We start from the raw sequence: 71,549 nt of genomic DNA on the forward strand, positions 1-71,549 counted from the left end.
AATAGGACTTACAGAGTGTTGCATAGGAATATGACTCCTGAGAATCTAGATCATTTCCAAAGGAAGAGAGCTTTAGTACGTAGGGTCATTAATTATGTCAAGAGCAATGCATGGAGACAGTTCTGCTCTACAATAGGCAGGGGTACTGAGCTGGGGGATGTATGGTCTATGTTGAAGAAGATGACTGGAAGAAGCAAGTCCACTTGAATTCCAGTTTTGGTTGTGGGTTAAAAAAAATTGCCGTAAATGATCAAGAAAAAGCTGACTTGTTGGGGAAGACATTTGCTAGGGTACATAGTGGGGTTACTTTGGATTAAGTATATAAGCAACGCAGATGTGAGATTTTAGCTTTAAGGATATGTATTGGTCCATTTAAATCAACATCTGTATGTGCCTTACTAGTGGAGGCAAGTGATATGCCTTTTGATATACGGCGTAAACATTTTTAATTAGCTTATTGGGTTAGGTTGAAAGGCTGTGAGGTTGAGCATCCCACTGTTACTGTTCTAGATGACTGTTGAGAATATACTAGTAGACAAGGCAGTGGTTTTGGTTGGACAGTTGGAAAGCTTGCTGATGAGAGTGGTTTGAGGGAGTTGGAGGTTGGCCCTTCTGTGGTGATAGGGGTTCCTCCATGGTTACTCCCAGATCCTGTTGTTGATCTGACCTTGGTAGAGAAAAGGAAAGATTGGTCAGAAGTCAGTGATATAGGGAAACTGGTTGACAATTACATTGGTAGAAGTTTTTATTATTTTTTACCGCTTTTCACAGATGGATCCAAGGACCCAGATAGTGGGCGCACAGGAGCAGGCGTTAACGTTCCTGAATTTGATATGTAGAAGACTAACTGCACCTAGTTAGCTAGCTGAATAAACTAAGTTAGTCTATTCCTAGAAAACATTGAACCGCTGTAGTTTACAACAATTATAGTTTCTGAGGTGGAAGTTGGGAGATTTTTTTTTGGGGAGTTGTGGTGAGGGAGGCCCCGCTCTCTCCTTTCCCAGATGTTTAGTTCATTTCATTCCGATCTCCTCTGCATTATTGTAGCCATCTGCTGCAGCCTGTCAACTATGCCTCTGCCTATCCCTGTTCTCTCCTCTCCGCACAGGCTACACAAACGCCTCACACCGCGTGGCTGCTGCCTCTCTAACCTGGTGGTCCCTGCACGCACCACCCACGTGGAGTTCCAGGTCTCAGGCAGCCTCTGGAACTGCCGTTCTGCTGCCAACAAGGTAGAGTTCATCTCAGCCTATGCTACCCTCCAGTCCCTCGACTTCTTGGCGCTGACGGAAACATGGATTACCACTGAAAACACTGCTATTCCTACTGCTCTCTCCTCGTCTGCCCATGTGTTCTCGCATACCCCGAGAGCATCTGGTCAGCGGGGTGGTGGCACAGGAATCCTCATCTCTCCCAAGTGGACATTCTCAATTTTTCCCCTGACCCATCTGTCTATCTCCTCATTTGAATTCCATGCTGTCACAGTCACTAGCCCGTTTAAGCTTAATATCCTTGTCATCTATCGCCCTCCAGGTTCCCTTGGAGAGTTCATCAATGAGCTTGACAAGTTCCTTTCCTGAGGATGGCTCACCCCTCACAGTTCTGGGGGATTTCAACCTCCCTACGTCTACATTTGACTCATTTCTCTCTGCCTCTTTCTTTCCACTCCTCTCCTCTTTTGACCTCACCCTCTCAACGTCCCCCCCTACTCACAAGGCAGGCAATACGCTTGACCTCATCTTTACTAGATGCTGTTCTTCTACTAATCTCACTGCAACTCCCCTCCATGTCTCCGACCACTACTTTGTATCCTTTTCTCTCTCGCTCTCCTCCAACACTACTCACTCTGCCCCTACACAGATGGTAATGCGCCGTCGCAACCTTCGCTCTCTCTCTCCCGCTACTCTCTCCTCTTCCATCCTATCATCTCTTCCCTCTGCTCAAACCTTCTCCCTCCAATCTCCTGATTCTGCCTCCTCAACCCTCCTCTCCTCCCTTTCTGCATCCTTTGACTCTCTTTGTCCCCTATCCTCCCGGACGGCTCGGTCCTCCCCACCAGCTCCGTGGCTTGATGACTCATTGCGAGCTCACAGAACAGAGCTCCGGGCAGCTGAGCGGAAATGGAAGAAAACTAGACTCCCTGCGGACCTGGCATCTTTTCACTCCCTCCTCTCTACATTTTCTTCATCTGTTTCTGCTGCTAAGGCCACTTTCTACCACTCTAAATTCCAAGCATCTGCCTCTAACCCTAGGAAGCTCTTTGCCACATTCTCCTCCCTGCTGAATCCTCCCCCCCCCCCCCCCCTCCTCCCTCTCTGTGGATGACTTCGTCAACCACTTTGAAAAAAAGGTTGACAACATCCGATCCTCGTTTGTTAAGTCAAATGACACTGCTGGTCCTGCTCACACTGCCCTACCCTATGCTTTGACTTCTTTCTCCCCTCTCTCTCCAGATAAAATCTTGCGACTTGTGACGGCAGGCCGCCCAACAACCTGCCCGCTTGACCCTATCCCCTCCTCTCTTCTCCAGACCATCTCCGGTGACCTTCTCCCTTACCTCACCTCGCTGATCAAATCAAATCAAATAAAATCAAATCAAATTTTATTGGTCACATGCGCCGAATACAACAGGTGCAGACATTGCAGTGAAATGCTTACTTACAGCCCTTAACCAACAGTGCATTTATTTTAAACAAAAAAAGTAAGAATAAAACAACAACAACAAAAAAGTGTTGAGAAAAAAAGAGCAGAAGTAAAATAAAGTGACAGTAGGGAGGCTATATATACAGTAAAATAAAGTGACAGTAGGGAGGCTATATATACAGGGGGGTACCGTTGCAGAGTCAATGTGCGGGGGCACCGGCTAGTTGAGGTAGTTGAGGTAATATGTACATGTGGGTAGAGTTAAAGTGACTATGCATAAATACTTAACAGAGTAGCAGCAGCGTAAAAAGGATGGGGTGGGGGGGCAGTGCAAATAGTCCGGGTAGCCATGATTAGCTGTTCAGGAGTCTTATGGCTTGGGGGTAGAAGCTGTTGAGAAGTCTTTTGGACCTAGACTTGGCACTCCGGTACCGCTTGCCGTGCGGTAGCAGAGAGAACAGTCTATGACTAGGGTGGCTGGAGTCTTTGACAATTTTGAGGGCCTTCCTCTGACACCGCCTGGTATAGAGGTCCTGGATGGCAGGGAGCTTTGCCCCAGTGATGTACTGGGCCGTACGCACTACCCTCTGTAGTGCCTTGCGGTCAGAGGCCAAGCAGTTGCCATACCAGGCGGTGATGCAACCAGTCAGGATGCTCTCGATGGTGCAGCTGTAGAATTTTTTGAGGATCTGAGGACCCATGCCAAATCTTTTTAGTCTCCTGAGGGGGAATAGGCTTTGTCGTGCCCTCTTCACGACTGTCTTGGTGTGTTTGGACCATGATAGTTCGTTGGTGATGTGGACACCAAGGAACTTGAAGCTCTCAACCTGTTCCACTACAGCCCCGTCGATGAGAATGGGGGCGTGCTCAGTCCTCTTTTTTTTCCTGTAGTCCACAATCATCTCCTTTGTCTTGGTCACGTTGAGGGAGAGGTTGTTGTCCTGGCACCACACGGCCAGATCTCTGACCTCCTCCCTATAGGCTGTCTCATCGTTGTCGGTGATCAGGCCTACCACTGTTGTGTCGTCGGCAAACTTAATGATGGTGTTGGAGTCGTGCCTGGCCATGCAGTCATGGGTGAACAGAGAGTACAGGAGGGGACTGAGCACGCACCCCTGAGGGGCCCCCGTGTTGAGGATCAGTGTGGCAGATGTGTTGTTACCTACCCTTACCACCTGGGGGCGGCCCGTCAGGAAGTCCAGGATCCAGTTGCAGAGGGAGGTGTTTAGTCCCAGGATCCTTAGCTTAGTGATGAGCTTAGAGGGCACTATGGTGTTGAATGCTGAGCTGTAGTCAATGAATAGCATTCTCACGTAGGTGTTCCTCTTGTCCAGGTGGGAAAGGGCAGTGTGGAGTGCGATAGAGATTGCATCATCTGTGGATCTGTTGGGGCGGTATGCAAATTGGAGTGGGTCTAGGGTTTCTGGGATTATGCTGTTGATGTGAGCCATGACCAGTCTTTCAAAGCACTTCATGGCTACAGACGTCAGTGCTACGGGTCGGTAGTCATTTAGGCAGGTTATCTTAGAGTTCTTGGGCACGGGGACTATGGTGGTCTGCTTGAAACATGTTGGTATTACAGACTCAGTCAGGGACATGTTGAAAATGTCAGTGAAGACACTTGCCAGTTGGTCAGCACATGCTCGGAGTACACGTCCTGGTAATCCGTCTGGCCCTGCGGCCTTGTGAATGTTGACCTGCTTAAAAGTCTTACTCACATCCGCTACGGAGAGCGTGATCACATAGTCGTCCGGAACAGCTGGTGCTCTCATGCATGCTTCAGTGTTGCTTGCCTCGAAGCGAGCATAGAAGTGGTTTAGCTCGTCTGGTAGGCTTGTGTCACTGGGCAGCTCGCGGCTGTGCTTCCCTTTGTAGTCTGTAATAGTTTTCAAGCCCTGCCACATCCGACGAGCGTCAGAGCCAGTGTAGTATGATTCAATCTTAGACCTGTATTGACTCTTTGCCTGTTTGATGGTTCGTCGGAGGTCATAGCGGGATTTCTTATAAGCGTCCGGGTTAGAGTCCCGTTCCTTGAAAGCGGCAGCTCTACCCTTTAGCTCAGTGCGGATGTTTCCTGTAATCCATGGCTTCTGGTTGGGGTATGTACGTACAGTCACTGTGGGGACGACATCATCGATGCACTTATTGATGAAGCCAGTGACTGATGTGGTGTATTCCTCAATGCTGTCTGAAGAATCCCGGAACATGTTCCAGTCTGTGCTAGCAAAACAGTCCTGTAGCTTAGCATCTGCGTCATCTGACCACTTTTTTATTAACCGAATCACTGGTGCTTCCTGCTTCAGTTTTTGCTTATAAGCAGGAATCAGGAGGATAGAGTTATGGTCAGATTTGCCAAATGGAGGGCGAGGGAGAGCTTTGTATGCGTCTCTGTGTGTGGAGTAAAGGTGGTCTAGAGTTTTTTTCCCTCTGGTTGCACATTTAACATGCTGGTAGAAATTAGGTAGAACGGATTTAAGTTTCCCTGCATTAAAGTCCCCGGCTACTAGGAGCGCTGCATCTGGATGAGCGTTTTCCTGTTGATTAATGGCCTTGTACAACTCATTCAGTGCAATCTTAATGCCAGCATTGGTTTGTGGTGGTAAATAGACAGCTATGAAAAATATAGATGAAAACTCTCTTGGTAAATAGTGTGGTCTACAGCTTATCATAAGATACTCTACCTCAGGCAAGCAAAACCTCGAGACTTCCTTGGTATTTGATTTTGTGCACCAGCTGTTGTTTACAAATATACAGAGACCGCCACCCCTTGTCTTACCAGAGTCTGCAGTTCTGTCCTGTCGATGTAGCGTATAGCCCGCTAGCTGAATGTTATCATTGTTGTCGTTCAGCCACGACTCCGTGAAACATAAGATATTACAGTTTTTAATGTCCCGTTGGTAGGATAACCGTAATCTTAAATCGTCAATTTTATTCTCAAAAGATTGAACGTTGGCTAATAGGATTGATGGGAGAGGCAGTTTACTCGCTCGCCGTCGGATCCTTACGAGGCACCCGGATCTGCGTCCGCGATATCTCCGTCTCTTCCTCACGCGAATGACGGGGATCTGGGCCTTGTCGGGTGTCTGTATGTATCAACTCATCCTTGACCGCTGGCTATGTCCCTTCCGTCTTCAAGAGAGCGAGAGTTGCACCCCTTCTCAAAAAACCAACACTCGATCCCTCTGATGTCAACAACTACAGACCAGTATCCCTTCTTTCTTTTCTCTCCAAAACTATTGAGCGTGCCATCTTTAGCCAACTCTCTTGCTATCTCTCTCAGAATGACCTTCTTGATCCAAACCAGTCAGGTTTCAAGACTGGTCATTAAACTGAGACTGCTCTTCTCTGTGTCACGGAGGCTCTCCGCACTGCTAAAGCTAACTCTCTCTCCTCTGCTCTTGTCCTCCTAGACCTGTCTGCTGCCTTTGATACTGTGAACCATCAGATCCTCCTCTCCACCCTCTCCGAGCTGGTCATCTCCGGCGCGGCTCACTCTTGGATTGCGTCCTACCTGACCGGTCGCTCCTACCAAGTGGCGTGGCGAGAAGCTGTCTCCGCATCACGTGCTCTCACCACTGGTGTCCCCCAGGGCTCAGTTCTAGGCCCTCTCCTATTCTCCCTATACACCAAGTCACTTGGCTCTGTCATATCCTCACATGGCCTCTCCTATCATTGCTACGCTGACGACACACAACTAATCTTCTCCTTTCCCCCTTCTGATAACCAGGTGGCGAATCGCATCTCTGCATGTCTGGCAGACATATCAGTATGGATGACGGATCACCACCTCAAGCTGAACCTTGGTAAGACGGAGCTGCTCTTCCTCCCGGGGAAGGACTGCCGGTTCCATGATCTCGCCATCACGGTTGACAACTCTGTTGTGTCCTCCTCCCAGAGTGCGAAGAGCCTTGGCGTGACCCTGGACAACACCCTGTCGTTCTTCGCTAACATCAAGGCGGTGACCCGATCCTGTAGGTTCATGCTCTACAACATTCGGAGAGTACGACCCTGCCTTACACAGGAAGCGGCACAGGTCCTAATCCAGGCACTTGTCATCTCCCGTCTGGATTACTGCAACTCGCTGTTGGCTGGGCTCCCTGCCTGTGCCATTAAACCCCTACAACTCATCCAGAATGCCGCAGCCCGTCTGGTGTTCAACCTTCCCAAGTTCTCTCACGTCACCCCGCTCCTCCGCACACTCCACTGGCTTCCAGTTGAAGCTCGCATCTGCTACAAGACCATGGTGCTTGCCTACGGAGCTGTGAGGGGAACGGCACCTCCGTACCTTCAGGCTCTGATCAGTCCCTACACCCAAACGAGGGCATTGCGTTCATCCACCTCTGGCCTGCTGGCTCCCCTACCTCTGCGGAAGCATATTTCCCGCTCAGCCCAGTCAAAACTGTTCGCTGCTCTGGCACCCCAATGGTGGAACAAGCTCCCTCACGACGCCAGGACAGCGGAGTCACTCACCACCTTCCGGAGACATTTGAAACCCCACCTCTTTAAGGAATACCTGGGATAGGATAAAGTAATCCTTCTACCCCCCCTTACCCCAACCCAAACCCCAACCCAAAAAAAAACACACAAAAAAACATTGTAAAGTGGTGATCCCACTGGCTATAAGGTGAATGCACCTATTTATAAGTCGCTCTGGATAAGAGCGTCTGCTAAATGACGTAAATGTAAATGTAAATGTAACAGATGAACTGTCAGTATACTCAGTTGATCTGTTGGCGATAATAGTTGCCCTCCAGTGGGTGGAGGACGTACAACCTGTTAGAATTATAGTATGCTCAGATTCCCTGTCTGTATTGAATAGTTTATCATCTGGTAAATCTAATAGGATTGACCTACTATTGGAGGTATTAATGTTACTATGGATAATTGAGAGAATAGGTGTAGTAATGAGATTGTGCTGGGTCACAGCCCATTTGGGTGTGGAAGGGAATGAAATTGCAGACCAGTTAGCCAAAAGTGCTTTGAAACAAGAAATAATTGATATTAATGTTCCACTGGGTAGAGGTGATGCCAAATGTAAGATCAGAGCCATTTTGATAGATGTGTGGCAGAAGAGATGGAACTCTGAGCACAAGGGCTGGCATTTATATGCCCTCCAAAGAAACATTGGTGGACCAAGATTCATTTACATTTTAGACATTTAGCAGACGCTCTTATCCAGAGCGACTTACAGGAGCAATTAGGGTTAAGTGCCTTGCTTAAGGGCACATCGACAGATTTTTCACCTAGTCGGCTCGGGGATTAGAACCAGTGACCTTTCGGTTACTGGCACAACGCTCTTACCCACTAAGCTACCTGCCGCCCCGATTCAAAGGTTAGATTAGGAAGGAATAGGTGGTGTTTGCTCGATTGCGCTTAGGACATTGAACTCGTCATTACATCTGGTTGGCAAGCGTTTGAATGGTTTGTGTCTGGAGTGTATGTTCGATGAAATGGTGGAGCATGTGTTGTTATATTGTTGTAAGTATGTTGAAGAGAGGGAAAGATTGAAGTGTAGGGTCATTGAGGTTGGACGGGTTGGACGGGCTTGGGGGGGATTTTGGGTATGGGGGAGGGTCTATTAGAAGTTAGTAGGGCTCTTCTTTATTTTCTCAGAAGTACTGAGTTAGGTAGGAGGATTTAGAAATGTTGTAAACCGTGATTGACCACACACTCCAGCACAGTAGGTGGCGGCATGCACCTTTAACGTTGGTTTGCGGACTGCCATTATATCATAGAAGAAGAAGAAGATTCCTGAGGATTGGTGGTTGGAAGAGTGTGCTTGTTTGAAATGCAAAAGCATCACGGTAGTGATTGATGAAGAAGAACATCAAGACGAAGCAGCTGCTTTATAAGTGGGATGCACTGTTGAGCGCTACATCCCGAGGGGTTCGTGCTGATTGTACGGAGATTGTGACAGCCGGTTAAATGGCATCCCTTGAGAAGGCAATAACAAGATGTATGTCAGGAGAAGTACAGTATTATCATAAGGAGACGTAAACTTGGAATAGGGAGGAGGAATGGAGGGAAAAAGAGAGGCAGAGGAGGTCTAAGAGAGAGAGGGAGGAAGAGGGTGAGCTTGAGTTGGTTAAAAATGGTGGGAAAAAGGGAGATGGTTTGTTAAAGAAGAATGGTAGAAAGTGTAAGCAGAGTGAGCTGAAGACAGGAGGAGAAATGGTAGTGAATGAGGGCGAAGTATCGGAGGTGGTAGGTGTGGTGAAGTTCTCGGAGCCCGAGGCTTGCACCGAGGGTCAGGATAAAGATGAATCTGTGACAGTAGGAGTGAAGTTTTTGGAAAAAATGGACCCTTGCCTTTTGGCTGATCCATTTGTGGTTTCAGGGTGGGTGAAAACAGAGTTGGGTGCTGTGGAATCGGTGAGGGTAACCAGAAGTGGTCTTGTGATAATTGTTTGTGTTTCTGCTGGTCAGAGGGAGCAGGCGCTCCGCTTTAAATGAATGGGGACAAGAAATGTGAATTGTTTTGCTCTCAAGAAAAGGGCACCATTGAAAGGAGTGATTACTGGGGTAGTGGTAAATGTAAAAGTTGACCAACTGAAGGGCAAGATTCCCGGTGTTTGTGATGCTCGTTGTTTGGTGCGGCGCAGACAGGGTGGTGTGAGTGGTAGAACAGAACAGTTGTTGTCTGTTCTTTTGAGTTTTGATGTTGAGTCTTTGCCCGACAAAGTGATGTTAGGATATATAAGTTATCCTGTATGAGCTTTTGTGCCGAATACATTACGTTGTTACAGGTGTCAAGCTTATGGGCATGTGGCAGCAGTGTGTAGAAGGGAGGTTCCTATGAGTGAAGTGTGCAGAAGGGCATGAGACAAAGGAATGTGTAACATCTGGGAAAGTAGTGGTATGTGTTAATTGTAGGAGTGCCCATGGGGCTGGGGATCAGAAATGTCCCGTGCGAGAGAGGCAGGTTGAGGTTTCCAGGGTTAGAGTAGTGCAGACGTTGTCATATGCTGAGGCAGTGTAGAAAGTAGAGGAAGATGGGTCAAGGGGGAGGGATCCTGAGAGGAGTGCCATGAGTAATAGATCTGTACCAGTACAGAGGGATAAACCAACAAGTGATATATGTTTCAGTAAGATTGGGTTTTTAGCATTTATAGCAATGATTAACAACTGTACAGCAGGGATGGAAAGTAAGTCACAAAAAATGGAGGTTGTGGTGACAGCTGCAGAGAGGTATTTGGGTGTGCGAGACTTGACGTCAGAAGAGTTACAGGGTGTGTTAAGTGGTGGTGTCCCATCCTTTCAGGCTGTTGGCCTGAAGTAGGCCTAAATAGATTTAAATAGTGGAGTAGGGTGGTGTTATTCTTTATTATTATTATGATTATAATCTTTTTGAGTGTAGTGTTAGATGGTAGGGTATTTGTTTATTTTTTCAAGCAAAGTATAAGGGAGTTTAGTAGGTGGCGGTAACATTTATCCGATGCCAACGGCCCTTAAACCTCATCGAAGAAGAAGATTCCTGAGGATTTTTTTGTTCTTGGGTTCTCACAGCCAGACGCGATCAGAGGTATTGCACTTTAATTACCTTCTGCCTTTGTAATATTATATATTTCTTGAGTAAGATAAGTATTTCTAAGCTATAATTCTGCTGTTGAAGACAAGTGCAAATCAAATGGCTAGGTAGCTACAGTGGGGGAAAAAAGTGTTTAGTCAGCCACCAATTGTGCAAGTTCTCCCACTTAAAAAGATGAGAGAGGCCTGTAATTTTCATCATAGGTACACGTCAACTATGACAGACAAAATGAGAAAAGAAAATCCAGAAAATCACATTGTAGGATTTTTAATGAATTTATTTGCAAATTATGGTGGAAAATAAGTATTTGGTCAATAACAAAAGTTTCTCAATACTTTGTTATATACCCTTTGTTGGCAATGACACAGGTCAAATGTTTTCTGTTAGTCTTCACAAGGTTTTCACACACTGTTGCTGGTATTTTGGCCCATTCCTCCATGCAGATCTCCTCTAGAGCAGTGATGTTTTGGGGCTGTCGCTGGGCAACACGGACTTTCAACTCCCTCCAAAGATTTTCTATGGGGTTGAGATCTGGAGACTGGCTAGGCCACTCCAGGACCTTGAAATGCTTCTTACGAAGCCACTCCTTCGTTGCCCGGGCGGTGTGTTTGGGATCATTGTCATGCTGAAAGACCCAGCCACGTTTCATCTTCAATGCCCTTGCTGATGGAAGGAGGTTTTCACTCAAAATCTCACGATACATGGCCCCATTCATTCTTTCCTTTACACGGATCAGTCGTCCTGGTCCCTTTGCAGAAAAACAGCCCCAAAGCATGATGTTTCCACCCCCATGCTTCACAGTAGGTATGGTGTTCTTTGGATGCAACTCAGCATTCTTTGTCCTCCAAACACGACGAGTTTAGTTTTTACCAAAAAGTTATATTTTGGTTTCATCTGACCATATGATATTCTCCCAATCCTCTTCTGGATCATCCAAATGCACTCTAGCAAACTTCAGACGGGCCTGAACATGTACTGGCTTAAGCAGGGGGACACGTCTTGCACTGCAGGATTTGAGTCCCTGGCGGCGTAGTGTGTTACTGATGGTAGGCTTTGTTACTTTGGTCCCAGCTCTCTGCAGGTCATTCACTAGGTCCCCCCGTGTGGTTCTGGGATTTTTGCTCACCGTTCTTGTGATCATTTTGACCCCACGGGGTGAGATCTTGCATGGAGCCCCAGATCGAGGGAGATTATCAGTGGTCTTGTATGTCTTCCATTTCCTAATAATTGCTCCCACAGTTGATTTCTTCAAACCAAGCTGCTTACCTATTGCAGATTCAGTCTTCCCAGCCTGGTGCAGGTCTACAATTTTGTTTCTGGTGTCCTTTGACAGCTCTTTGGTCTTGGCCATAGTGAAGTTTGGAGTGTGACTGTTTGAGGTTGTGGACAGGTGTCTTTTATACTGATAACAAGTTCAAACAGGTGCCATTAATACAGGTAACGAGTGGAGGACAGCGGAGCCTCTTAAAGAAGAAGTTACAGGTCTGTGAGAGCCAGAAATCTTGCTTGTTTGTAGGTGACCAAATACTTATTTTCCACCATAATTTGCAAATAAATTCATAAAAAATCCTACAATGTGATTTTCTGGATTTTTTTTCTCTCAATTTGTCTGTCATAGTTGACGTGTACCTATGATGAAAATTACAGGCCTCTCATCTTTTTAAGTGGGAGAACTTGCACAATTGGTGGCTGACTAAATACTTTTTTTCCCCACTGTATCTCGCTAGCTAACTTTGGCTAACCCAGAATCTGATAGAAAATGTTTAATATCCGGTTTTTAGCTCCCCATATGATCTATGTTTGTTGGCTAACTAGCCACCTTGTCATTGGTATAAAGAGTGAAAAGATTTATCAGATGTGTGTGGCAATAGGTAACTAGCTATCACATTCGGTTGCCACTACTAGGTAAACTGGTTAAGCTAGTGTTAGAAATAGCGTAATTCAAATCTGGTATTGGAATAAGAGAAAACATAATCAAGAGATACTCAATCTAAGCTAAATTTATTATATGCAAAATGTATGTATGATAAGTATGATGGTTCGTATACGGGCTCACTGAAATACCACGCAGGGCAGACAGAGAACTAAGCCATTGTTATGAGTTCTTCTTAAAATACTCTGACAGAGATAGTTCCCGCTCCCTGCTGGCCAATCAGAGTAGAGACTGAGCGTGGTTTAGACTTACTCAGCCAATCGTTGGCGCACAGGCTGGTCCCAGACCCTTGGCGCTCCACTGTTGCCAGGTGTCTAGTTGTTTTGCAACTTATCCAGAAAGTCAGCACTTTTGCAGTACACGTCCTTGAGTATGATGGTTTAACAAAGAGGCAGTGTGTATGTGTCTGTGAGAAATACAAGTCTGTCTCACCCTACTCCCTAACATTCCTCACATGAATCACAGCTTGTTATGTGAAACAATTTATATCAGTACAGTGCAAACCTTTTATGTTTAATCATTAATGCATTCTTTCTAAGCTATTCATCACATCTAGATCCCCACACTGGCTGCAGTGTCAACCATGTAGCTAGCTAACATAAGCTTTTTCAGTAAGCTTTTTGTGCCATATACTAGAAGTCACGTTTTTTGGTGTCTTTTGATTTACAGCTTGTAGCGGCAGAAGCGAGGGGGAGGAGAATGGGCCAGCCAAGAATAGAAAATACCCTTCAAAGTGGAAATGAGAGGTTCGGAAGAGGAGGATGGAGGGTAAATCCAGTTGTCAAGAAGGGATACAGCTTTTGTCCCCAAAATGTTTTGTAACAGGTTAGGATAATTAACATAACAGGTTAGGAGGAGTAGGTCAAGGTTAGAAAAGGGGTTAGGGATAGCTAAAATGCACACAAAAAAAATCTACTTTTCACATCAATTTAATTCCATGGTGAAATGTCTTCTTTGCACACTAGTAACATGATTGTGACATTTCAGTATTGATTGTTGTTTGACTAACCTGTTCATTCTGAGTGAAATATTAAACATCACACTTGGTGTAAATCTTTTTAGTATGCATTCACCGTCACATGTACTTTAAATTATACTGTGAAAAAAAGTCATTAATGCTATTGAAATTGTAAAATGATTTCAATGTCTTGAGTACCATTTACCTCTTTATGAAATTGTGCACATTGATGGATATTAAGTCAACATTGAATGACCATAATTGAAACTGTACAGCCTACGGACTTTGTTTGATGTCAGTCTTCATTGGTGACTACCTGTGCTAGGGGATGTCTGCAAGATGGTGCACAGGAAGTTGGTGGCACCTTAATTGGGGAGGACGGGCTCGTGGTAATGGCTGGAGAGGAATAGGTGGAATGGTATCAAATACATCAAACACGTGGTTTCCATGTGTTTGATGCCATTCCGTTTGCTCCACTCCAGCCATTATTATGAGCCTTCTCCCCTCAGCAGCCTCCACTGCTGGCAGGCTTTAATAATAAACGAATGTCAAGTCAATTGCTCCAAGTTGTTGTCCTTTTTGTTTGTTGTCACAGTTTACCATAAGGTGTAAAAAAATTACCAAACTACATTTGTAACTAGTACTTTTACTTAAGTACAGATTTTCAGTACTCTACCCACCTCTGCAAATTATACATAGGCTAACTATAAAACGGGGGCGAGCATCCACACTGGAGGAATGTTTATCATTCTACAGTAGGCCTACATCTGTCAATCAACTGATGGTCCATATCAGCTCATCAATAGATTGTCGGTTTTCACACCTTTCATTATGTGACTATTGATAGGCTAAGGGGTAGCCTACAAAATGTAGCTTGTTGAAATATATGAAATAAGAAGGGGCCTATTGCAACCATCGATGGCACTAGATGATCGCCAACTGACGACTCGTTAAACCATCAATATACGCTAAATTCACCCGCACACCTGATCTCAATTGCAACCATTATTGGTCACATCATTACCGCGCCCTAAAAGATGATGTCGGCTTTACCTTAGTCAGAGATCTGTAAATAATGATGAGATGCTCATGTCTCCGCCCTAATGATGGTAGTTGTCCCAAAGGCAAGAAGGCAGGCGACAAGCTTTTGTCTGCATATTAAGCCCATAGAAACACATATTTTGGCAAGAGTAAGCCTTCTCACTTCGCCTCTTCCTCTCTGACTTAGTCCTGCTTGCAACCAAAGTCTTTCAAGATATGTTCGCCCTCTGGTTGGTATTGTCATGGGAACAAATTAGTCCTTTTTGAATAGACTAAGGGTGATTTATCTATTTGACACACATTCTGTTCAATAGAAATAAAGTATTTCCTCGTTTACCATGGCAAATCTGTGGCAAATTATCCTACACTTTTTATGAATGGAGACTAATGTTGCTGTACTGTTATTTAATTTTTTTAGTATTTATGTTATCCAAAAGTGCCTGGTGTAGTCATTTTTATCAAGATCTGGGGTTAAATAACCCTGGACTGTCCATATTTGAAATGTGTTACGACATCAAGTCAATAGGGAGATTGCGTTATTTATGCCAGAAAGGCTTGGGTCGGAAATGAACCCACACCGACACGGTAGGCCTATATGTGCGCGCGGAAGGCAGCCCTAATCACTAAACCACCTCAGGCCATGAACTCAATTTGGACTGTTTTTTGGTAACCTTAGGATACACTTTACACTTGTATGTCGTAGCCTAGGGGAGACCAATATCTATCTATCTTGTGTTATTAAGCTATATAAAAAGACAGTTGTTCTGTATGGCTGCATTTCAGATACATTTTTGTACATTTGAATGTTGCAGTAATAGCACCTAGGCCTATAGCGTTTGAACGAGTGAGAGAGGGTAGGTAACAACACATCTGCCACACTGATCCTCAACACGGGGGCCCCTCAGGGGTGAGTGCTCAGTCCCCTCCTGTACTCCCTGTTCACCCATGACTGCATGGCCAGGCACGACTCCAACACCATCATTAAGTTTGCCGACGACACAACAGTGGTAGGCCTGATCACCAACAACGATGAGACAGCCTATAGGGAGGAGGTCAGAGACCTGGCCATGTGGTGCCAGGATAACAACCTCTCCCTCAACGTGACCAAGACAAAGGAGATGATTGTGGACTACAGGAAAAAAAAAGAGGACTGAGCACGCCCCCATTCTCATCGACAGGGCTGTAGTGGAACAGGTTGAGAGCTTCAAGTTCCTTGGTGTCCACATCACCAACGAACTATCATGGTCCAAACACACCAAGACAGTCGTGAAGAGGGCACGACAAAGCCTATTCCCCCTCAGGAGACTGAAAAGATTCGGCATGGGTCCTCAGATCCAAATTCTACAGCTGCACCATCGAGAGCATCCTGACTGGTTGCATCACCGCCTGGTATGGCAACTGCTTGGCCTTCTACCGCAAGGCACTACAGAGGGTAGTGCGTACGGCCCAGTACATCACTGGGGCCAAGCTTCCTGCCATCCAAGACCTCTATACCAGGCGGTGTCAGAGGAAGGCCCTCAAAATTGTCAAAGACTCCAGCCATCCTAGTCATAGACTGTTCTCTCTGCTACCGCACGGCAAGCAGTACCGGAGTGCCAAGTCTAGGTCCAAAAGACTTCTCAACAGCTCCTACCCCCAAGCCATAAGACTCCTGAACAGCTAATCATGGCTACCCGGACTATTTGCACTGCCCCCCCACCCCATCTTTTTACGCTGCTGCTACTCTGTTAATTATTTATGCATAGTCACTTTAACTCTACCCACATGTACATATTACTTCAACTACATCAACTAGCCGGTGCCCCCGCACATTGACTCTGCACCGGTACCCCCCTGTATATATAGCTTCCCTACTGTTATTTTATTTTACTTCTGCTCTTTTTTTCTCAACACTTTTTTGTTGTTGTTTTATTTTACTTGTTTATTAAAAAATAAATGCACTGTTGGTTAAGGGCTGTTAGTAAGCATTTCACTGTAATGTCTGCACCTGTTGTATGTGGCCAATAACATTTGATTTGATTTGATTTGATTTGAGAGAACATTATTTTAAAATCGCGAACCCTGATCCAAACGACTCGACTGCCCCAGCATGGAGAGAAAGAGAACTGCTCATTTTTAGCCAATGACGAGGCTCATTTGAATTTCCTGATGCAAAATTCTCCACAAACAAAGTTAAGATCCGACATCTGTAGATCAAGTCACCAAAAGTGCAAACATTTAGTATGCATGAAAAGGGTTCACCCTTATGGTCATTGTAAAGCAATGCATTTCCTTCTCCATCTATCAGATTAGAAGTAACATTTATAGTATTAATGGTAAAGAAATACGTTTTCAATATAGGTGTGCATCTACATTCAATGCACAGTAGAGTATAATTCCCAGCAAAACATAGAGAAGCTACACAATAGCACCTAAAAATCTAAAACTCATACTTTACCTTTTTTGCATTCCGAAGCTGCCTCTATTGCATTTAAAAATCCTTTACAAGTGAAAATACATGAATAGATGAGCACCCACAGATATGATATGATAGACAGGATAATCATATCACTTTCCCTATAAAAAAAAAAAAAGAGCACTGTTGTCTGTGAACCTGTAGAGCGGGGATGTAAGACTGTATGAAAACCACTGGGGTGTTGAAATCTCACTTATACTCTGTGACATAGATATGTGATGTGGTGCTGTTCAGCTGTACCATGTGCATGTTTAACATACAGTGATGAATCATATGATTTCCTGTGCACTCTTTAGCTATCCCTGCCCCAAGAGTGGTATATAAATTATCATTATCATTCTTTTCAACTGAAAATCCTCTGTCATTCAAGGTATATTATATCTCCTTCATGTAACACCCAAATATACTGATCACTTCCACTCATATTAATGCTGTTTTCTTTTATGTTTCTGAGAGGTACAATAGGTAGTTCATGCCATGTGTAGTAAACCCCAGAGTAACTCCCACCTTCTCCTAGGCTTAATGTGTAAAGCGTTCAAGATTCAAGATTAGTTGAGATGTTGAAATAGAATGTATTGTGTTTTACCGACAACATAATATATTGATTTTGCAGATAATACATTATTTTATTGTTCTTGCATAGTACATCACCACCTCCTACTATGTTAACTTCTCATTAGGCCCACTTAAAGGGATCTCATATATTGTTTTGTGATGACTCATGGTTGTTCACTATTCTATATTATATGTGCTATAGTTGACATTTTGGCAAGAAAAACAACCAGAAACATTGCACCTTTATAAATCTATTTTACATAATTTCCTCTCATACCCTCTGCAAAACACTCCGTGACGATTCCACTGCATGGTGATGTAGGCATTGAGCAAGATGACTATCTGCATGGGGTTTCTAAGTATTCTATACCACATCTAACAGACTCATGGAGAGACAAATACGTTTTTTCACACAGAAGTACTGTGCTATCCTCATTGTGTTAAAGTCATGGGCTGATCAAAGCAATAGATCTTGAGTGCCGATAATACAACGCATAAATAATGCTACTGAGTGTTATCTGCTATGACTACAAGGGAGAGACGTTCACATCTATTTCAACATTGTTTCATGGTGATATGATGTTCTTTATGATGAGGCTCTGAAATTAAAAATATATACAGTATGTCCCAGGAGAGGTGGAGTAGCTTATGTCAGAAAGTTATTATTATTATTACCAAAGATTTTGGAAAAGTTATTACAAGGGGTTAAATTGGGAACTCGGAGGTGGGAGAGCCCTATTTGCAGGTGTTAGGGTAAGGGTTAAGACAGGAATTAACATAAAGCTAGGGTAAAGGTTATGCCAAGATTAGTGTTGTGGCTAGGGTTAGGGTTCAACCTGGGTGTGGACATGGATCTAGGGTTCGGGTTATGGCTAGGGTTACTGCTGTAGGTAAATGGTAATACCATTTTAGGTTAGTATTTTTAGCCTACTTTCTATCCTACTCCTCTTTGGACGTGTAAGGTGCTAAATTGGCTCCGCCTGGCTCTCTCTTTGACCCAAGGTGGTTATTACCATAATTCTGTTAGAGCTCAGGGTGAACGGGTTGGATATGGCCCTGCACATTTCATCACCATGTAACATCTAAGCAAGCCCTGTTTATATTTTTCCCTAATTGTTGTATACATTTCTTTATTTTTTAAAGACAACGAGGAGATGGCATCTGCGGAAATAAACGTCTGGGACTTTGGGCCTATTAACGGAAACTGTTTAAACATATGTTTTGCCAGTACGAAGTTCAGGCAGTGTCGGTGCTTTGATTGCTATTACAGATGAAAAAATCTTGCTAATCTGCAAGATAGATTACAACCACGCCACTTCCTCTGGGGAGGGAAAACACTCACCCATTTTTGGGTTTCCTCTCCCTATCATCTGCCAGCCATTGTTACATTTATGATGTTAATCTACGATTAGCAGCAGATAGAGCACACATATGCAATCAATCAACCATCCGTACAGGAAAATCTCAAATAAAACATGGCACCAAAACATAGAGAATTGTAATTTTGTGGTTTAACATCTTAATTGCTCACCTCAAAGCTACACATGAAATGAAATGAACAAAAAGTAGAAACAGAGGAGTGGGCCTATGCATATACCCTTGTATCTGCGAGCTGTTGGCTAGAGTGCACATGCCAAGACCAGAGTAGGCACAGTTACTATTTAACGCAACAGTTTTTGTGACAAAACGATTGGATAGAGTTGAAAATGAGATTCGGTACATGAAAACTTAAGCAAAACATTTAATTTTGTGTGATTATTATCCACAAGTCCGTTTGGTGGAAATACACCACTTGTGGGAAAATGTGCATATTTTCTATATGCATAATTTAGAATATTCGCATGAAAATCTGTTCATCAATTGATGGAAACCTAGCTATTGGTGGGAAAATGCACATATTTTCTTTATGCGGATTTTAGCTACTAACCAGGTTTCCATCAAATTTTTTTATGTGAGTCCTCTGTAGCTCAGCTGGTAGAGCACGGCGCTTGTAACGCCAAGGTAGTGGGTTCGATCCCTGGGACCACCAATACACAAAAATGTATGCACGCATGACTGTAAGTCGCTTTGGATAAAAGCGTCTGCTAAATGGCATATTATTATTATTATTATTATAATTACATGTCAGACAAAAAATGTCATGACAGGCCTGATGGAAACAGAAAAAATGTAGGTACACTTTCCAAATGTCACAAAACAAAATAAGCTAGACAAGGTGGGACCTTTTTGTGTCTGTAAAATGTATTATGCGAGAAGTGTCGGTGGAAAGGTTTTTATGCGCAAATATTGATATAATTTTTTTTTTTTACCACCATCATATTGATGGAAACTTGGAGACACTATGATATGGTGTGTGGTCCTCTCACTGCATCTCCTCGGGAAAGCATGAGGTTTATTGGGCTACAGATAAAATAAATAATGATGAACTTCACAGGGCAGTGAAAGTGCAAGGTGATGAGCTTGATGCTCCTTTCCAGTAATAATCAAGGGTCTTATTCTGGTGACATGATCATCGATGCTTGGCTGCCATTTGACAAATAAAAATAATCTCACTCTGTTGTCCATCATAATCTCATCATTACATTTACATTTACATTTTCGTCATTTAGCAGACGCTCTTATCCAGAGCGACTTACAAATTGGTGCATTCACCTTATGATAGCCAGTGGGACAACCACTTTACATTTACATTTACATACATTTTAGTCATTTAGCAGACGCTCTTAACCAGAGCGACTTACAGGAGCAATTAGGGTTAAGTGCCTTGCTCAAGGGCACATTAACGTCATTTAGCAGACGCTCTTAGCCAGAGCGACTCACAAATTGGTGCGTTCACCCTATAGCCAGTGGGATAACCACTTTACAATTTGGGGGGGGGGGGGGGGGGGGGGGGGTTAGAAGGAATACTTTATCCTATCCCAGGTATTCCTTAAAGAGGTGGGGTTTCAAATGTCTCCGGAAGGTGGTGAGTGACTCCGCTGTCCTGGCGTCGTGAGGGAGCTTGTTCCACCATTGGGGTGCCAGAGCAGCGAACAGTTTTGACTGGGCTGAGCGGGAGCTATGCTTCCGCAGAGGAAGGGGAGCCAGCAGGCCAGAGGTGGATGAACGCAATGTCCTCGTTTGGGTGTAGGGACTGATCAGAGCCTGAAGGTACAGAGGTGCCGTTCCCCTCACTGCTCCATAGGCAAGCACCATGGTCTTGTAACTGTAAGTCGCTCTGGATAAGAGCGTCTGCTAAATGACTACAATGTAAAAATGTAATTCCACTATTCCGCTCCAGCCATTTACAATTGTTATTTTATTTATTTATTTTAATTTTTGGGGGGGTGGGGTAAGGGGGGGTAGAATAATGACTTTATCCTATCCCAGGTATTCCTTAAAGAGGTGGGGTTTCAAGTATCATGTAGGCTATACCTGCACCACAGGAGGTTGGTGGCAGTTTAATTGGGGAGAAGGGCTTGTGGTAATGACGGCTTGTGGTAATGGCTGGAGCGGAATAGTGGAATTACATTTTTACATTGTAGTCATTTAGCAGACGCTCTTATCCAGAGCGACTTACAGTATCAAAAACATCAAACACATGGTTTCCATGTGTTTGATGCCATTCCATTTGCTCTGTTCCAGCCAATATCATGAGCCGTCCTCCCCTCAGCAGCCTCCACTGACCTGCACTGTATCTGCAAGCTGTTGGCTAGAGCACACGTTGGCACACTCCCTATATAACAAACATTTTAAAAAATATATGAGAAAACCATCAATAGAGTTGAAAATGCAATGGAACCCCATTTAACTTGTATTTTTTAATCACAAAAGGTATTTTTATGTGCACTTCGTCATCACAACAAGTACATTTCATGAAACACATCTCATTTCGTTTTTATGCGGATTTTAGAATATTCGCTTGAAAACCTGTTACCAATTGGATGGAAACATTAGCTAATGCCTGTAAAAAGTGTTGCTCCCGATTGGTGGGTGTGGCTTGAAGTGACGTGTTTAAAGGGTAGTGACCATGCCATGCGTTACGTACAATTGAACGTTCAAGAACGTAAAAACGTAACGAACGCAGCCCTGGTTCAGGATAGCTAAAGGAACCAGAGTGCCTAGCTAGCAGTATTTGAGGAGACAAAACAGTCATACTTTTATCTACATAGCTAGTGCCCGTGAATATTTCAATATGTCATGTTAGATTCTTATTATTGAGTTTGACTGAAACAGAAGTTCGATACTGAAATTTAAGCCACGGCAAGTTAGCTAACGCTGCTAGCTAGTAGTAGTGTCAACAAACTGCAAGTGACTTTACGTTAACGGGTTCAAGTAACCCTGCCCAAAAGCGCGATGCTGGTAACCGTTTTCTGCTGCCCTAATGACCGTTCGGAAATTACATTTGCTCTCGATGTGTCTCCAGAGCTTGAACTCAGAGATTTTGTTGCTCTGTGTGAACTAGAATCAGGAATCCCTGCTGGTGAAATTCAGGTGAACTACTAGCTAGTTAGCATAAACGTGTTAGCAGCTAAGTTAGCTAGCTACATCTATCATTGTTTTTTATATCAGCTAATTCATAAAAAATAAAATAGTGACATACTTGACAGAACTAGCTAGACGTACTCAATAAACAGTCATAATTAACTTTGTAATTGGTCGCTAGCTAGCTAACATTAGTTTACTTAACTACTGACGTAGTTAGCTAGTTAAGCTAGCCATCTTGCTAGCTAGTAAACTGAGCTAGCATAGCATGTGTCAACCGTCAGAGAACAGAACAACAACTTCTACTGACTTATGTAACGTTACCTGGCTAGCTGTGCATTGGTTTGCTTGTCACGTTTTGATTAACAACCGAACTAACAAATTAAGCTGATTTGGCCACCAGGCAGCATTTTAATTTGTCATTTTACTTTTCCTCAAGTGTGAAAAGGGAACGCATTGTTTTTCATCCTGTGGCCCTTCCCCCTCTCCAGATCACATATGCAGAGCAGCCCCTGAAAGACCTGACCCGTGCTTTAGGGACCTATGGTCTGAAGGATGGGGATGTGGTGGTGCTCAGACAGGTAGAAAGACGGCAACCGCCAGCACAACAAGTATTCCCAGGTAAAGTTAGTACCAGTGGGCGAGACAGAACAAGTGAGAAATCTACAGTCTTAACCCTGCACTAAAGCGCTTCATTCGGTTGGTTCTATTGTTCCTCAGTCAGTAATGGCTTTCCATTTTATTAGCTCATCCCAAATGTCTACCTGGCATAATGTCACTCAACCCTCTGTCATGCTTACACTCTCTCACCTACCCTCCCTGTCTCCCCTCTCTCTCCTCCAGGACTGCCCCGTATTGACTTCAGTTCCATCGCAGTCCCCGGCACCTCTTCTGGTTCCAGTCAACGGTCCACCCATAGACAGCAGCAACAGGCCCCGACCCCACAGCAGCAGCGCCCTCCACCCCCTGCTGCGCCCCCATCCCTACTGGGCTCCACCACCTCTCCTCAGGGTCTGGATGACCCTGCCTTACTGCAGCAGATGCTCTTAGCCAATCCACACGAACTGTCGCTGCTCAAGGAGCGCAATCCACCATTGGCTGAGGCCCTGTTGAGTGGAGACCTGGGTGAGTAGAAGTGGTGTTAGCGGGATAGCATCAACCCCTATCTCTGAGTTGAATATCTTGTCATTATAACGGCTTTTGTTAGGTATCAACACGACTAATGGGTCTTAAGTGTTCAACTAGGAGCTCTAACTATGTTTCTGACTGCCTCCCGTCCCATAGAGCGTTTCACCAAAGTGCTGTTGGAGCAGCAGCAGGATCGAGCTCGCAGAGAGCAGGAGAGGATCCGGCTTCTGACTGCCGACCCATTTGACATGGATGCCCAGGCCAAGATAGAAGAGGACATCAGGTACACACACCTACTGTCACACTGCCAAGAGGGGAAAGGGTTTGGGTTGGAGTCAAAGACTGCTTTAGTCAAGGTCTCTTCTGAAAACAATTAAAAACGTGCTAGTTTACGTATTGAGTTATGCCCTCTGTCTGAACTATTTGAGAGTATAAGTATCCATGTACATGTGCTTCAATACATAATCAAACACCATTTGTACTTCAGGCAGCACAACGTTGAGGAGAACATGACCATTGCGATGGAGGAGGCCCCAGAGAGCTTTGGCCAGGTGGTTATGCTCTACATCGACTGTATAGTCAACGGGTACCATGTGAAGGCTTTTGTTGACTCAGGTATTGTATCCTATTATTTTCTTCCTCAGTGCAAAAGCATAGGCATGTTTGACTAGGGCAGTAGGGAGACTCTTCAGTTAAGGGTTTGTCTGTTTTGTGGTGTCCTGTATAGTGTGCCTTGGCTAATTTTGACATGGCTTTGCTCTCATGATGGTATTTCCACTACTATTCAGTCTGCCATATTTCACAATTGTCTGTATTTTACCGCCCAGCTGTAAATGTTCTCTGCTCCTCCCTCCTGTTTTCATTATTTCATCCACCTGCATATATTCTCTACATTTTCTTGATAAAAAAAAAAATTATCTTACAACTTGCTTGGCCGTACTTCATACACCCCCCCCCCATCTTTTCTTGCCTGCCCTTCCCTACTTCTCTATCCCCCTTTCATTGTCTTTGTTCAGCTCCTCTCACCCCTCTCTCTCTCCCGTTGCCTGCTTCCCCTCTGCCAGGTGCCCAGATGACCATCATGAGTCAGGCGTGTGCCAAGCGCTGTAACATCATGCGCCTGGTGGACCGACGCTGGGCCGGCATCGCCAAGGGAGTGGGCACTCAGAAGATCATTGGCAGAGTCCACTTGGGTGGGTATCAATCATGTCTCGAAGAGAACCACTTTCTTAAGGATGCACAACATGGCGTTCCTCTAGAGTAGAGGCTCATGAGATGTTTTCCTGGTTTTATCAAATTTGTCAAAAGCAAAGGTATCCAAACATGGTGTGTTTCCCTACCCAGCTCAGGTCCAGATAGAAGGGGACTTCCTGCCTTGCTCCTTCTCCATCCTGGAGGACCAGCCTATGGACATGCTGCTTGGACTGGACATGCTCAAGAGACATCAGGTCAGATCCCTGTCCCTCCAAATCTATGCACACTAACTACCACACAATGACATCCTTTTAAAAAGTAGGTCTTTAAAAAAAATACTAATTAATATCTGTTGACTGTTCTCTCTATATCCTGCTACCTCAGTGTTCTATTGACCTGAAGAAGAACACGCTACTGATCGGGACGACGGGCACTGAGACCCGCTTCCTGCCCGAGGCGGAGCTGCCAGAGTGTGCCCGACTGGCATACGGGCCGGAGGGCCGTGAGGACTCCCAGCCAGACGAGATCGCAGACAGAGAGCTTGCGGAGGCACTTCAGAGATCTGTTCAGGAGAGTGGTAAGGAACACGGTCTGGGAGAGAGGGCTATGAAGATTCCTCACCTCTCTGTCTGCACACTCTAAAGCAGTGGACATTTTTGCAGCGCAGCATTGACATGAGCCAGAAAGCACATTTGCATGGGTATTTTTTAGCTGCTTACTCCTGAGCCCTGTTTCTGCAGTCATCTGCGTTCTCAGTCACATATATCACTGCATTTCATCACCTCAGCCAGTGAAAATAAGCTTTATAATCAGCAGGGTTCTTGCCGTCATTAAAATCTTTTGTCATGGCTTTTTAAAATGGTGTTTTCCAGGCCTGGAAAAGTTTTGGAAAATGGTAGAATCCGAAAAGTTTTTCATGGATATTAATTTAATAATTTCTGTTTTATGTAATTTATTTAGGCACAGTTCTTAAATATTTTATCAATCAAATGCAAATCAACATATCAGCCAGGATCGTCTGTGTTTGCGCGTATCACCTGCATGTGTGCGAGACGAGTGTTCCGTTACTCAAGGAGAGGGAGGCAGTCGGACATTGCAGCAGCAGGTAGGCCTATGTAGCCTATAAAATATAATAGAGAACAGACCAATAACTAGGTGGCCAATTCAAAACATATCTTGTACCCTCAAGTTAACTGTTTAGCTACACTGAACAAAAATATAAACACAACATTCAACAATTTAAAAGATTTTATTGAGTTACCATTCATATAAGGAAATCAGGCAATTGAAATAAATTCATTAGGCCCAAATCTATGGATTTGACATGACTGGGAATACAGATATGCATCTGTTGGTCACAGATAAAGGTAGGGGTGTGGTGTGTGAACCATTTGCCTCATGCAGCGCGACACCTTTGCATAGTTGATCAGGCTGTTGATTGTGGCCTGTGGAATGTTGTCCCACTCTTCAATGGGTGTGCGAAGTTGCTGAATATTAGCGGGAACTGGAACACGTCAGTCCAGAGCATCCCAAACATGCTCAATGGGTGACGTGTCTGGTGTATATGCAGGACATGGAAGAACTGGGACATTTTCAGCTTCCAAGAATTGTGTACAGATCCTTGTGACATGGGGCCATGCATTATTATGCTGAAACATGAGGTGATGGAGGCGGATGAATGGCACGACAATGGGCCTCAGGATCTCGTCACGGTATCTCTGTGCATTCAAATTGCCTTCGATAAAATGGAATTGTGTTCGTTGTCCGTAGCTTATGCCTGCCCATACCATAACCCGATCTCCACCATGGGGCACTCTGTTCACAACGTTGACATCAGCAAACTGCTCGCCCACACAATGCCATACACGCTGTTTGCCATCTGCCCGGTTCAGTTGAAACCGGGATTCATCCGAGAAGAGCACACTTCTCCAGTGTGCCAGTGGTCATTGAAGGTGAGCTTTTGCCCACTGAAGTCAATTATGATGCTTTTTGTGCATATGGACAGTTTCTGGGATCTTTTATTTCAGCTCATGAAACATGGGACCAGCACTTTACATGTTCTGTTTCTTTTTGTTCAGTATAGAAAAGGTACATTTCCTGAAAATGTGTTTGCTTCCTTCCTTCAGCTGATTAGCCTACCATAGCCATTTGATCTTTGATATATTGAATGAGCGAATTATTTTAAGTCATTAAATGTATTTAGTTGCAATGTTATACATCAAGGTTGGTCAACTATCCTCCAGGAGCGCTAATGAGAGTGCAGGCTTTTATTCCAGTCCCCCTCTAACAAACCACATTTTAGAAATTAGCTGCTTAACTGGACCTTGATAAACTGCCTCTGATGTTTGAGCAGGGCTTGATCAAAAGCCTGCACACCCAGTAGCTCTCCAGACAGATTTGATCACGTGTTTTATACAGTTGCCTAATTGGTGTTCTACTTTGTGGGGGGGTTAAGTGCCCTGCACAGCGACAGGAGATGGTACATGGGATCAGAGAGCAGTCTCCCAGTGTCAATAACACACTACGTTTGCTTTTTCTTTTATGTATTAGAGACGCTGCCAATTGTTGGTCATGGAAATTTGGTTAGAAAAGTTATGAAATTCCATCTGTCAATGTGTATGAACCCTGAATCAGACTATGTATGAAATTAGTTTAACACCCAGTTTCGGGTTTACATTAAGGCTAGTTACAGTAGTATTTAAAAAGTATTGGAAGTTGCAGTGATGAGACAATTGGGGCGAAAAAGGGGGTAAAAAATCAAATTAAAAAGTATTGGAAGTTTGGTTCTGTAAATGTATTTGGTTTAATAGTTCTCTAACTAAGTTCAAAATACACTGAAGTCCCTCTGCGGCCCAGTTTAGATCATGGAGGGTCATGTGATCACTCTGGGACCTCTCTGGGGTCATAGGTCAAATAAAGTTATCTTGGCTAACACTCTTCACCACTACGTGAACAGTCTGACAGTGTGGCGCATGCTTTGTGTGCGAGTGCTAACTCTGCGTCCCTTTGCATGATGTGTGGTGTGTGGCCTAACCATGAGCAGGACAGCACTGATGCATTTGGAGAGACAGCTGGAGACGATCCTACCAACCAGGTACTGCAAACTTAGAGAGAATCAATGCTAAGGCCGTCACCTATATTATTATTATTATTATTGGGGATTTCGTAGCAAAATCAGTTTTGCTTATTGAAAAACCAATGATAAAGATTGTATGATAATATACAAATTTTTTGTTGATAAATAGTCAATTGTATTTACCATGTTTTCCCACTTATTTTAAAAAGTAGAAGATGCAATCACTGATTTAAGGTCTCTGCATTTCATGTTTCATTTCAGAAGCTGGCATGGACAAAAACAATGCATGTTGTGTGTTTTGGTCCGTAGCAGGTTTCAATTGTTGCACACTACTGTTTAATTATCTTAACTGATCTCTACCATCAGACACTGCAGATGGACAAACTACCTCACCGGAGTCCCCACCATTCCCAACGCCCCAACCCCTGAACAACATGCCCCTGTCCCCTTCCCCCGGCCTTGTCCTGGACCGCTCCCAGTCTGCTCCAGCCTACATGCGCCAGGCTGGGGCCCTAACACCAGGACAGAGCCAGAGCCAAACAGGGCCTGGCTTCCAGGGTCTCCCCATCCCTGGACCCTCAACCCAGGCCCAGAACACAGCCCAACAGTCTCCTCTCTCAGCACCAAGCCCTACCAACCCCACCCAACCCCTCCTATCCACCATCCCCACTCCACCGGCTCAGGATCTGTCCACATGCTCTCCTCCTGCAGACAAGATGGTGACTGGGACTCCCACCTTGGAAGGTTCAGCCAGTCCGATCCCTTCAGCCACAGAGATTGGGCGTGCCTCTGAGAAGGCAGAGAACAGCTCCCTGTTCCCCCACCCAGAGGAAAGCCTTCCCACTCAGCCCATGGAGCAGGAGGAGGACATGTCAGACACCATTACAGATCACCGGACCTGTCCGAGTATCCCAAGTCAGCAGAGTGAAGAGGGGGAAGGGGTCTCCCAATATCCCCACCAGCCCATCTCTAATCCCCCATCATTCACCCTAGAACCCTGTCCTTTTGGATCCACCTCTACAGAGATGGAGTCTCCCCATGCCTCCTCCCAGAACACTGTGCCATCAGAGAGGGACCAGCCAGAGGGGAAGCGCTGTTCCTACTCAGACCAGATCCCATCTCTGGCCCAGGCCCTGCTGGAGCTCCATGAGCTGCTGGTGTCTAACAGCCGTGGCCTGTCCCCTCAGGACGGCAGTGCCTCCTCCTCCCCCTCACACAGACAGAACGCTGACGGACTGGACGACAACTACAACCCCACCGCAGAGCCCCGACTCCTTACACCTGAAAACACCACCCAACCCTCCCCCTCTACTGCCATTACAGCTGATGCAGAACCATGCAATGCCAAAGCCAACCATGCTGCTGCTGTGTCTGACAGAGGGCCTCCTCCTGACTGTGTCCTGCCAGGCTCCTCTGACCAGGAGCAGAGCCTGGAGACCAGGAACGGGACCGAGGCTGAACCAGGAGAGGGACAGAGGGAGCCAGAACCACAGTGTCCAAACAGCTCCTGGGGGGAAAGGAGGGCAGACTGGTATGGGCTAGATACCAGTAAAAGCAAAGGGACTGTATCTGAGGCCAAAGGCCCCTCTCCCTCTTCACTCCAAGCAGACCTGGCGTTCAGGGAGCCCCCTGAGGGGCAGCAGGGGAGGGGTGTGGCAGACGGGAGAGCCTCTGGCAATGACAACCCAAGCACTCTCGGCCTCCAACCTGAGACAACACAGCAGAGCCCCCTGTCCATGGCTGTGGGCTCACCTGGGGAGGACGCTGGCGTTTCGCCCCGCACTTCACCTCTTCCTCAGGCCCCGGACCACCACCACCACCATCCCTCCTCTCCAGCCCCTCTCTTCTCTGCTCCACGTCTCTTTACCGATGATCACATCCAAAGGATCCAGGCAGCTGGCTTCTCTGCCAGGGAGGCTGCTGAGGCACTGGAACAGGCCCAGGGCAGTGTGGAGCTGGCTCTGCTGGCACTACTGGCCCGCAAGATCACTGTGCCCACCTAGACACTCACAACATTACAATCATGGAAGAGTCCCAGCCTCTCTTGTCAACATCTGTTTGATTTGTTCTCTTGTCTTATTGTTGATGGTGACATCTGAATCCCCCTGGCCTTGCAGCTACTACATGCTAAAGGGGAAATGCTGTCTGTCTCTTGGTTTCCAACAGACCATACAACCAACTGTTATTTGTTCCTGGATTTAGCCGATATGATCTGAGTTGTGTGCATGCAGCAGGTGCTTCAGAAGGAGCCTGTTTTTATGGATTTCATAGATGAGATTTAGTAGATTGATTTCCTTCATCCCCCCCTTAACTCCGTATACAGAGATTGCATTTTAAACACTATTGAATTGCCCCATTGATGAGAATTTAGGTAAATGTTTACATTTGTGTGTGAAATGGCATTTTATAAAGGGCTGAAGATTAGTTAGAATGTCAGATTTGTGAGGAGTATTATTGATCTGCAAAATAATTAATTGGTTTTAGATTGTTTGATTTTAACTCATTACCGATTCAGCTAATAAAACCCACCAGACCGTCAATTTATTGCACTGTGGAAATGGCTCCATTTAAGAAACATTGCTAACTGGTGATCTTTGCCTTTTTCTGCCAATGTTATCATGTTGTAATATGACATTCAGTCGTGATTATTGCCAATCCTGGGGAACTTGATGATTGTTTTAATTTTTAAACAGCTTGCACGAAGAATAAAAAAAATCAAGGTGCAATATTTTTCAAATGACCCTTTTATTTTCCTAATTCCTTTTATTTATAAAGGAACATCAAAATAGACGAGGACAAATTCAGCTAAGTAATGAGCCACACATTGAATATTTCTGAAAAATGTCAGTGTGTGATTGTGAAGGATAAGGTCTTCAAATATAGCAGCATGTGTAATGGGCGGCAGGTAGCTTAGTGGTTAAGAGCGTTGTGCCAGTAACCGAAAGGTTGCTGGTTCTAATCCCAGAGCGGACTAGGTGAAAAATCTGTCTGTGCCCTTGAGCAAGGCACTTAACCCTAATTGCTCATCTAAGTCGCTCTGGATAAGAGCGTCTGCTAAATGACTTAAATGTAATGGGGATGTCTTTGGAAATGTGATTTATAAGTTATAAAGGGGTTTTGGAGGTTCCTGTTCAGTTTACCTCAGTTTGTTTCAGATATCTATTATGCATGTAGAATTACTCCATCTGCCATCAACTGGTCATCTCTCCTACTGTCCAAGTCTACCCTATCCAGCTGGCAGATTATTTGCTCAGTCATTCATGTATCCATGATCATTTAAAAAAAATTGTATTATTTGGGTCATAGTCATTTACCAACAACATCCAGGCAGGTTCAATTATTTAGTTATCTTGTACTGGATTTTAAACTCCCAAATAAAGTAAAACTGGTTCTTTGTATTGTATGTGTGGGGTATTTCTAGAGAATGGGTGTTAAAGATGAATTAAAGCCATGTTTTGCTAATCTGTCTTCTATTTGTTCTTCCTTGCTCATATAGTTGCTTTTGCATATGCAAACATATTAGTTTGTGTGTATATATTATATTAGTGGAGTAAACAGATGCGTTTTTATGGTAGCTCTATCCTTACGGCCAATTTATGCTTGCTCCGACAATGTGATCCGGAGGCTCCGTACGGAGGGTGTGACGCAATTGCGGAGGCCAAATCGAGCGCCGTACTGCATTGACGTGTGCCTCCCAAGTTTTGTAACAATGAGGAGGCCAAATCGAGCGCAATACTGCATTGATGTGTGCCTCCCAAGTTTTGTAACAATGAGGAGGGCTCCGTATAGTTCTGCATAGACATGATTGGTTGATGGTAGGTGGGGGTGGGAGATCCTGTATAAACACTCACTCACTTCCTTGACAACAGCTCTGCTCCGTGAAGCGCAACAAGTATGAATGCCCTGACTTCTGCAGAGGCCGTATCACAGTAAATGCTGTACGGCCACTACAGATGTCGGCTTGGCCGTGTAGAGTCTTTAAGGGTAAACTGATTATTAATGTCCAGAAGTGTCATGAATAGAGAAATTAAATGGGGGGGACCACCTGTAGACTTTGATCTGATAGGCTGCGTTTACACAGGCATCCCCATTCTGATCTTTTGCCCAATTATTGGCAAAAGATCTGATTGGCCAAAAGACTAATTAGGGGGAAAATATCAGAATTGGGCTGCCTGTGTAAATGCAGCCTTAGAGGCCTGGGCACAGTAGACACAGGATAGTAGATATGAAAAGTGCTGCTGACCTAACTTTCATTGCAGCCCAGAATAATTCATTTTGTCATCTATCCCTAAATTACAGTGATGTAGCCTCATTTAACTACACAATATTAGGCTGCGTTTACACGGCAACCCAATTCTATCCTTTTGCCCAATTAGTGGCAAAAGATCTGATCTGATTGGTCAAAAGACCAATCAAGTGGAAAAATATCAGAATTAGGTTGCCTGTGTAAACATAGCCTTAGTGGCACGATTGTCTGTAGCAAGCAATTAAATGTTGGCAGGAGCGCTGTCCAGCGTTTATCCATACTAGCAACAATAACCAGTGTGACAGAACCCACATAATGCACACCTGTAACTAGTTGCTTTGGGATTGTTAGGGTGATAATGCCCAGCTGAAACCAGTTAACTGGAACATCCTGTGTTGAAGCAGGTCCATGGTAATATTTGTGATTGTACCTTGGTTTGTTTTTCCCCCCAACTCTCAAACTGTTACCACTGCAGTATGACACTGTGCAAGTGTTTTTGAGTACAGTAACTATCTGAATCTGGCCACCAATCGATTACTAGAGCACAATGGCTCAGCTGCCTGACTTGGTAGCTCACTTAAGGAGTGAGTCATTTCACCACACATATCCCTGCGTGGGGGGTTTGGACCTCCTTGAAAATGATCTTATGGAACAGATGTCATCATCGGTAGAGCGCTCTGAGCAACCTGGTGGGACTGAGGAGAGCAACAGGTCAGAGATGAGCGGAAACTCTGTAGGTGGTGTGACAGAAGGAGATCAGAACCAACTGGAGGAAGTCTTTGGGTATGTGACTATTTTACAGTGGTGGAAAAAGTACCTAATTGTCATACTTGAGTAAAAGTAAAGATACATTAATAGAAAATGACTCAAGTGAAAGTCACCCAGTAGAATACTACTTGAGTTAGTCTAAAAGTATTTGGTTTTAAATGTACTTAAGTACAGTGGTGGGGGAAAAAGTACTCAATTGTCAAAGTAAATACTATACATCAAATTCCTTATATCAAGCAAACCAGACAGCAATATTTGCATTTACTTAGACAGCCAGGGGCACGCTCCAACACTCAGACATTTACAAACACAGTATTTGTGTTTAGTGAGTCAGCCAGATCAGAGGCGGAAGGGATAACGTTTTATATTGATGGAAGCGTGAATTGGACTATACTGCAGTCCTACCTGAGCATTCGAAATGTAACTAGTACTTTCGGGTGTCAGGGAAAATGTATAGGAGTAAATGGTACATATTTTCTTTAGGAATGTAGTTAAAGTACAGATACCCCCCCCAAAAAAATATTTTTAAGTACTTTAAACCACTGCTATTTTGTAAGTTTTCTTGTTCTTCAAACCATGACTATCCTGTGTAACTAATAAAATGCCTGCTATTTGTCCTTAGTTCTGGTGTCATAGCAACAACTCTCATGTCTGTGGCCACTTTACATACATGGGGTCTTGGAGGCCAGGTGCAGCGATCTGTGCCCAAGTTGTTTTCTGTTCCAGGGCAGGATGACAGGGAGGCTACAGCCTCTCCATTATCACTCAATGAGGATGATGACAACCAAGGGTGAGCGAGCAGGGCCTTTAATTTATTCTAGATGTCTTTTGCAGGTTTTGTATTCTAGATTAAAAGTCCCTGTTTTGTTCCTGTAGGGTAGCAGATTCCAATAAAGAGCAAACTCAAGACTTCACTTTGAAGTCCAAGTACACTCATGTTTGTAAGTTTCTCTCAATTGTATACTCTTTTCTGATTATTGAGCCCACATAGTCTAAATATCTAGTAGTCTAAGTGCGTTGAGGAAGTGTAACGTTTGCCTCCTTTCTCCAGTTCCACTCTATCAGTACTACTGCCTGCAGTCTGTAAAAGCTGACCGAAACAGGATCAACAACAGTCTGTCTGAGCTGGTGACCGCCCAGTGTCTACCTGGCATAGGGTCCCCACCTGTCTTCCGCGTCGCCAGTTATGTGGTCACCTCTCCCCCACCACTGTCTCCTCTCACAGTGAACCCATGCAGCTTTTGGCAGGACCTGTCTGAGGTGAAGGAGAGTGGCCTGCTTAACACACTCTCCCTCAGGGAGATCCGTCTACAGGAGGTGGGTGGGTAGTACCAAGGATGTTTTCTACTGATGCTATGTTTGGTATTTGTCATCCCATACAATAGCGAACATCTCCGGTATGAATTATGTCATTGAAGTGTAGTGAGGAATATAAGTAATCTATGAAAATAGCAGCTGGAAGGGGTAGATGTGTCATCTCTGTTTTTGCTCTGAAGGCTATGTTTGAGGTGATTGGTTCTGAGGCCTCCTACCTGAAAAGCCTGGGGGTAGCTGTGAATCACTTCTTTGCATCGAAGACACTGAAACAGACCCTCCATCGCATGGAGCACCACATCCTGTTTTCCAACCTGCACAGTGTGATGGAAGCCAGTGAGGGGTAAGGACTGCCAATGGACTAGTCTTTACAGGACTGACCAGACTGGCATAAATAATAATTGTCACATACACCAGATAGGTGCAGTGAAATGTGCTGTTTTAATAGTAGTAAGGCACCCTTGGAGCAAATTAGGGTTAAGTGCCTTGCTCAAGGGCACATCGATAGATTTTTCAACTTGGGTATTCCAACGCGACCTTTCAGTCACTGGCCCAACACTCTAACCGCCAGCCTACCTGCCGCCCTTGGGGTTTCTCTTTGGGTCACTGTTGTTGAATGACAGTTTTGCTAAAATGACAGGACTAAAATCCTCCATAGTCTCCATTTTTGTTTATTTGCCATTTTATACCAACTTGTGTGTTATGAGGCTTTAGGCTAAGTGACTGCTCTGATACCTGCAGGTTCCTGCTGGATCTGAAGGTGCGTCTGGGGGAGAGTGTGGTGATCTCTCAGGTTGGAGACATTGTGCTGCGTCACTGCCTCATGTTCCGATCCCTCTACGTGCCATATGTGACCAACATGATGTACCAGGAGGCCCTCGTCACTCTACTGCTGTGGGTTTTTCTCTCTCATTACGCTGCTCAGTTACTGTCTTGCCGTGGTGGAAAAAGTACTCACTTGTCATACTTGAGTAAAAGTAAAGATACATTAATAGAAAATGACTCAAGTGAAAGTCACCCAGTAAAATACTACTTGAGTAAAATTATTCGGTTTTAAATATACTTAAGTATCAAAAGTAAAAGTAGAAATCCAAACGACACGATATTCTAGTTTTTTAAATGTATTTACGGATAGTCAAGGGCACACTCCAACACTCAGACATAATTTACAAATGAAGCGTGTGTTTAGTGAATCTGCCAGATCAGAGGCAGTAGAGATGACCAGGATGTTCTCTTGATCAGTGTGTGAATTTGACCATTTTCCTGCCCTGTTAAGCATTCAAAATGTAACTAGTACTTTTGGGTGTCAGGGAAAATGTATGGCGTAAAAATCATTTTCTTTAGGAATGTAGTCAAGAAAAAAGTTGCCAAAAAACGACAAAAGTATTTTTACTTAAGTACTTTACACCACTGTTGTCTTCATTTTTACCTCTTGCTCTTTCCCCTATTCCCAGGCAGGAGAACCGAGAGTTTCTGTTAGCAGTGAAGAAACTGGAGAGTGATCCAATATGTCGGAGACAGACCCTGAAGTACTTCCTAGTCCTCCCCTTCCAGAGGATCACACGTCTGAAGATCATCATGGAGGTAGGCAGGCCTCAGAGACTGGAGTCTACAGGGGATGAGCAGTATCGGGTGTGTCCCTGACTACTGCTAGGGTTCGGTATACAGGATTCCATGCAACAGACTTCATGCATGTAGAGGTTAATGCTGGGAGTTTCTATGGTCATTGCAGAGCATCCTGAAGTTGACTGGGCAAGAATCTGAATCGATCCCTTGTCTGAAAGAGGCCATTGAAGCCATACACAAGGTAAAGGTCACTACTTACACAATGGAATAAAGCTTCTGTTTTGGGCTCAGTTGTTGAATGCTTAAACTACAACACTGTTCTTTTTATCCTGTCCAATGAGACCAGATAGTGATGGAGTGTGATGGGGGGGTTCAGCGGATGAAGCAGATTGAAAAACTGGTGTACCTGGACAAGCACATGGATTTTGGCAATGTTAAGGTTTGATGTTATTGCAGTCTCGTTATTTCGGTGACATTGTGTTACTACATCATTGTATCCCTTCTGTTTACCAAGATCTCAATTATGAAAAATGTATAAATGCAGATTGACATGACAGCCTGCTTGTTCTCCCTGTTTAACCTATAGGTGGCAGTGGTGCCTCATGGGAAAACTCCAGCATTGCGATTCACCATTTACCTGATTTGTTTCTCTTTTCAGTCCATTCCTCTGATCACAAGTGTCCGCTTTCTGGTGCATGAAGGCCCCTTGAGACAGCTCACTCCAGAGGGCTATGTGCCGGGTTCCAGGATTTCCTACATGGACGTTTACCTGCACCTTTTCAATGACCTGTTGATCATCTCATTGAAAAAGTATGCTTCCACATCTTCATACATCTATGAACAATATTTACAAGCACTACATCCAAGCACTATGCTTGTTAAATACAAAGTACCTCTTTGTCATGTGTTACTACTGTCACCCAACCTCCCTGCCGTCTTCTTTTCCAACCATCAGAGAGATGCGTTTCACAGTGCTGGATCATGCAGTGTTCCCCACCCACGTGCACACTGAGCAGCTGAAAACGGAGGCCCTTGGTCTGCCTCTAGAGTCCTTCGTGCTGCGTCTCTCCCAGAACCACACTGGGCATGCCACTGCTTTCATACTCGCCCCACATACCACTACCAGGTAAGAATTAGGTTATACATTCCTTTGTCCCCTCACATCTAATTTACAAAATGACTCCATATGCATGCGTTTACAGGTCAGACAAAGAGGCCTGGATGAAAGCTCTGTCCTCTCAGTGGGGACACGTATGAAGGACCTGTGACATACTGTACTGTGTAGACTTTCTGATGTATTAGGAGCCAATGGTTTGCTGGAAGAGCAGGAGTGTTTTAGTTGCCAGTCCGTGTTACTGCATTGGAGAAAGTGTTTACAGTTTTAGACACATTTCAGCTTGTGGTATTGTGCAAGTTGCTACAACTTAGTTTTAATCTGTTACTGATTGCATGTACTTGCATCTTATTCACTTTGTTTATTTGGCACTTGGTTTTTCTATTTTTGCTCTTTTTTTTGGGGGGGGGGTTGTATTGCACTGTTTATTTTATTTATTGTGGTTATTTTTGATGGACCACAGCTTTTGTTTGTACTTGGATATCAGTTACCAGCTCACAATTAGTTTAGGAGATATCAGTTTGACATTTTTATGTGAATTTTATGCATGATAAATAAAGTGTCATATTTTGAAATGTCCCTGTTTATCCTTTTTCCTGCTGAAATCACATGTACATTTCTGTAGTTATATTTTGAGCAACAGTTATAATTATAATCCTGTCCTCAGTTCAGTATAAATGACGATCATATTCATTCAGACAACTTGTTTTCTACAACAGTATGTTGTTGGCTGTAGATTTGTAGCTCAGTAGAGCATGGTGTTTGCAACGCCAGGGTTGTGGGTTCAATTCCCACGGGGGGCCAGTATGAAAAAATATATAAAATAATGTATGCACTAACTAAGTCGCTCTGGATAAGAGCGTCTGCTAAATGACGTAAAATGTAAATATCAGACTGGGAATTTTGTAAAACAATGACAAAATACAATAAATGTAAGTACCTCATGATAGACACAAGGAAGCACAGATGTGCAGAACAACAGTATGTTGATGGCTGTAGATTTGTGATGCGTCTGTTAGCATGGAAATAAATGAATTAAAAGGTAGCTAATGTGACCATTACAATTAGAGCATGCTAGCTAACCCACTCTTACAGCAATAACATACAAAAGCACATTCCAGGATGCCCCCAATAGCTAACCGGTACGTACACAAACACTGAACAAAAATATAAACTGTTGGAGGCGGCTTATGGTAGAGAAATGAACATTCAATTCTCTGGCAACAGCTTAGGTGGAGATTCCTGCAGGCAGCATACCAATTGCACGCTCCCTCAAAACGTAATACATCTGTGGCATTGTCTTTTGTGACAACTGCTCATTTTTAGTGGCCTTTTATTGTCCCAAGCACAAGGTGCACCTGTGTAATGACCATGCTGTTTAATCAGCTTCTTGATATGCCACACCTGTAAGGTGTTTGGATTATCTTGACAAAGGAGAAATGCTCACTAACAGGGATGTCAACAAATTTGTGCACAAAATGTGAAATCATTTTTTTGTGCGTCTGGAAAATTTCTGGGATCTTTTATTTCAGCTCTTGAAACATGGGACCAACACTACATGTTGCGTTTTATTTTTCTTCAGTATAGATAAATGTGTCAATATAAAATTTAGAGACGTTCTGTAATTACTGTCCTACTCAAAATTTGAAGTGAATTATTAATTGAAGAGGAATTAATATTGAGCCCTAGATGTAGGGAGAATTAATTTAGCAGGGGCTCAGTAACACTAGAGTGGAGATGGGCCATTCCAGACGGCAACGGTAGTCACTAATTGACGTCGAAGCTGACTTATTGCCAACTGGAGGGTGGGTGTCAAGGAAATCCCAATAAAAAAATGTATTTCAATCAAACGTTCTTTATTCTTGCCTGTATTTTTTTATCAAATCAAAATGTTTCATGTGCCGAAATGCTTGTTACTAGCTCCTTAACAATGCTACAAAAAGTCAAACAGTACACAAATAATCATCAGAAACAAGAAATCATGAATAGCAGAACGAATCCAGTTAACCCAAATAACATTGTATTGGTATTCCAAATGCAATCTGTGTGTATTTACACCAAAAATATATACTTAGAATGATATGTACAGCAGTAGATATATTAGTGAGCTATATTGAGAATCCAGTGTATAAATAATGTAACTACAATGTATTATACAGTAGTAGATATTATTTTCTGCTAGCTGATTGAATTCAGACAAGTGATTCAGTTACAAGGCAACACTGATTTTATTGAAACTAAAAAATATTTTTTTTACAAACGTGCCAGATCAGTGTCTTTTTAATTAAACAAATACAATAAATATTAAATAAATATTAAATAATAATGGAAGAACCACTAAGAGTAGATGGAGGCGAACTGTAAACTAAAGTAAAATACTATTTCAAAATGTATGAGAGAAAAGTATGAGGTGGAATGCAGACAGGATGGAATCTACAAAATCAAAAAGAAAGATACAAAGTATTTGATCTCTTGCCCTGACCGGAATAATTCAGAAGACCAATAAACCTGTCATTTGAGTAGACTGGCATTCTCATCTATCCATCTGTTATGTCAAAGCCTCAAATCTTTATAAAACAAAAGTCCAGAAGTGACTAGAGGAATAAGTGAGTGCTTGAGGAGGTAGACGCAGTCCTGGAGTGCCTTAGCTTGAATGTCTTTTGTTTTTCAGACTTCCAGTTGAGAAATAACTACAAAGTGGAGCCGTCCTCCTTCTCAGGTCTCATACAGCTTCCTCCACCTCCAAAGGCTGTAGTTTCCTATCTGCCATTATATTTCCATACTTGATCATATAAAAAGTTATTTATATATGATGCATTACCTCTCCTTTAACCACATCTCTGTGTCTCTTGTCATGGAGTACTTCAACGTTTTACATGTCAGTCTTTTCTGAGTGGCTGGCAGGCAAGGTCCTCTTCAGTCATGCCACTGACCAGTCTAAAGTAGCGTAGCTCAGCCATTATTAGTACATGTTCAACCCAACTTGTGAATTGAGGTGGCCAGTTCAGTCCTATTCTGGGGAATCTCAGGTTGGGGGTCTCACACTGCAAACACTGTACTGCAAACACTGAGAGAGCTGGTCTGGTCTTTAAGTCCAACGATGCTGTAGGCGATTCTCTTCATGTGACCTGGTAACCGCACGCCAATGTTCCTGATGTCCCTGAGAGAGACGAAAGATAGAGACAGGAGCTGTTAGGAAAATGTTTCACATTCAAACCAATAGGTAGCACGAAGATAAAATATGATTGTATTTGCAACTTCCTACTTGGACATGATACAGCCAGTGGTGCTATTTAGGGTGGGGCAGTGGATGAGTGCAGCATTCCGTGAATGAGAGTGTAGCATTCCATATATGAGAGTGTGGCATACCGGACAACAAATGCTTAACAAAGATCTGAATACTCTTACTGTATGTTCAAACATGGCAGTGTCCCTACTAAGCCCATGTAATGTGGTGAGGATGGTGCATTGTTACTGTACATGTGTGTAGTACTTACTCATGCCTCATGGCCAGCACCTGCTCCATGGTTGTGATTCCAGCGCAGGCAAAGCTCTCAGTGTACTGGCTCATCTTGATGGACTCCAGCCATTCCGGCACAGACCTGAAGGGGGAGCCGTCACAGCCACTGGTGCTGGGAAGGCGGATGGACACACTGTGTAGAAAAAACGGGGAAATAGATTGGTAAGTAAACGTTATATTCAAAGTATGTGAAAAATATCAACTGTCAAGTCCAGGGGAGATCAGCTTCATTAATTCACATCTTACCGGGGATCAAAGTCAGCAATGGTTTTCAGAGACTCTGGGCTCCGGAGCAGTTTGTCCAGGATGTTGACGATGTCTGGGAAGCGAGGTCGTTTGGAGCGGTCCTGCAGCCAACACTGCAGCATCAGCTGGTAAACGGTGGATGGACAGTCCATGGGTGCAGGCAGCCGGAAGGCCTCGTTAATGGCCTTCATCACCTGAGGAAGAAGAGGGGTTTAGACTGTGTTCTCACAGATCTGGTGTTTATGATCCAGCCCACTGTATTCTTAAGGACCCTAAGCCAACAGACTGTAAGAATATGTTTTGTGTTAATGCATGTGGGCACTAACAGTTTTATGTGAAGAGGACTGTGGGAACTATTTTGACTTAGAGGCCCTTAGTGGGTTGTTTTAAACACTCCACCCAGGATAAATACCCAGAGATGATGCATCACAGAGCCCTTGTGTTTATCCAGACCTACAGCACTCTGTTATTTCCATAAAACAGAGAAGGGAGTGAAGGAAATGTGACGGATTAAGTGTAGGGCATACCTCATGGTTGCTCATGTCCCAGTAGGGTCGTTCTCCGAAAGCCATGACTTCCCACATGACTATACCGAAGCTCCACACGTCGCTGGCCGAGGTGAACTTCCTGTACGCGATAGCCTCTGGGGCGGTCCAGCGGATGGGGATCTTCCCTCCCTGAAGGAACGGCAACAAGAACAAATCATAAGAATGAGACTGAAGGGAATGTATTCACTAGAGGCATGGCTATTACTAATGTAAAGGTTTAGGAGGCTGAGTGAGGGTCTGTCAACAACATCAATCATTTGTACCCAATTAAAAGTAAATACATGGGAAGGCTATTAAGTGCATAGCACATGGTAGATTGTAATACCCCACTGTTCCCATACATTAATATCAGTACTATGGATGTTTGACTCACGCTGGTGGTGTAGGTGCCCTCAGGATCGTCCTCCAGAACGCGGGACAGGCCGAAGTCAGACACCTTGCAGTCCAGATTGCTGTTGACCAGAACGTTGCGGGCAGCCAGGTCTCGGTGCACATAGCTCATGTCAGAAAGGTACTTCATGCCGGCCGCGATGCCACGCAGCATGCCCACCAGCTGGTACGATGACATCTCCCCATCACGGTCCTTTAGATAGTTGTCAAGCGCTCCATTCTCCATGTATTCTGTCACAATCATGGCATGTTTGACTGCTTGAAGAAAAAGATAAAAAGGGACAAATTTAGTACTTCATGTCAACAAAAGAGGCACAGTATGGTAGAGATGGGAAATAGGGGATGTTACTAGATAAGGCAAATAACTTCATAATAACTAATACAGTGGGGGGAAAAGTATTTAGTCAGCCACCAATTGTGCAAGTTCTCCCACTTAAAAAGATGAGAGAGGCCTGTAATTTTCATCATATGTACACGTCAACTATGACAGACAAAATGAGAAAAGAAAATCCAGAAAATCACATTGTAGGATTTTTAATGAATTTATTTGCAAATTATGGTGGAAAATAAGTATTTGGTCAATAACAAAAGTTTCTCAATACTTTGTTATATACCCTTTGTTGGCAATGACACAGGTCAAATGTTTTCTGTTAGTCTTCACAAGGTTTTCACACACTGTTGCTGGTATTTTGGCCCATTCCTCCATGCAGATCTCCTCTAGAGCAGTGATGTTTTGGGGCTGTCGCTGGGCAACACGGACTTTCAACTCCCTCCAAAGATTTTCTATGGGGTTGAGATCTGGAGACTGGCTAGGCCACTCCAGGACCTTGAAATGCTTCTTACGAAGTCACTCCTTCATTGCCCGGGCGGTGTGTTTGGGATCATTGTCATGCTGAAAGACCCAGCCACGTTTCATCTTCAATGCCCTTGCTGATGGAAGGAGGTTTTCACTCAAAATCTCACGATACATGGCCCCATTCATTCTTTCCTTTACACGGATCAGTCGTCCTGGTCCCTTTGCAGAAAAACAGCCCCAAAGCATGATGTTTCCACCCCCATGCTTCACAGTAGGCATGGTGTTCTTTGGATGCAACTCAGCATTCTTTGTCCTCCAAACACGACGAGTTTAGTTTTTACCAAAAAGTTATATTTTGGTTTCATCTGACCATATGATATTCTCCCAATCCTCTTCTGGATCATCCAAATGCACTCTAGCAAACTTCAGACGGGCCTGAACATGTACTGGCTTAAGCAGGGGGACACGTCTGGCACTGCAGGATTTGAGTCCCTGGCGGCGTAGTGTGTTACTGATGGTAGGCTTTGTTACTTTGGTCCCAGCTCTCTGCAGGTCATTCACTAGGTCCCCCCGTGTGGTTCTGGGATTTTTGCTCACCGTTCTTGTGATCATTTTGACCCCACGGGGTGAGATCTTGCGTGGAGCCCCAGATCGAGGGAGATTATCAGTGGTCTTGTATGTCTTCCATTTCCTAATAATTGCTCCCACAGTTGATTTCTTCAAACCAAGCTGCTTACCTTTTGCAGATTCAGTCTTCCCAGCCTGGTGCAGGTCTACAATTTTGTTTCTGGTGTCCTTTGACAGCTCTTTGGTCTTGGCCATAGTGGAGTTTGGAGTGTGACTGTTTGAGGTTGTGGACAGGTGTCTTTTATACTGATAACAAGTTCAAACAGGTGCCATTAATACAGGTAACGAGTGGAGGACAGAGGAGCCTCTTAAAGAAGAAGTTACAGGTCTGTGAGAGCCAGAAATCTTGCTTGTTTGTAGGTGACCAAATACTTATTTTCCACCATAATTTGCAAATAAATTCATAAAAAATCCTACAATGTGATTTTCTGGAGAAAAAAAATCTCAATTTGTCTGTCATAGTTGACGTGTACCTATGATGAAAATTACAGGCCTCTCTCATCTTTTTAAGTGGGAGAACTTGCACAATTGGTGGCTGACTAAATACTTTTTTCCCCACTGTACATTTCTATTCAGTGAATCAGTAGAGGATCAATCAGTAGTCACTCAGCGCTACGTTCCAAATGGCATCATATTCCCTTTAGTGCACTACTTTTGACAATAGGTCTCGGGTCAAAAGTAGTGCACTACATTGGGAATAGGGTGCCATTTGGGACGCAGACTGTCTGAGAGCAGGAACTCACACTTGGTGATGACTCCCTCCAGGCGGATTATGTTCTGGTGGGAAAACTGGCCCATGATGCTAGCTTCACTCAGGAAATCCTGCTTCTGCTTCTCTGTGTAGCCTGGCTTCAATGTCTTGATGGCCACCGCTACCTCTCCTCTCCTTGGAGCCTTCATCACACCACGGTACACTTCCCCAAACTCTCCTGTGAAACAGAAACACACACAGAGAGAATCATATTAATATAGCAACATTCTTCTTGGGGGAGGGGATCAGAGAGATTTGTTCTAAATATTACTGTAAACTGGTTTGACATTTACCTGCTCCGATGACTTTTTGCTTAGTGACAAGACTGGGATGAATCTCGCTGGCAAACTTCAGGATAGCCGTGTTGGGGTCTTCGTACATGTGCGGGTCAATGTAGGTCTTCAGGGGCTTCAGTTGATCTGAGGAAGTGTGAAAGACAATTAGTCAAGGAGGAAATTGAAGATGGGAGATAATCTCTTTGGTAAGGCACATCGCTGTTGTAATAGAGGGACATACACTATATATAAAAAAGTATGTGGACACCACTTCAAATTAGTGGATTTGGCTATTTCAGCTGACAGGTGCATAAAATCAAGCACACAGCCATGCAATCTCCATAGACAAGTCAGTTCGTCAAATTTCTCCCCTGCTAGAGCTGCCCCGGTCAACTGTAAGTGCTGTTATTGTGAAGTGGAAACGTCTAGGAGCAACAACGGCTCAGCCACACAAGCTCACAGAATGGGATGGCCGAGTGCTGAAGCGCGTAAAAATCGTCTGTCCTCGGTTGCATCACTCGCTACCAAGTTCCAAACTGCCTGTGGGAGCAATGTCAGCAAAATAACTGTTAGCCGGGAGCTACAAGCCTAAGATCACCATGCGCAATGCCAAGCGTTGGCTGGAGTGGTGTAAAGCTCGTCGCCATTGGACTCTGGAGCTGTGGAAACTCGTTCTCTGGAGTGATGGATCATCTGGCAGTCCGACGGATGAATCTGCGTTTGGCGGATGCCAGGAGAACGCTACCTGCCCTACTGCATAGTGCCAACTGTAAAGTTTGGTGGAGGAGGAATAATGGCCTGGGGCTGTTTTTCATGATTCAGGCTAGGCCCCTTAGTTCCAGTGAAGGGAAATCTTAACGCTACAGCATACAATGACATTCTAGACGAGTCTGTGCTTCCAACTTTGTGGCAACAGTTTGGGAAAGGCCCTTTCCTGTTTCAGCATGACAATGCCCCTGTGCACAGAGCGAGGTCCATACAGAAATGGTTTGTCGAGATCGTGTGGAAGAACTTGACTGGCCTGCACAAAGCCCTGACCTCAATCTCATCTAATACCTTTGGGATGAATTGGAACGCAGACCGCGAGCCAGGCCTAATCGCTCAACATCAGTGCCCGACCTCAATAATGCTCTTGTGGCTGAATGGAAGCAAGTTCCTGCATCAATGTTCCAACATCTAGTGGAAAGCCTTCCCAGAAGAACGGAGGCTGTTATAGCAGCAAAGTGGGACCAACTCCATACTAATGCCCATGATTTTGGAATGAGATGTTCGACGAGCAGGTGTCCACATACTTTTGGTCATGTAGTGTATTTCTTGGATGCTGTGATTCCTACCTGTGCTGGAGAAGTAGGGGTCCTCTGATCCCTGTCTATGACGGTAGTTCATTCTCCTGTTAGGAAGCACAGTCACTATTAGGATTGGCCAGACAAAATGCAATGTTAAGACATTCTTATTATGTAAGGCATCATTAAACTGCACAGTGAAAATCTAACTTTTAAAAGTTAATATTCTGTTAACTCATATCCAGATAATGTTGTTGACTCGTCCTATACTCGTATTTGTGGCCAAAGCATAAATTGGAGAAGAAAAAACGTCAAAAACCACACCTTAAACCTGTATCTCAAACAGATTGTTTAAAAAATGCTTGCTATTTCCTCATAGAACATGATGTCATCTCCCTGAGGAGGATGAGCTGGCCAATCAGCGGTCTTTTTTTATTTATTTATTTAACCTTTATTTAACCAGGTAAGCCAGTTGAGAACAAGTTCTCATTTACAACTGCGACCTGGCCAAGATAAAGCAAAGCAGTGCGATAAAAACAACAACACAGAGTTACATATGGGGTAAAACAAAACATAAAGTCAAAAATACAACAGAAAATATATATAGTGTGTGCAAATGTAGCATGTTATGGAGGTAAGGCAATAAATAGGCCATAGTGCAAAATAATTACAATTAGTATTAACACTGGAATGATAGATGTGCAAGAGATGATGTGCAAATAGAGATACTGGGGTGCAAATGAGCTAAATAAATAACAATATGGGGATGAGGTAGTTGGGTGGGCTAATTACAGTGATCGGTAAGGTGCTCTGACAACTGATGCTTAAAGTTAGTGAGGGAGATAAGAGTCTCCAGCTTCAGAGATTTTTGCAGTTCGTTCCAGTCATTGGCAGCAGAGATCTGGAAGGAATGGCGGCCAAAGGAGGTGTTGGCTTTGGGGATGACCAGTGAGATATACCTGCTGGAGCGCATACTACGGGTTGGTGTTGCTATGGTGACCAATGAGCTAAGATAAGGCGGGGATTTGCCTAGCAGTGATTTATAGATGGCCTGGAGCCAGTGGGTTTGGCGACGAATATGTAGTGAGGACCAGCCAACAAGAGCGTACAGGTCACAGTGGTGGGTAGTATATGGGGCTTTGGTGACAAAACGGATGGCACTGTGATAGACTACATCCAATTTGCTGAGTAGAGTGTTGGAGGCTATTTTGTAATTGACATCGCCAAAGTCAAGGATCGGTAGGATAGTCAATTTTACAAGGGCATGTTTGGCAGCATGAGTGAAGGAGGCTTTGATGCGAAATCGGAAGCCGATTCTAGATTTAACTTTGGATTGGAGATGCTTAATGTGAGTCTGGAAGGAGTTTACAGTCTAACCAGACACCTAGGTATTTGTAGTTGTCCACATACTCTAGGTCAGACCCGTCGAGAGTAGTGATTCTAGTCGGGTGGGCGGGTGCCAGCAGCGTTCGATTGAAGAGCATGCATTTAGTTTTACTTGTGTTTAAGAGTAGTTGGAGGCTACGGAAGGAGTGTTGTATGGCATTGAAGCTCGTTTGGAGGTTTGTTAACACAGTGTCCAATGAAGGGCCAGATGTATACAAAATGGTGTCGTCTGCGTAGAGGTGGATCTGAGAGTCACCAGCAGCAAGAGCAACATCATTGATATACACAGAGAAAAGAGTCGGCCCAAGAATTGAACCCTGTGGCACCCCCATAGAGACTGCCATAGGTCCAGACAACTTGCATTAATATTTTTAATGACTGGTATACGTCCACAACATTCTGTTGTTGGGGTACACCCACACCATTCCAACACAGAGCTGCTTTTTAACATACTTAATTTTAAAACTATTGGAAGGAAAACTATTTCCCTAAGTAAGTATTTTATAGAAATCTGGAAACACTGGGCAGTTACTTTAACTAAATAGCATGGAGACCCATAAACCTGTTTCCTGTGGTGACTAGACCAGTTTTGCTAGAGACACGTAGATTCCCTTTTTTTTGGTGCCCTCTCTGGGTTGAACAGTGTTCATGATGCTTTTAAAACCCACTTGATCACAGGCAGGCTGCCGTATCAGTAAGGCCAGCATCATCTTCACCACAGACCCTGTCAGCTGCAGTTACAGGTTTTAACAGCTACTCTGGCTGTTACTGATAAAACCCTCTTAGAGATGACATGGCATTACAATCTCAATCAGCTCGGGCCTGTGACCCACCCGTAATAAACCCACAGCACCCCCCCCCCCCCCCCCCCCCCCCCCACACACACACAAAAATATAAACAAATATAAAAAAATACTAATATAAAAAATACAAAAAATTGCATTTTGTCTATGAACACTCGCGCTTGACCTTTCCCCCCCTTACTAGCACTGACTTTGCTGATAGCTACTTTATTAAGAAAACCTTTACTTACTATGACTGAGATACAGTATGTGGTTGTCCCACCTAGTTATCTTAAGATGAATGCACTAACTGTAAGTCGCTCTGGATAAGAGCGTCTGCTAAATGACTAAAATGGAAATGTAATGAAATACCAAATGTGAACTACATCTTAGGACAGAGGGATATGATAGGATCAGTGTGTTCTAACCGTTTGTGCAGCAGTAGAATGACTACAACGACGAGCAACATGATTCCTCCTCCTACTACAGCTCCCATAACCACTGTGGAGTTGTTCTGGACCTGAGACTCTGCTGAAACACAACCAGACAACACAGTTAGATCACAATACACTCACATTTTAAAACGTCTTGCCTGGATATTAGAGACAAACATAGTGTGGTGTCTCCAGTTTCTAGGGCCACACTTACCAATGGGCAAGGTCTTGAACTCATGCTTCATGCTGTATCCCCCTGGGTTTCCCTCAGGGCTGAGAGCCTGGACTCTGAACACGTAGGCCGTGTCAGGGGAGAGGTCACTGATCTGCACCGTACTCTTCTCCAGAACCAGGACTGTGTATGTAGTGACATCACGCTCACTGTCGTCCTCCTGCACAGGACAGAGAGAGAGAGAGAGGAGCACTGAGAGGGGGTTCACTATAGAGATATACTAATACTATTATATATATGTTGTGTTTAATGTGGGACTGACATGGAGAGATAGAAGAGAGAGGGTGGTGTTGTTGTCTGTCTTACCTTCCTGCGGTACATGAGTTCGTAGCGGTGGCTGATATGGTATGGTGCTCGGCGGGACAGAGCCCAGGACAGAGACAGGCTGGTGGGGCTCCGCTCGTCCAGACGGATGGACGTCACCTTGGGGGGATCAGTGAAGTGCAGAGCGGTGGTGATGGTGCTGCTGGCTCTCTGCCTGCTGTACTGGGACACTCCGCTGCGGGCCTCTACAGTGAACGTGTAGTTGAGGTGGGGCTCCAGCTCGCTGACAGTTACCACAGGATCCTGGAGATCCATGGGGCCGGGATCGAAGCGGACCTTCTCCCCACAGGGCACGCACAGGGCCCCGGCACAGCGCTCACACACCACGCTGTAGCAGATGTCCCGGCGGCCTCCTGTCACCAGTGGGGGGCTCCAGGACAGCTGCAGCCTGCCCTCCACTGACAGAGTGGTGGAGGCCAGGTCACGAGGGGCGCTGGGCAGGGCTAAAGGAGGAGGCAGAAAGTAGACAGAGTTATTATGAGACATTCCAAATGTTAATACACCAGATGAACAATGCTCAGATCCCTCTATCAACAATGATGATGACATAAAGACAGTATAGCCTATGAGTATAGCCTATGAGTATAGTCTATGAGTATAGCCTATGAGTATAGCCTATGAGGACACATGATAAAATAAGGAATGGCTGTAGAATTGGCTAACCCTTTGTTAGTGATAGGCCTGGCTGTAGCCGACTATCTGGCCATGGTTCTTACCAGAGCAGGCTGACATAAGAGGGTCTGATGGGGAGCGGTAGAATCCCTCCATACATGGACACAGGAGGGCGCCGGCTGTGGATGGCTCAGTATTCTCAGGACAAACCTCACAGGACTCACTGGACACAGAGTCTTTAAAGGAGCCTGGCATACACGCTGAAAGAAACAGGAAGATGCTTATTAGTTATAGTATTATTAGTATTCACACGTACACTAGGGAAAGAGTGTGTGATTGAGTTACAATACATTAAAACATTATCTCTGTCAGTCCCCTGGGGCTTGTCAGGAAACTCAGGCTGTGGTTAAACTGTAATCACTGAGGCTTTGTATTTAAACAGAATGGAATGGGATTTTCCGGATGATTTGCCTCCACTTGTCCTTTTCGCCTCAAGTTCCATTCTCAAGTTGCACTGACAGTCAACCGGATGCCATGGAAACACTCAACACAGCAGATGATCCCTCTGTACAACCTTTCCCTTTTGAACTCTAAAATCAGCACTGTGAATGCTGATGTGGCTATTGTTTGAGGAGCCTAACGGAAATACCAACATGGTTACTGCTGAGGATATTCAATTGACCTGTAGGATATAAAGAAAAAATGTACCTTCCATTCCGGAACTTGTGGGGTTAGTGTGTGTGTGTGTGTGTGTTTGTATTGGACATAAACCAGGATGCAAGGATTGCAAGTCTGAAACTTTGCTTCCTTCCTTCCTCCCTTCCTCTGGTGGCAAATGACAACGCGCAAGGATGGAGCAAGGGGAGTGGAAGTCTGGAGGAAGTAGAACTGCTAGAGGGGAGATGTTGTTGACCGACCGTGTTGAAGGAGCCTAAATCAATACCATCTTTTAAAGGAGGATCGATGGGAATGAAGACTGTTTACTTTAAGAAGCGATCTCCTCTCTCTCGCCCTTTGTTCTAATGTCTCCCCAGGGGATCAGTCTTTCATCAGGCCTCGATAGTGAAGAGGGTGACCTGTGATGGACAAGAGGGATCTGCCGGTGACTTAACCACCATGGCAGAAGGACCTCTGCGTTACAACCAGCCCCACAATAGAACAATGGAGATGAGTTTTGAGTTTGAGTAGGGGGGATTGAGAAGAATAGATGGATGGATGGATGGATGGATGGATGGATGGGGGATGGGTTAGGGTCTAAAGTACCAACAGAAGTTCACTCTGGGGAATCACTCTGGGAGTGTGGGGGTGTATAAGGCTCCTCACGCATAAAAAAAGGAGGCCAGCCTGTTTCATCTGGAGAACGAGCAGCAGGACTCCTGCCACATATCAAAGCACCCCCACCCCTTTTCATCTATTGTGATTGGGATTGGACTGAGTGGTTCCATAAAATATGTTGCATTTAGTCATTAGAGCCCTAAAATGGTGGCATGTGCACTGCATATATCAGTGACATGACAGCAATCTTTCAAGATCACCCTGAGAATGTTTGAATTTCAGTGAGTGAAACTTTAGAAGACAAAAAAATTATTTGACAAATATTACACATTAATGTGGTTGTTTGTTATTGATGAATCGGTAAGATATATATTTTTTAATATTCTTACAAACTAAGGAAATAAAAAATTTTTTGACTGAAAGTGGGACCTTGGACTGAAATAATGCCTCACATTGTCCTGGTCGGTCCCTTTCGACACGGCGGTGCTCTTTATGAATGAATGGAGTGGTGGTGGCAGTAATGCATCTGTTCATTTAATCTGTGTTTTGATCTCTGTGTCGGCCCATTGTTCTAATGAGTGGGAACAAGGATTAGGGAGCTCATTGCGTGTGTTAATGACCGGATGAAAGAGCAAAGAGGAGTGAAGCAGGGCATATCATTCGCGAAAAGCTGCCCTCTTACTCCACACTAAGCCTCTTGACTAAATTAACTAAGTACCTGGCGGTTCCACGCATCTAACTAACCAACCTCTCATGCGCCCGTCAACTGTCCACTAACCACCAACTCCCCTCCCTCATGACTTCACACTGAGTCACAGACAACCATCTTATTTGAGTCAGCCTGGCCCAATATTCCCCTTTAATTCCTCGTTCCCAGCAGATATTCTCTGGACCTTTAGTGATATCCCATAAATCCCTTGCCATTGACAGGAACGTGTTTCTGCTTGACTACACAGAGAAGTAGGATATGACTCAGTGTCAGAAATCAGTATAATAATGAACTGAACAAGTTTGTCATGTCAACCTGTTTGGGTCTTTTCTGCCTTTGTCCTCGTTTAAAAAAATAAAAAATTTAAAAGGTCCCAAATAGTAATTCTGATTCCCATGTAAAATGGTCGTTTGAATTACTAAAATATCACCCACAATATTTTTTGGGGGTCGAAATGCTAAAATGTTTGAGAATTATTTATTTTTTTCTCTCATGGCTAACTACTAGGAAGTTTGACTAGACAGGCTGAGTGGGCGGGGAGCTTATATTCATGAGCTCGCCTTGACTGACAGCTCTTTGAAATGCCTATGTCAAGAAACTTGGATGCAGTGAGCAGTGTTGCAGTAAAATCATCTCAAGCAAATGTGGTGATACACAAAGCAACTCAAACAACATTGAAATTGCAGCAATAATGTATTTTTTTTATACATCTTCTGTTTGACATGTCTCTTGTGATGCAATTCACAGCAGCATTGACAGATGCTTATGCCAATTGTCCTGGACATGGAACATTCCTGAGCTTGGCCTTCCCCCTTCGCTTGGAACTATCAGACCCTTTGAGGTACTCTTCCTCAGGCTTGGAGCTATGTTATGGTGGAATACTTTCTCAATGTTAAAATAAATGTAAACGTATTTTTATTGTAGTAAGGTAACAACATGACAATCTATGACAGGGTTCCCCAACTGGCGGCCTGTGGGCCGAATTTGGCCAATGGGTGGGCCTGGGAGGGCATAGGCCCACCCACTTGGGAGCCAGACCCACCCACTGGGGAGCCAGGCCCAGCCAATCAGAATGAGTTTATTACAGACAGAAATACTCCTCAGTTTCATCAGCTGGTCTCAGACGATCCTGCAGGTGAAGAAGCCGGATGTAGAGGTCCTGGGCTGGCGTGGTTACACGTGGTCTGCGGTTGTGAGGCTGGTTGGACGTACTGCCAAATTCTCTAAAATGACGTTGGAGGCGGCTTATGGTAGAGAAATGAACATTAAATTATCTACCAAAAGCTCTGGTGGACATTCCTGCAGTCAGCATGCCAATTGCAAGCTCCCTCAAAACTTGAGACATCTGTGGCATTGTTTGGGCGAAAAAACGGCACATTTTAGAGTGGCCTTTTATTGTCTCCAAGTGGGTGGGCCATTGCCCTCCCAGGCCCACCCATGACTGCGCTCCTGCCCAGTCATGTGAAATCCATAGATCTATGAGTTAACCTGGTTACCTAGCCTATTGGCCTATATTCTACTGTAATAGGGAGTCAAAGGGATACAATCCAAGTAGTTATACCACCCAATGTGACCAGGATCTCTGGCTTCAACAAGGGAGCCTCTTGTCCCGTCCTAAACCAAAGACTGACTCAGTATAAAGTTCCTGACTGAGATGGGCGTGACAGCACAGTTCCTGTAATCTGTGGTTCGCCGCAGCCATGGCTACACAAATAGCTGTGTGGAGAAAACACACTGCTAAGGTACTCTTCAGTCGGCACATCAAGTCACACAGCTCTCCTTAGCCAATCAGTACGGGAGGAGACGTGAGGGCAAACGAATTCCTTTCAGAAATCCCCACAGTTCACTGAGCATACAGTCATGTAATGTTCCTCCCTCCCAACATTCCTCCTTAAACGACAACCTTTTAAGCCTCATGCCCCTATTGTCTATAACAGATTTCCCTCTTACATTTTTCCTTGTCCATAAAACAGTATCCTCCTCACCCCACCCTAAAGAGCACTCTAAGTCCTTAGAGACAAACACAGTGGAAAGAAGATGTTGGCCAACACTAACAGGTAGGATGATTCATGACCACGAGTGCTCTTTACAGCAGTCAAAACTTCCCCAAACGTCCCTTATGCCTTGTACCTCTGCCACATTCTCCCACACACAGTCCCTCTCGAATATTATGTTTGGAAATAGTGTGACAATCCTAAACCTCTGCCGGTATTATTGCTGTCAAAACAAAGAAAAACATGTCCAAATACCTTTCACTGTTTTCTCTACATTCATTCCTGTAAATCCTTCTACACCTGACCTAGTTCGCCAGAAAAATGCACTGCTTTTTATTTTTGTTTGTGAGATGTTTGAAATCACAATTAACATTCATGTCTGTGAGGTGTTTGAAATCACAATTAACATTCATGTCTGTGAGGTGTATGAAATCACAATTAACATTCATGTCTGTGAGGTGTTTGAAATCACAATTAACATTCCTGTGCACTGTGTGCAGTCATTTCTCAAACCCAGCCAGGGTGGTGGTTAGGCCTTGCGCTTCTGTAAATACAGCTGCTGTTGAAAACTAACACCCAACATTCCAACAGGTAGGGGGTTGGGATGTGCAGGAAGATGCATTATGTGAAGCCTGGCTGTAGTCTTACCTTGGCAGGAGTCTCCGACAGCTTCATAGCCTGCGCGGCATTGGCACTGTCCCACAGGAACCACCCACTCTCCCTCAGCGGTGCAGTAGATGCGTGGGGTGGCCTGGCTCACAGCGTTCTCCACACATGTTCCCTCCACCTCCCTCAGGGCATCTGCCACCGTCTCTGGAAAGGCGGCCAGGCTCTGCACGGTGGACGGACACGTCTTATAGTACACCCTCACCGAGAGCAGTGCCACACACGCTCCCATGTCCTGGAAGGCCAGGTAGAAGCCCTTCTTGGATAGAGGGCCCACTGTCCGTGTCTCCACGTTTACCTTCAGCGCACCGCGGCCCCGTGTGATTTCATCCGGCGCGATGGTGGCCACTTTGCGGAACTGGCCCTTATGGAAGCTGGTGCCCACGTCGGCATCGGCCTCGAACATGTGCAGGTTGAAGGTCTCTTTACAGGCGAGCGAGGCGCCGTCGAAGGTGTTGCAGTCCCGCACGACGAAGTGGAGCTCCACAGAGACGCGGGTGGTCCCTGGGCGCCCCTGGATGAAGGTGGTTCGCAGCCAGTTGTCCTGCTCACCCGCGTCGATGTTACACACACTGTAAGTGTAGAGGAGGGAGCCATTCACCACTGTCTGGACTATCTCCCACTGAAACAGAGAGAGAACAGAGGTTTAGTTTACACAATGTACAGGGCAAGACACAACAAGTGAAGGAAGGAGAGAGAGGGTTTTAAGAGAATGAGAGTAAGATTAAGGGGATTATGTTCTCGTCACCTATATATATATCAAAGACAAGGACAAATGCATTATTAAAAATCAAAGACAAGGACAAGTGCATTATTAAAACATCCACTCCAAAGTCAAATTTAAATGTGTTTCATAAGTTTGAGGAAGTTTGGTGAGAATAGACAAAACATCATAAAATAGGGGGGAATCCTACCCAATACATAGAGAATGAATTGGAAGATCTGTAAACTTCACGGTCACAAAAGAAAAGCAGTCAGCGCACTGACGCTGACCACGTCCTGTTGCTTTTTTTAGACAGTCAACCACACAACTATAGATAGAGGGATGCCTCTCTCCCCCTCCAACCCGTCTCTCTTTCTTTCTCCCTCCCTCAGTCTTATGTTCTACTTTGACTGACAAGAACCTCCCAAATGTATATCACTACAACAACAACAAAAGGTTTTTGTGGAATAGTGTTGGAATGATAACAACCTGTTGGCTATTTTCAGTTAGAAAATGTACTTTTGTCCTGTAAATTCAGATGCAGCTCTTACGCTGACATTTTTATGACATTCATAGTTGTATTATGAAAGGGTTGCTCTAAAACCAGTGTAGGCTAGCTTTGCCAAAACTTTGCGAGCTGCCAGTCATTCCATCTTTCCCAGAAAACTGTTCTGAAGGAATGAGAGCAGAGAGAATGTCTTGCATGCTATTCGTCTGGAAAGCACGTGACCTTTTAAAAATCTGCAACTTTAAAATGTGGCTTGGAATCTCCATTGTGGGACATCTAGCCTACGTTTCACACCATCTGGTGTATCATGTGTAGACCATCCATCTGGTTAGACTACTACAATCCTTATATTTTCTCACTACATGGTATGGTAACTACTCACCCCTTCTTCATATGGCCAGGTCAACCATCCCAACTCGCCTCCTGAAGCTTTCATATCCAGCAGCACCTCTACAGAGAGATAATTATAGAGCACTATTAGTAAACATTCTTAATTCATATGAGGAGCCGTTTCATTAGAAAATATTAGGCATTTGGTCTTATGTGTTATAAGAAATTGAACATGTGTAATAAGCGATGAACAAGTAATACTACTCTATAAGTAAACTGGATTATCAACGTTACTTTGTTTCTCTGAGCCAACAATTATTACAGTAGCCTGCTAGAAATAGCCAGAACTAGTTTCACAGAATAGGTCCAATATCATGCCATCCACGGCTTTGAAGAGGACATGCCCTGGCATGACAAATCTGATCAAATAAGCAATGTCCATTTAAATAAACTATGAATTACCATGTCCTTCTACCCCCGTGTTTGCATGAAGAAGGCTGAGAAACGTGTGGGAAGTTAAATAGCATGATAAAGGGAGTGAAAATTGTTGGGAACATCCCTAAGAACCCATGCAAGTCAGACACAGACTACACTCCCATCCCTTCTCACTTCAGTACAAGACCCTGTCCACTCCAATATTGAAACTAAAAGCTTCTAATAACTTATAACCATGTGAAGTAATATTCCTTCCTTTAATCATGATCAAATACCAACATTACCTAGTTGTATAAATTAAGGATACCGAGAAGTATCATTACTGCATGTTTGAAGTAGCAAAGCTAGCCTACAATTTACTGTCTTTCTTTTCTTTAAGTTAGGCAAATTATTTTTGTTGTTGTTGACAATTTACAATCATATTCATCAAGAAAGAAACTGAACAGTACATGAACAAGCCCATGGAATTGTATGAGGGGTCTTTCCCCATTTTGACAAGTTAGTTATCATAACTATACATTGAACAGGAAATACAAATATCGGAGGAAAAAGACTGTAAAAAAGAAAGAAAAAATAAGACTGTATTAACACTGTAATATAGACAATTTTGCAAGAATATTACAAGAACTTCAAGAATGCCATGTCACAGACAAATCCCCCAACTCATAAAACACAAAGCACAGCTCTTTACAATCGCATTTTAAAACGAAAAATAAGAGTACTTACGTTCTTTCGCTTGAAGAGTAATAAATACATGGTTAATAAATACATACAAAAACAAAGAATAAAAACTAACACGACGGGAATCCATTTTTGTAATTTTTGACAGGAATTCCTCTCTGAGCTGATCTCGTAATATCTCCGAACTTCTGTGAGCACTACCGGTGTCAACTGCCCTTCCTTTCAGCCGAAAGTTCCATTGAGAAACAGGTGGCACGATGAGCTCCGCCTTTGGAATGTGGGACCAATCCATATATGGTATGCGGTAGGGATAGGGTCAAGTCATAAGACTATTCTACCTGTGCAGTGCGGATGTATATTATTTATTTTATTTATTTTTTGTCATTTAGCAGACGCTCTTATCCAGAGCGACTTACAGTTAGTGAGTGCATACATTTTTTCATACTGGGCCCCCATGGGAAACGAACCCACAACCCTGGCGTTGCAAGCGCCATGCTCTACCAACTGAGCTACACACACACATATCTAGTCCCCTGCCCCAGAATAGTTGATTGAATATTGATTATATCTGTATTATATTCTTATATCCTTATCATTAGTAATAATATGATTTATAACGTGACATTTTGTCTTCTCACCTACTACTAGTACTACTTCGGTAAGAGAGAAAATGAGAGTGAAGAAACCAGTGGTTTTTACTTCTGGTCATCTTGAGGTGTTAGGATTCTGAAAAATGAGCAAGCTGGAGTCCTTATCTTGTTGGACAGTCTCACAAGTAGCTGGAAGCATCTTCCACAATCCATCTTATTTAAAACGGGTCTTTCCCACGCTAGGAAAGGGAGGGGTCAAGTGGAGGGGTGGGCTGGTATGAATATATGACTACTAATGAGATGGTCTTCACAAAGAACCTCAGAATTTTGGTATGAATATGGGGACACAAAAAAGGCATGAACAATGGCATCACCTAGCAACTCTCATCTGAAGGAATTTCAGAGTCAAGTCCTCTTTGTGGAGCAGTGTGTACTTGGACAGGAGATCCCCTTGAGCTGAGATCCAAACATAGACAGCCATCCTCAAAAAGACACAGAAAAATCAACTGAAGAAGACAGAAATTGTCTTGACTTATGTTACCATACATTGACATTAATCATACAACAGACGGAAGGAACGTTGTTGGTTAAAAATTGATTAACAAGTTAAGTGTGCATTGGACTATACAGTGCATTCGGAAAGTATTCAGACCCCTTGATTTTTCCACATTTTGTTACATTACAGCCTTATTCTGAAATTGATTAAATCGTTTTTTTCCTTCATCAATCTACACACAATACCCTATAATGACAAAGCAAAAACAGGTTTTTAGATTATTTTGCAAATGTATAAAAAAAAAAAAACGGTAATATCACATTTACATAAGTATTCAGACCCTTTACTCAGTACTTTGTTGAAGCACCTTTGGCAGCGATTACAGCCTTGAGTCTTCTTCGGTATTACACTACAAACTTGGCACACCTGTATTTGGGGAGTTTCTCCCATTCTTCTCTGCAGATCCTCTCAAGCTCTGTCAGGTTGGATGGGGAGCATCGCTGCACAGCTATTTGCAGGTCTCTCCAGAGATGTTAGATTGGGTTCAAGTCCATGCTCTGGCTGGGCCACTCAAGGACATTCAGAGACTTGCCCCGAAGCCACTCCTTCGTTGTCTTGGCTGTGTGCTTAGGGTCGTTATCCTGTTGGAAGGTGAACCTTCGCCCCAGTCTGAGGTCCTGAGTGCTCTGGAGCAGGTTTTCATCAAGGATCTCTCTGTACTTTGCTCCATTCATCTTTCCCTCGATCCTCACTAGTCTCCCAGACCCTGCCGCTGAAAAACATCCCCACAGCATGATGCTACCACCACCATGCTTCACCGTAGGGATGGTGCCTGGTTTCCTCCAGACATGACGCTTGGCATTCAGGCCAAAGAGTTCAGTCTTGGTTTCATCAGACCAGAGAATCTTGTTTCTCATGGTCTGAGAGTCCTTTAGGTGCCTTTTGGCAAACTCCAAGCGGGCTGTCATGTGCGTTTTACTGAGGAGTTTCTTCTGTCTGACCAGTCTACCATAAAGGCCTGATTGGTAGAGTGCTGCAGAGATGGTTGTCCTTCTGGAAGGTTCTCCCATCTCCACAGAGGAACTCTGGAGCTCTATCAGAGTGACCATCGGGTTCTTGGTCACCTCCCTGACCAAGGCCCTTCTCCCCCGATTGCTCAGTTTGGCCGGGCGGCCAGCTCTAGGAAGAGTCTTGGTGGTTCCAAACTTCTTCCATTTAAGAATGATGGAGGCCACTGTGTTCTTGGGGACCTTCAATGCTGCAGAAATGTTTTTCTACCCTTCCCCAGATCTGTGCCTCGACACAATCCTGTCTCGGAGCTCTACGGACAATTCCTTCGACCTCATGGCTTGGTTTTTGCTCTGACATGCACTGTCAACTGTGGGACCTTATACAGACAGGTGTGTGCCTTTCCAAATAATGCCCAATTAATTGCATTTACCACAGGTGAACTCCAATCAAGTTGTAGAAACATCTCAAGGATGATCAATGGAAACAGAATGCACCTGAGCTCAATTTCGAGTCTCATAGCAAAGGGTCTGAATACTTACGTAAATAAGGTATTTATGTTTTTTATGTTTCATACATTTGCAAAGAAATCTACAAATGTGGTTTTGCTTTGTCATTATGGGGTATTGTGTGTAGATTGATGAGGATTTGTATTTATTTAATCAATTTTAGAATAAGGCTGTAACGTAACAAAATGTGGAAAAAGGGAAGGGGTCTGAATACTTTCCGCATGCACTGTAATGGTGCCTTTTGGACCGTGCTTGAAGAATGCAGACTGTCAGTCATTACACCAGAATGCATTTCTAACATTATTCACTCTCTGCCACAACGCACCAAAAATGATTAAGGCTACGTGCATAGTCAGAAGGATAGCTGAGTATCTATTGGGAAAGATTCTAAGGCAAACAACCCAAGCATCAATTTGGAGTCAAGTGAACTACTGTACTGTTCTGTGGTCTGGGGGAAAGCATCAGAAAGTGAGACAATGAGGCTGCAGATCGCACAGAACAAAGCAGCAAGGATTGTTCTAAGCTGGAGATATGATTCTTCTGTTGTAGTCATGGACAATGTTCTTGGGTGGTCAGCGATCGACAAGGTCATTGAAAAAAACATGCTCACTTTATTTAACAATGTACACCATTAAAAAAGGCCAAACTCCATTTACAACCGGATTCAATTGGTAAGAGACAGACATTCAGTCAACACTATAATAATATGCCATTTAGCAGACGCTTTTATCCAAAGCGACTTACAGTCATGTGTGCATACATTTTTACGTATGGGTGGTCCCGGGGATCGAACCCATTACCCTGGCGTTACAAGCGCCACGCTCTACCAATTGAGCTACAGAGGACCACTAGGAATAAGATCCCCACCATCTATGTCTTACCCCAGCAGCAAAGAGAAATAGGAAAATTAACATTTAGATTCAGAGTTTATCTGAGCAAACCAGAAATATTTCAATAAATACATTTAAGCAATACTTTAGGACCAACAAACAACAGATTGTGATGTTGTGCATCATCTCATATGTATATACAGTGGGGAAAAAAAGTATTTAGTCAGCCACCAATTGTGCAAGTTCTCCCACTTAAAAAGATGAGAGAGGCCTGTAATTTTCATCATAGGTACACGTCAACTATGACAGACAAATTGAGAAAACAAATCCAGAAAATCACATTGTAGGATTTTTAATGAATTTATTTGCAAATTATGGTGGAAAAAAAGTATTTGGTCACCTACAAACAAGCAAGATTTCTGGCTCTCACAGACCTGTAACTTCATCTTTAAGAGGCTCCTCTGTCCTCCACTCGTTACCTGTATTAATGGCACCTGTTTGAACTTGTTATCAGTATAAAAGACACCTGTCCACAACCTCAAACTGTCACACTCCAAACTCCACTATGGCCAAGACCAAAGAGCTGTCAAAGGACACCAGAAACAAAATTGTAGACCTGCACCAGGCTGGGAAGACTGAATCTGCAATAGATAAGCAGCTTGGTTTGAAGAAATCAACTGTGGGAGCAATTATTAGGAAATGGAAGACATACAAGACCACTGATAATCTCCCTCGATCTGGGGCTCCACGCAAGATCTCACCCCGTGGGGTCAAAATGATCACAAGAACGGTGAGCAAAAATCCCAGAACCACACGGGGGGACCTAGTGAATGACCTGCAGAGAGCTGGGACCAAAGTAACAAAGCCTACCATCAGTAACACACTACGCCGCCAGGGTCTCAAATCCTGCAGTGCCAGATGTGTCCCCCTGCTTAAGCCAGTACATGTCCAGGCCCGTCTGAAGTTTGCTAGAGTGCATTTGGATGATCCAGAAGAGGATTGGGAGAATGTCATATGGTCAGATGAAACCAAAATAGAACTTTTTGGTAAAAACTAAACTCGTCGTGTTTGGAGGACAAAGAATGCTGAGTTGCATCCAAAGAACACCATACCTACTGTGAAGCATGGGGGTGGAAACATCATGCTTTGGGGCTGTTTTTCTGCAAAGGGACCAGGACGACTGATCCGTGTAAAGGAAAGAATGAATGGGGCCATGTATCGTGAGATTTTGAGTGAAAACCTCCTTCCATCAGCAAGGGCATTGAAGATGAAACGTGGCTGGGTCTTTCAGCATGACAATGATCCCAAACACACCGCCCGGGCAACGAAGGAGTGGCTTCGTAAGAAGCATTTCAAGGTCCTGGAGTGGCCTAGCCAGTCTCCAGATCTCAACCGCATAGAAAATCTTTGGAGGGAGTTGAAAGTCCGTGTTGCCCAGAGACAGCCCCAAAACATCACTGCTCTAGAGGAGATCTGCATGGAGGAATGGACCAAAATACCAGCAACAGTGTGTGAAAACCTTGTGAAGACTTACAGAAAACGTTTGACCTGTGTCATTGCCAACAAAGGGTATATAACAAAGTATTGAGAAACTTTTGTTGTTGACCAAATACTTATTTTCCACCATAATTTGCAAATAAATTCATTAAAAATCCTACAATGTGATTTTCTAGTTGACGTGTACCTATGATGAAAATTACAGGCCTCTCTCATCTTTTTAAGTGGGAGAACTTGCACAATTGGTGGCTGACTAAATACTTTTTTTCCCCACTGTATGTATACATATATATACTGTATTCTATTCTACTATATTTTAGTCTGTCACTCCGACATTACTCGTCCTAATATTTATATATTTCTTAATTCCATTATTTTACTTTTAGGTTGTGTGTATTGTGTGTATTGTTGTGAATTGTTAGATATACTGCATTGTTGGAGCTAGAAACACAAGCATTTAGCTACACCCGCAATAACATCTGCTAAACATGTGTATGTGACCAATAACATTTGATTTGATTTGATTTGACTATGGTAGATGACTGAACCAATCTATCTTTTCAGACTGTCAGAGTATTTCTCATTATTATAGATTAGATTTTCTCTTATTTACTTTTGTATATATTATGTTTTTGTTTTTGTCAATATGTGTGTTATATCTGTTGTTTGTAACAGTGTGTTATTTGTGAAAATGTAAATTGTATTTAAATTATAATAAAGCCTTCTTAATCCTCCTATGGAGCAAGCGTTATGCTTGAGAGGAGTGTTGAATCATCTCCACCCCCAGATGGTACACATCCCACCCCACCTCTCTGCTGGTTCCCTGCTACTTTGGGATCTGCCAACACTAAAGTACTTCACACTGGGGGCTGGGCCTGCATTATTTCGAGGGTCAGCGAACAGCGGCAGCATCAACGCCCTGTCATTCAGGCTCTCCCACACCCAGACCCACAGCCTTTCTTGCACCTCTCGTGCTTTGAGTAAACAGAGAGGTGGAGCACTATTGTGAAGGCCGGGGAGTTTTTGTGTAATGCCCATGTGAAATGTGCCTACTGTTTTGCACAGTTCTCACGGTTAGAGCACCCAGACACATAGTTAGTCAATGATGAACCTTTGCCAGTTTGATGAAACGTTAAATTTAAGCCACCGCCTCTGTCAGTGATTTCTATTGAGTTTGTTCTGGTTGCTGAATCCTCTATCAGTCATTGTTAATCACTTAAAGAATCCTTAACACAAATTGTGTGTGTTTGGGGGAAAGCTGAAGGACCAAACTACACACCTTTGTGTGTAGATTGGTAGTATAAAGGACTAGTTAACAGAAAGTCTTCTTCACAAGTCACTTGCTCCAGTAAAACAAATGGGGGCTTGGTCATTGGCTAAGTACATCTAGATTTCCATCTATAGTATAGAGTGGTGTTGTGTACATGTCAATAAGGACCCCATGTATTCTTTAAGAATGAGAGGAGCTTTGTTTGTCTTACAATGTCCTCTTAAGTTTATCACACTGAAACCCAAGTATTTTCAGCACCTCTCACAAGTGGAATTTGGGCGGCGTCTGTGTATGTTTTAAAAGGGACTTTTTTTAAGGGTAGTGTTCAGAAACAAAGGAAAGAGCCTGTTCAGACATGTTTTCACTCCATGGGTGCAGGAAATGTGAGCATGCAGTTGAAACACACAAACCATTACTCACACAAGGGAGATGTTTGACTATGACTTCATGCTTTGAACAATCATAATCACTGCCAGCATCTGCATCACTGCAGTATATTACCTTTCAGGGCTGATTGGTGGATAGCAGAATGAAAGACTTCTAGAATGAGTTGATGGAACTGTTTAGACAAAACACAGTGTGTTTAGGAAAGACACAGTGATGATGGTTATCAAGTTTAAGAGTCAGTCCAGGGTAACATGTTGAAATCCCCTCCTTGGTCAAATGTAGTGTGGTGCCAAATACATATGCAATGATTAAATAAATGAAGAATGAGAGAGTTTTTAAGTAATTCAAGAGGCAATTGTTTTATTTGAGATCTTACAAAAACTGTAAATACATTTCACAGCGTTCACTTTACAAAGAAAGTTTATAACAAATTGAATGAGACATATATTTCTTATCTTGCACTTATCCTTTGTATCAGTACATTCCAACAGCCACCCCCATGTAAAGATGAGTAGCAGTTTGTGTTTTTAGGTTTAGCCCCGCCCCCAGATCTGGCTAATCCTCTTCTGGTACGGGATGTAGAGGTGGAGCCAGAGCACAAATGAAAGTGAAATGTAATTCGGTAAAGAGCTGTAGTAAATGTAATGTGTGTTGGCCGAGGGGGCCTAATGAAGATGAGAGCACACATTCATATGCGTTTGTTTGTGTGCTCAGCTTGACGACGTCTGCCCTGAAGTCTGAAGAAAGGGAAGGAAGGGGCTGGGTAGAAGGCCTGGGGGGAGGAGGTGATAGAATACAGTGGCCCTCCAGCTTGCTCTGCCTCTCAAGTCTTGGGTTATGGCAGGGACAGCTGGGCTAGCAGACTCTGCATTGTCCCATTCAGACACACACACACACACACACACACACACACACACACACACGTACTCAGGAAGCACTGTCCTGTTTTTTGTTTACATTTCACAGTGGAAGGCTACTTGGGAGGGCTCCGGGGTATGGCCACTGGACCTAAAGCTGTGTGTGTGTGTGTGTGTGTGTCTGTGTGTGGTGTGTGTGTTGGCAGGGTTTAATGTAGTGTTTTAAGGCACATCTGTCAAGTAGCCTTTGTGTAGTTGAAAGTCAATGTGGCGCTTTCAGGGAAAATTGCATTATCTAGTCTGGTAGTTGCAAATTAGTGCAGGGAGGTTGATATAAGATGACTACAGTCTAAATTTGTCATGTGGTGAAGATGGCAAGTATTGAAAAAAGTAACGACCCAGGCACATAAGGTAACACACATTGTGGTCTGAACAATCAGTTGGCTGTGAGGCTAAAGGAGCTCTTGGTTCCACCTGCTCTTGGTTCCATAGGCACTGAGTGATGGCATGAGACAGCTGATCAGCTGATGCAGTACGAAGAAATGTGTCAGGATACGAAACCAAATATCTCATTTTTGGGGTGGGGTGGGGTAGAGTAGTACTCTACAAAGTACAGTAGCTCAGTTGGATATTAAAAATAACTGTAGTACACCAGTAGAGGGCAGTCATGTGTAGGAGTTGGAGAGATGGGGAGCCCAGAAGACAAGGGCCAGAGGTGTCAACCACAGGCAGCTGGTGGCACCTTAATTGGGGAGGACGGGCTCATAGTAATGGCTGGAATTGATTAAATGGAATGGTATCAAACACATCGTTTCCATGTGTTTGATACCATTCCATTCACTCCATTCCATCATGTCTTATGAGCTGTCCTCCTTTCACCAGCCTCCTGTGGTGTCAACTCAGCTGGGATTTACAGGAATGATGCCAACAGAGAAAGAAATTAAATACATAGATTAGAGGGTCAACATGTCATGATTTGTTTGATTTGTAAATAGTGTAATTGAATAATTAACTACTATTGTAGCATATGATATGAATTATATTAACCTCTTTCACATTCAAATACCGAAAGCATGTTATGTTGACTGTCAGTGAGGCTGGCGTTAGCAAGACTATGTCAGTTCAGCCGCACGCAGTGGCTTTGGTGATCTTTTTCCATTCCAAACTCCAAACACTCAGCCATCACTTTTTATGTGTAGTTTCAAGTGAACAACCGCACTCTTATTTTTCTTGTGAAATGTTCATAAAAATCTAGAGGAACACAAATAAAAACGCACTTGCATCCAACCTAATGATTTATGCAGGATCCCAATGTAACAGACTGAACAATTACGCTTCTGGTGAAATCTACGGGCTATTTGGGATGGTCACATATCTGTGAAACGCATAATTTATTCAAGCGCTCTGATGACACGTGACTGCTCTAGGAAGTGTATTTTGACATACATATCAACCGATGCGATAATTCATCGAACTCGACTGTCAAGGGATCAGGTAAACTTAATTTCCATAGAATGTCTTTATTTTAATTTTGTATTATTATTATTTATGTTCAGACTAGGTTAGTTTGAATAGTTTGAGTTAGATGGATTAGCTATACAAAATGACTTTATTGTGATTGTAAATGGACAGAAACGCTGTTGTTGGGTGACATTGTATCCATCCACTGCATGGCTAAAGTGAGACAGCTAGCAGGTGTAACAATCAGACCTATTTTACGGCCATAGATCGTGATGGCCATGTACATTATTAGCGCACATTGTTTTCAATAGGCCCTTCACGTGACATAATGCAGGGCCATAGGTGAGAGGACACTATTCATGACAAAGACATCATATTTTAGCCAGGGGTATTTTGTACGTTTTTGTATTTCAGTCAGAAATGAATAATAGGATAAAATAGAATCCATAAGCTAGCTATTATTGCTTATTATTCAAGGTCTAACATACAGTTTGGATGTAAACGTGATAAACACACTAGACAGAAGGTGGTTGTTAAACCATTTGGTTGGGATCCTTCTGCCAGTATCTACATTTGAAACCCCACCTCTTTAAGGAATACCTGGGATAGGATAAAGTAATCCTTCTACCCCCCCCCCCCCAAAAAAAAATTGTAAAGTGGTTATCCCACTGGCTATAGGGTGAATGCACCAATTTGTGAGTCGCTCTGGATAAGAGCGTCTGCTAAATGACGTAAATGTGCCCTTGAGCAAGGCACTTAACCCTAATTGCTCCTGTAAGTCGCTCTGGATAAGAGTGTCTGCTAAATGACTAAAATGTAATGTAATGTAATGTTCTGTTTTGGAATTGAGTGAAGGCTTCAATGTTCAATACATTTGCAATGGATGGGTTATGAGTTTCTACAAAGTTACACATTTATTGGGCGTAGGCTACTGTATAATTTCAGGATGGGACATTTTTCACTTTCCAATATCCAGCCTTTCAGATCATCTGGAAGACTGTGTTGCAATTCTCTAATGTCCTCAGAGGCAGACTGGGTTAACAATGTGAGCACTGTTGTTATTCATCAGGCTGCTAGGGGCTACCTAGTTTTCCCTCCACAATATAACTTTTGAGAAGCTATTAATTCAATGGTTTGTTAGTTCTGCACTTATCATGAGTTAAGACTCTAGCGTTACTCAAAATATGTATTTATAGTATCTTGTACACTATTTACTGGGACTGAGTTGATCCCTTACAGTCATAAATTAGTCGTTCTGTATGAAAATGGGACAACTCCCGAGTGGCGCAGCGGTCTAAGGCACTGCATCTCAGTACTTGAGGCGTCACTACAGACCCCCTGGTTCAATTCCAGGCTGTATCACAACCAGCCGTGATTGGGAGTCCCATAGGGCGGTGCACAATTGGCCCAGCGTCGTCCGGGTTTGGCCGGTGTAGGCCGTCATTGTAAATAAGAATTTGTTCTTAACTGACTTGCCTAGTTAAATAAAGGTAAAATAAAAATATATATATCCGTGTAATTTTTTATTTCCCTGAAAGGACAAAGACATTTTCTCAGGAGGATTGGGATTTAGACACCTGGGATAAGTATCTAAAATATTATTGAGATGGTTCCTATATCTTTGCCACTAGCCTAACTTACAATGTATATACAGTACAGAGCAAGTCTTTATGTCACTGTCATTGAAATCATTATACAATGTGTGGTCTTAAGTGTGGTAAAGGAGGCTTTGGTTACCCAAAGTTTCAAGAACTTCATGTCATGGATATTTGTTCACACTGAATGACCCGGCCTATGTTAATCTTTATTCAACTTTTTTATTTTATTACATTAACGTTGTATGTAGGTCAACATCCTGAAAGTCAGAGCTGCAATCTGGGTTGTTTGGATAGGACCACTCCTAAATCTTGACTTACTGTCAGCTAAAAATGTAAATGTTTTAATGAGTGTCCATCCATTATAAAAGTATTTGATTCCCAGGAGAATTCAGTGGCAATGACTTTTGTTGTTTGCTGTGTAAACTTCAATACATCAATACTAGACTATGATTTCAGATGTTACGTTAAAGTTACGCAAGCCATTTACGGTAGATGCCTCGTCTGTTTATCTTGTAAATGTTGACTTAGGCCACACTCTTTTCAATGGGCTCAGTCTAGAAACCATTTGATCAGTCCGGTTGTCTCTAAACATCCACCCCAAAACATGTAGGCCTTGAGGTTCAACCACTTGAATACAATCAATATGGAAAATGTAAAGAACATTTACCACAGGACTGGCCTGTTATCTACTGACAGAGTAGTTGCCTCACTTTGACACAAAAAATAAAGACATTGACCTATAGATGAACATATGACCAAGACATGGAAGAGGGTGCTGTTGGGGGGTGATGGTGGTCCTCTGTAGCTCAATTGGTAGAGCATGGCGCTTGTAACGCCAGGGTAGTGCGTTCGATCCCCGGGACCACCCATACGTAAAAATGTATGCACACATGACTGTAAGTCGCTTTGGATAAAAGTGTCTGCTAAATGGCATATTATATTATATTATGTTGTAGTTCCATATGTTGTAGTTCCTGGAGTAGCTAAGAGCTGTCACTTTCCCATATGCCACATCATTAAGAGTAGGCTAGGCTGCCTCACAGAAATACTGCTTGCATTGGCGGAAAAACAATCCACGACTGTAATCAATGTGTGTTTTAAGTGGGTGAATCAGCCACTGTGATTATGGGTTAATAACGTGGAAATACTTAGCAATCCACAACCGGTCTGTAAATCACCTTTTGAGGTTCCCTGTTCTTCTTGCACTGTCTCTCTCCTGTAGGAGCTGATCTGTCTTGGACCAGAGAATGTGGAAGGTTGTGTGGGCAGCTCTGCTGCTTCTGGCCACTGTGTGTGTCCAGAGAGGGTATGCCAAGGGAGCACAGAGACTGGGGCACGTGTCAGTGGTCATAGTGGGAGGTACAGGTGACTTGGCTAAGAAGTACCTGTGGCAGGGCTTTTTCCAGCTGTACGCTAACCAGGTAAGTAGCGGCTACAGCTTCTCCTTTTATGGCGTAGGCCTGTCGCCCAAGAATAAGGCCACGCCGATCCTGTTTGAAGTGCTGAAGGGAGTGGTCTGTCCTCGGGAGTTGTCTGTGGAGCGCTGTGCCCTGGTGAAGGAGCAGTTCCTGAGGCTGGCTGAGTATCGGCAGCTGAAGACTTCAGAGGACTACCAGGCCCTGGGCAAACACCTGACAGATCATCTGACGCAGGAGGGCATAGTGGAGGCAGGCAGGCTGTTCTACTTGTCAGTGCCAGCCTTCGCTTATGCGGACATTGCAGAAAGGATCAGCGACAGCTGCAGACCGACCGATGGGGCGTGGTTGAGGGTGGTACTGGAGAAGCCGTTTGGCCATGATTTCAGTAGCGCCCAACTCCTGTCCAGTCAACTGGGTACCTCCCTCAAAGATGACGAGATGTACAGGATCGATCACTATTTAGGGAAGCAGGTGATGTAGTAGGGCTCCTGATCAGTCCATACATAGTAGGTTACACTTTAACACAATTCTTCACATTTGAAGCAGATCTTTGGTTTAATTACGCTGACCGTCCTGAAATCGGGCACTAGAATTACTTTTTAAAAAATGTATGTTTACATGACTTCTTTTATTGATTTCCCACCGTTTTTATAAGTCAGAAGACAGCCATCCAGAGCTTCCTATGACTATGTAAACGTCTTCTGTCTCATAAACTTGTATTTGCCTCCCTCTGGTGGTTGGCTGCATAATGACATCAATTTATATCACTTCATTGCAACGTTACATCAAAGGGGCGGTCCTTAGAAAAACATTTATCCAGCTCGACTGCTTCACGGCACAGACATGGCAAAGCAATCGCTGAATTTGTCTTGAGCAGGCGGATCTAAATACATAACTTTCATGGCTCTACTTTCATGGCTCTACACTTCCTTAAACCTAAAATAAGTAAAGAATTTGTGTGGAAGTCAAACATTTGTTTTACATTAGAGGCGGACACATTGCATATGCTCAGAATGAAATCGATCCCTTTACATAGCCCTTCTCCCTTTGTCTATAGGAGGGACGCACGCTGTTTAAATGGCCTAAATGTTGATTTAGACTGTCCAAAATCTGTTACATTTGTGAACATCACTAATGTCATGATATGTTTGGTAAAGTAATAAAAAAGGTGAAATATTTTCTGTAGATGTTCCTAAAACAGATTATAAGTATATACTGTATTTATAATAATTTATAAAGTATTAAAGGCTTATTCATTCACATATACAGTGGGGAGAACAAGTATTTGATACACTGCCAATTTTGCAGGTTTTCCTACTTACAAAGCATGTAGAGGTCTGTAATTTTTATCATAGGTACACTTCAACTGTGAGAGACGGAATGTAAAAAAAAAATCCAGAAAATCACATTGTATGATTTTTAAGTAATGAATTTGCATTTTATTGAATGACATAAGTATTTGATACATCAGAAAAGCAGAACTTAATATTTGGTACAGAAACCTTTATTTGCAATTACAGAGATCATACGTTTCCTGTAGGTCTTGACCAGGTTTGCACACACTGCAGCAGGGATTTTGGCCCACTCCTCCATACAGACCTTCTCCAGATCCTTCAGGTTTCGGGGCTGTCGCTGGGCAATACAGACTTTCAGCTCCCTCCAAAGATTTTCTATTGGGTTCAGGTCTGGAGACTGGCTAGGCCACTCAAGGACCTTGAGATGCTTCTTACGGAGCCACTCCTTAGTTGCCCTGGCTGTGTGTTTTCGGGTCGTTGTCATGCTGGAAGACCCAGCCACGACCCATCTTCAATGCTCTTACTGAGGGAAGGAGGTTGTTGGCCAAGATCTCGCGATACATGGCCCCATCCATCCTCCCCTCAATACGGTGCAGTCGTCCTGTCCCCTTTGCAGAAAAGCATCCCCAAAGAATGATGTTTCCACCTCCATGCTTCACGGTTGGGATGGTGTTTTTGGGGTTGTACTCATCCTTCTTCTTCCTCCAAACACGGCGAGTGGAGTTTAGACCAAAAAGCTCTATTTTTGTCTCATCAGACCACATGACCTTCTCCCATTCCTCCTCTGGATCATCCAGATGGTCATTGGCAAACTTCAGACGGGCCTGGACATGCGCTGGCTTGAGCAGGGGGAACTTGCGTGCGCTGCAGGATTTTAATCCATGACGGCGTAGTGTGTTACTAATAGTTTTCTTTGAGACTGTGGTCCCAGCTCTCTTCAGGTCATTGACCAGGTCCTGCCGTGTAGTTCTGGGCTGATCCCTCACCTTCCTCATGATCATTGATGCCCCACGAGGTGAGATCTTGCATGGAGCCCCAGACCGAGGGTGATTGACCGTCATCTTGAACTTCTTCCATTTTCTAATAATTGCGCCAACAGTTGTTGCCTTCTCACCAAGTTGCTTGCCTATTGTCCTGTAGCCTATCCCAGCCTTGTGCAGGTCTACAATTGTATCCCTGATGTCCTTACACAGCTCTCTGATCTTGGCCATTGTGGAGAGGTTGGAGTCTGTTTGATTGAGTGTGTGGACAGGTGTCTTTTATACAGGTAACAAATTCAAACAGGTGCAGTTAATACAGGTAATGAGTGGAGAACAGGAGGGCTTCTTAAAGAAAAACGAACAGGTCTGTGAGAGCCGGAATTCTTACTGGTTGGTAAGTGATCAAATACTTATGTCATGCAATAAAATGCAAATTAATTACTTAAAAATCATACAATGTGATTTTCTGGATTTTTGTTTTAGATTCCGTCTCTCACAGTTGAAGTGTACCTATGATAAAAATTACAGACCTCTACATGCTTTGTAAGTAGGAAAACCTGCAAAATGGCAGTGTATCAAATACTTGTTCTCCCCACTGTATTTAAAGAAAAACCATATTTTTTATTTTTTTAAATGTTTTTTTTATACTTACACTACCGTTCAAAAGTTTGGGGTCACTTAGAAATGTCCTTGTTTTCGAAAGAAAAGCCATTTTTTGGTTCATTAAAATAACATCAAATTGATCAGAAATACAGTGTAGACATTGTTAATGTTGTAAATGGCTATTGTAGCTGGTAACGGCTGATTTTTAATGGAATATCTACATAGGCGTACAGAGGCACATTATCAGCAACCATCAGTCCTGTGTTCCAATGGCACGTTGTGTTTGCTAATCCAAGTTTATCATTTTAAAAGGCTAATTGATCATTAGAAAACCCTTTTACAATTATGTTAGCACAGCTGAAAACTGTTGTGCTGATTAAAGAAGCAATAAAACTGGCCTTCTTGAGACTAGGCCCAGGTGCACAACTGAGCAAGAGGACAAATAGTTTGAGAAACAGGCGCCTCACAGGTCCTCAACTGGCAGCTTCATTAAATAGTACCCGCAAAACACCAGTTACAACGTCAACAGTGAAGAGGCGACTCCGGGATGCTGACCTTCTAGGCAGAGTTTTCAAAGAAAAAGACATATCTCAGACTGGCCAATAAAAATAAAAGATTAAGATGGCCAGTCTGAGATATGGCTTTTTCTTTGCAACTCTGCCTGTGGGGGGACACACTACTAAATTAATAAAATATTGCCCTCTTGCAAGATTGATGACTAAAACCTTAGCGAAGCAGTGCAAAACGATTTGTCAGCTCAACTGGTTTTAATTCTATTGTTTGTTTTTATACTCAAAAGGTTGTCTCTAAGATTTTGCCATTCAGAAGGGAGAACAGCAAGCATCTGGATCCTATCTGGAACAAGCACCACATTGAGAGAGTGGAGATTGTACTGAAGGAGACCCTGGATGCCAAAGGTACTCTATGGTCCCAGGAAACTGACCATTTCACATTTTATGTTAGTGAAAGCAAGTGTATTAACCCCCTCTATAAAAATATGTGATGGTGATAGTAACATCACCTGTCAGGGAGTTTTTGATTGTTTGATTTATTTCTCCCCTTGTCACAGGTCGCATCCCCTTCTATGACCAGTACGGTGTGATCAGAGACGTGATACAAAACCACCTGACTGAGGTCATGACCCTTCTGACCATGGAGCTCCCATCCAACCTGAGCAACACTAAGGAGGTCCTCAAGAACAAGCTGAAGATCTTCAGTGCCTTGCAGCACCTGGACAGGAACTGTGCTGCCATTGGTCAG

General features: G+C 43.8%; 4 protein-coding genes across 6 annotated transcripts in view; 3 read left to right on the top strand and 1 right to left on the bottom strand.

The window, feature by feature from the left end:
- Positions 1-21,349: 21,349 nt before the first annotated feature.
- Positions 21,350-29,411, top strand: LOC311138906 (protein DDI1 homolog 2-like). Of its 3 annotated transcripts, XM_084173704.1 has the most exons (10): positions 21,350-21,586; positions 22,069-22,198; positions 22,421-22,702; positions 22,862-22,988; positions 23,193-23,320; positions 23,770-23,898; positions 24,050-24,153; positions 24,284-24,476; positions 26,943-26,993; positions 27,342-29,411. In XM_084173704.1, exons 1-9 carry the CDS (start codon positions 21,449-21,451, stop codon positions 26,951-26,953), a joined length of 1,242 nt encoding a protein of 413 aa, XP_084029830.1. In that variant the 5' UTR covers positions 21,350-21,448; the 3' UTR covers positions 26,954-26,993; positions 27,342-29,411. The 3 variants fall into 3 exon arrangements, with proteins under 3 accessions (XP_084029830.1, XP_084029828.1, XP_084029829.1); XM_084173702.1 differs by lacking the exons at positions 26,943-26,993; positions 27,342-29,411 and having other exon boundaries at positions 23,722-23,898; positions 24,284-24,630; XM_084173703.1 differs by lacking the exons at positions 26,943-26,993; positions 27,342-29,411 and having other exon boundaries at positions 24,284-24,630.
- LOC311138905 (uncharacterized protein) lies at positions 27,410-30,437 on the top strand (the record flags this gene model as incomplete). The annotated part of the gene is made up of 1 exon (XM_084173701.1): positions 27,410-30,437. One exon carries the CDS (start codon positions 27,410-27,412, stop codon positions 28,976-28,978), a length of 1,569 nt encoding a protein of 522 aa, XP_084029827.1. The 3' UTR covers positions 28,979-30,437.
- Positions 30,438-38,348: 7,911 nt separating this feature from the next.
- Positions 38,349-55,677, bottom strand: LOC311137840 (ephrin type-A receptor 2-like). The gene is made up of 15 exons (XM_084172441.1): positions 55,536-55,677; positions 54,427-54,494; positions 52,816-53,455; positions 48,294-48,449; positions 47,560-48,020; positions 47,236-47,413; positions 47,016-47,118; positions 44,471-44,526; positions 43,155-43,280; positions 42,854-43,039; positions 40,671-40,942; positions 40,277-40,426; positions 39,750-39,943; positions 39,481-39,636; positions 38,349-39,143 (listed from the first exon to the last, which is right to left on the bottom strand). The coding sequence occupies exons 1-15, from the start codon at positions 55,618-55,620 to the stop codon at positions 39,023-39,025; spliced, it is 2,952 nt and encodes a 983-aa protein (XP_084028567.1). The 5' UTR covers positions 55,621-55,677; the 3' UTR covers positions 38,349-39,022.
- An 8,666-nt stretch (positions 55,678-64,343) lies between these two features.
- Positions 64,344-71,549, top strand: part of h6pd (hexose-6-phosphate dehydrogenase (glucose 1-dehydrogenase)) — a 9,659-nt gene continuing 2,453 nt past the window's right edge. Inside the window, exons 1-4 of the mRNA XM_084173287.1 lie at positions 64,344-64,428; positions 67,216-67,882; positions 71,089-71,206; positions 71,359-71,549. The exon at positions 71,359-71,549 is cut by the window's right edge and continues 79 nt beyond it. Coding sequence (XP_084029413.1) covers positions 67,241-67,882; positions 71,089-71,206; positions 71,359-71,549 — 951 coding nt within the window. The 5' untranslated portion in view covers positions 64,344-64,428; positions 67,216-67,240. The remainder of the gene's footprint in view (positions 64,429-67,215; positions 67,883-71,088; positions 71,207-71,358) is intronic.

The sequence above is a fragment of the Coregonus lavaretus genome (genome assembly GCF_964263955.1).
Source record: "Coregonus lavaretus genome assembly, chromosome: 12".
NCBI classification, from domain to species: domain Eukaryota; kingdom Metazoa; phylum Chordata; class Actinopteri; order Salmoniformes; family Salmonidae; genus Coregonus; species Coregonus lavaretus.

Excerpts from the sequence above, each read along its gene's own strand:
- LOC311138906 (XM_084173702.1), top strand. The coding sequence starts at position 21,449 with ATGCTGGTAACCGTTTTCTGCTGCCCTAATGACCGTTCGGAAATTACA. Across the intron at positions 21,587-22,068 it reads TCCCTGCTGGTGAAATTCAG|ATCACATATGCAGAGCAGCC; the intron begins GTGAACTACTAG and ends CCCCCTCTCCAG. Across the intron at positions 22,989-23,192 it reads AAGATAGAAGAGGACATCAG|GCAGCACAACGTTGAGGAGA; the intron begins GTACACACACCT and ends TTTGTACTTCAG.
- LOC311137840 (XM_084172441.1), bottom strand. The coding sequence starts at position 55,620 with ATGGATTCCCGTCGTGTTAGTTTTTATTCTTTGTTTTTGTATGTATTT. Across the intron at positions 54,495-55,535 it reads TACTCTTCAAGCGAAAGAAC|AGGTGCTGCTGGATATGAAA; the intron begins GTAAGTACTCTT and ends ATCTCTCTGTAG. Across the intron at positions 44,527-47,015 it reads ATTCTACTGCTGCACAAACG|GAGAATGAACTACCGTCATA; the intron begins GTTAGAACACAC and ends GCTTCCTAACAG.